The sequence below is a fragment of the Petromyzon marinus genome, unplaced genomic scaffold (genome assembly GCF_048934315.1).
Source record: "Petromyzon marinus isolate PM22_M1 ecotype Great Lakes invasive population unplaced genomic scaffold, UKy_Petmar_22M1.pri1.0 PM_G_Scaffold_65, whole genome shotgun sequence".
Lineage (NCBI taxonomy): Eukaryota > Metazoa > Chordata > Hyperoartia > Petromyzontiformes > Petromyzontidae > Petromyzon > Petromyzon marinus.
The window spans coordinates 203248-275336 of record NW_027423019.1 but is presented as its reverse complement, the minus strand read 5'-3'; the positions used below and the strand labels follow the sequence as shown (position 1 = coordinate 275336).

Genomic DNA, 72089 nt, shown 5'->3' with positions numbered 1-72089 from the left:
AAAAATAAAAAGAGATCCCACCAACAGCCTGGTCACCAAAACGAACAAAATTATCTCTGATTCAACAGCATTAATTGATGAGATCAAACAGTTCTCGTTGAAACCCTCTGCTGCCAGACCACCAAGATTATATGGCCTTCCAAAGATACACAAAGAAGATACACCCCTTCGTCCCATCGTCTCTACTATCAGCTCCCCCACCTACAAACTGGCACGTTTTCTGGCTGATATACTGCGACCTTTCACTGGAAAAACCACCTCTGCGGTACTAAATTCTACTCACCTGGTATCGACAATCAAAGACATTTCCCTGTCCCCAAACGACCTGCTTGTCAGTTTTGATGTGGTGTCCTTGTTCACCAAAGTCCCGGTACCTGACACCATCGCTATCATTGAAGACCTGGTTCATCAAGGACTGCATACTGATGTACCCCCCCTGGTGAGACATTGCTTAACCAACACATACTTCACCTGGAATGGAACTTTCTACAAACAAACTGAGGGCACCCCAACGGGCTCCCCCCTATCTCCGGTTGTAGCCAACGTATTCATGGAAAAATTTGAAACTGACGCCATCCAGACTGCCACTCTACGCCCGACCTTATGGAAGAGGTACGTTGATGACACCTTTGTCATCTGGCCACATGGCCAGCCTGCTCTAGACCAATTCCGCGACCACATCAATTCCATACACCCAGCCATCAGATTTACCATGGAGGTCGAAAAAGATGGCAAACTACCCTTTTTGGATGTCTTAATTAAAAGGAGACATGATGGTTCAATGAGTCACTCTGTCTACAGGAAAGCTACCCATACAGATGCTTACTTGAAACCGGATTCCCACCACCATCCATCCCAGAAGAACTGCCTCATCAAGACTCTATACCATAGAGCCCAATGCATTTCCGACCAGGAACACATTACCAGTGAACTCAAGCACGTACACCAGGCTCTCAGGGCTAATGGCTACTCCGACTACACAATCCGCAAAGCCATCACTCCAGTCATGAAGAAGGATCCTCTTGTGGAGCCACTCAAAACCATCACCTTACCCTACATTGCAGGGGTCACTAAAAAGATCTCCAAAATCCTGAATAAACACAAGATCCAGGTCCGATTCAACACAGTACACAAAATCCGTGATTTAGTTCCATCTGTAAAAGATGCTCTTCCAGACATACAGTACCCGGGCGTTTACAAACTAAAGTGCCTCTGTGGTAGTAGCTACATTGGAGAAACCAAAAGACATATCTCGGACCGCATCCGCGAACATAAAGCAGACTTGAAACACGGTAAGACGAACTCCTCTGCCGTGGCAGATCACTGTTACAATTCAGTGGGCTCACATGACATTGACTTCTCCAAGACGGAGGTTCTTTGCAAACCAACCGGCTACCATGAGAGATTCGTCCATGAGGCCATTCACATATACAAGCACAGAGACAATTTCAACCGAGAAGATGGATTCAGGCTTAGTAACCACTGGAAAGATGTGTTAAATCATTTCTGTTCTTAATTAATTGTAATTTTACGATGACCTTCAGACCGCAGCTCTTTCGCCAGCATTGCCTCTTAATACCTCTCACACCACGGTTAATGGTATGGTTTACAACATGGAGTATACTAGGGCCTCGCAGCTGTCTCTCTCCCCCTCCTCTGTTCCGACCATGGACGAACTCGTCCGTCTGAACGGGGCCCGTAGCTATCCGTGGTGCGGAAATTTGAGGGCTCTTTGTTCCTCTCACACAGCTTAAAAGCCGTGATCTGAACGTGGCTCTCTCACTCCAGCGCTGTCCTACCAGACAGTCTCGCCCCCTTCACCTGATGAAGGCCGCTTGTGTTGTGGCCGAAACGTCGTGAGAATATTATTGTGTTATTTTATTTTATCAATTTATTATTTTATTCTCATTCTACGTGACTTTACCAAAAGAACCAAAGAAGATGAATCATTGCAGTCACGAAAGCTTTAAATCGAAATTTAACCGCCTCTACGGGGAGGGATTCCACACATCCTTAAGATCATTCAACAGACTTCGGGATAAGAAGGCTCAACTAATCGAGTCTCTCACCTTTCTGAAGAGATGCCGCGACTCTAAGGTAATACCAACCGCATTTACACTAACCTCTGCTGTTGCAACTTCTCTCAATGCAAAACGAATTCTAGCTAGAACTAGCTTCGCTCTTATCTCGGAAAAAATCAGACTTACACGCACCGAACTCGATCAGTTAGACAAGACACTCTACAAATCACACTTAAAATTGACAGCAACAATGTCTACATTGGATTGGGAACATGTAGACAATATGACTACCTCTTCGGCTGCCACTATGTCGAACAAATGTAGGGACAATTTGATTTCCAAATTCAATCACCTCTCCAGCAAAAAATCGGATCCACACACCGAAAAGATAGACGTCAACAAAGTCGTAATTAATTGCAGTAACAGTTCCATTTCTGATGGTCTGAAATCCGTTTTAGCTAAAGGTCTAAACTTTGCTGTCACACCGAGACACTTACCGGTTAATGATATCATTGCCCATGTCGACGTTGCACTCAAGGGCTTGAGTCACATCTCTGCAGACGTAGCAAGATCTGAAATCGCTGCAACCCTCAAAAACGCTAAGTTGCCACCCAGCAACATCAGCAAAGACGAACGTTTTGAATTATCTCAATTAAAAAAGAGGGATGATATTGTCGTTCTCTCAGCCGACAAAGGCAATGCCACTGTCATCATGGACAAAACAGAATATAACAACAAAATTCAAGAACTACTCAACGATGGCAGCTATACAAAAATAAAAAGAGATCCCACCAACAGCCTGGTCACCAAAACGAACAAAATTATCTCTGATTCAACAGCATTAATTGATGAGATCAAACAGTTCTCGTTGAAACCCTCTGCTGCCAGACCACCAAGATTATATGGCCTTCCAAAGATACACAAAGAAGATACACCCCTTCGTCCCATCGTCTCTACTATCAGCTCCCCCACCTACAAACTGGCACGTTTTCTGGCTGATATACTGCGACCTTTCACTGGAAAAGCCACCTTTGCGGTACTAAATTCTACTCACCTGGTATCGACAATCAAAGACATTTCCCTGTCCCCAAACGACCTGCTTGTCAGTTTTGATGTGGTGTCCTTGTTCACCAAAGTCCCAGTACCTGACACCATCGCTATCATTGAAGACCTGGTTCATCAAGGACTGCATACTGATGTACCCCCCCTGGTGAGACATTGCTTAACCAACACATACTTCACCTGGAATGGAACTTTCTACAAACAAACTGAGGGCACCCCAACGGGCTCCCCCCTATCTCCGGTTGTAGCCAACGTATTCATGGAAAAATTTGAAACTGACGCCATCCAGACTGCCACTCTACGCCCGACCTTATGGAAGAGGTACGTTGATGACACCTTTGTCATCTGGCCACATGGCCAGCCTGCTCTAGACCAATTCCGCGACCACATCAATTCCATACACCCAGCCATCAGATTTACCATGGAGGTCGAAAAAGATGGCAAACTACCCTTTTTGGATGTCTTAATTAAAAGGAGACATGATGGTTCAATGAGTCACTCTGTCTACAGGAAAGCTACCCATACAGATGCTTACTTGAAACCGGATTCCCACCACCATCCATCCCAGAAGAACTGCCTCATCAAGACTCTATACCATAGAGCCCAATGCATTTCCGACCAGGAACACATTACCAGTGAACTCAAGCACGTACACCAGGCTCTCAGGGCTAATGGCTACTCCGACTACACAATCCGCAAAGCCATCACTCCAGTCATGAAGAAGGATCCTCTTGTGGATCCACTCAAAACCATCACCTTACCCTACATTGCAGGGGTCACTAAAAAGATCTCCAAAATCCTGAATAAACACAAGATCCAGGTCCGATTCAACACAGTACACAAAATCCGTGATTTAGTTCCATCTGTAAAAGATGCTCTTCCAGACATACAGTACCGGGCGTTTATAAACTAAAGTGCCTCTGTGGTAGTAGCTACATTGGAGAAACCAAAAGACATATCTCGGACCGCATCCGCGAACATAAAGCAGACTTGAAACACGGTAAGACGAACTCCTCTGCCGTGGCAGATCACTGTTACAATTCAGTGGGCTCACATGACATTGACTTCTCCAAGACGGAGGTTCTTTGCAAACCAACCGGCTACCATGAGAGATTCGTCCATGAGGCCATTCACATATACAAGCACAGAGACAATTTCAACCGAGAAGATGGATTCAGGCTTAGTAACCACTGGAAAGATGTGTTAAATCATTTCTGTTCTTAATTAATTGTAATTTTACGATGACCTTCAGACCGCAGCTCTTTCGCCAGCATTGCCTCTTAATACCTCTCACACCACGGTTAATGGTATGGTTTACAACATGGAGTATACTAGGGCCTCGCAGCTGTCTCTCTCCCCCTCCTCTGTTCCGACCATGGACGAACTCGTCCGTCTGAACGGGGCCCGTAGCTATCCGTGGTGCGGAAATTTGAGGGCTCTTTGTTCCTCTCACACAGCTTAAAAGCCGTGATCTGAACGTGGCTCTCTCACTCCAGCGCTGTCCTACCAGACAGTCTCGCCCCCTTCACCTGATGAAGGCCGCTTGTGTTGTGGCCGAAACGTCGTGAGAATATTATTGTGTTATTTTATTTTATCAATTTATTATTTTATTCTCATTCTACGTGACTTTACCAAAAGAACCAAAGAAGATGAATCATTGCAGTCACGAAAGCTTTAAATCGAAATTTAACCGCCTCTACGGGGAGGGATTCCACACATCCTTAAGATCATTCAACAGACTTCGGGATAAGAAGGCTCAACTAATCGAGTCTCTCACCTTTCTGAAGAGATGCCGCGACTCTAAGGTAATACCAACCGCATTTACACTAACCTCTGCTGTTGCAACTTCTCTCAATGCAAAACGAATTCTAGCTAGAACTAGCTTCGCTCTTATCTCGGAAAAAATCAGACTTACACGCACCGAACTCGATCAGTTAGACAAGACACTCTACAAATCACACTTAAAATTGACAGCAACAATGTCTACATTGGATTGGGAACATGTAGACAATATGACTACCTCTTCGGCTGCCACTATGTCGAACAAATGTAGGGACAATTTGATTTCCAAATTCAATCACCTCTCCAGCAAAAAATCGGATCCACACACCGAAAAGATAGACGTCAACAAAGTCGTAATTAATTGCAGTAACAGTTCCATTTCTGATGGTCTGAAATCCGTTTTAGCTAAAGGTCTAAACTTTGCTGTCACACCGAGACACTTACCGGTTAATGATATCATTGCCCATGTCGACGTTGCACTCAAGGGCTTGAGTCACATCTCTGCAGACGTAGCAAGATCTGAAATCGCTGCAACCCTCAAAAACGCTAAGTTGCCACCCAGCAACATCAGCAAAGACGAACGTTTTGAATTATCTCAATTAAAAAAGAGGGATGATATTGTCGTTCTCTCAGCCGACAAAGGCAATGCCACTGTCATCATGGACAAAACAGAATATAACAACAAAATTCAAGAACTACTCAACGATGGCAGCTATACAAAAATAAAAAGAGATCCCACCAACAGCCTGGTCACCAAAACGAACAAAATTATCTCTGATTCAACAGCATTAATTGATGAGATCAAACAGTTCTCGTTGAAACCCTCTGCTGCCAGACCACCAAGATTATATGGCCTTCCAAAGATACACAAAGAAGATACACCCCTTCGTCCCATCGTCTCTACTATCAGCTCCCCCACCTACAAACTGGCACGTTTTCTGGCTGATATACTGCGACCTTTCACTGGAAAAACCACCTCTGCGGTACGAAATTCTACTCACCTGGTATCGACAATCAAAGACATTTCCCTGTCCCCAAACGACCTGCTTGTCAATTTTGATGTGGTGTCCTTGTTCACCAAAGTCCCAGTACCTGACACCATCGCTATCATTGAAGACCTGGTTCATCAAGGACTGCATACTGATGTACCCCCCCTGGTGAGACATTGCTTAACCAACACATACTTCACCTGGAATGGAACTTTCTACAAACAAACTGAGGGCACCCCAACGGGCTCCCCCCTATCTCCGGTTGTAGCCAACGTATTCATGGAAAAATTTGAAACTGACGCCATCCAGACTGCCACTCTACGCCCGACCTTATGGAAGAGGTACGTTGATGACACCTTTGTCATCTGGCCACATGGCCAGCCTGCTCTAGACCAATTCCGCGACCACATCAATTCCATACACCCAGCCATCAGATTTACCATGGAGGTCGAAAAAGATGGCAAACTACCCTTTTTGGATGTCTTAATTAAAAGGAGACATGATGGTTCAATGAGTCACTCTGTCTACAGGAAAGCTACCCATACAGATGCTTACTTGAAACCGGATTCCCACCACCATCCATCCCAGAAGAACTGCCTCATCAAGACTCTATACCATAGAGCCCAATGCATTTCCGACCAGGAACACATTACCAGTGAACTCAAGCACGTACACCAGGCTCTCAGGGCTAATGGCTACTCCGACTACACAATCCGCAAAGCCATCACTCCAGTCATGAAGAAGGATCCTCTTGTGGATCCACTCAAAACCATCACCTTACCCTACATTGCAGGGGTCACTAAAAAGATCTCCAAAATCCTGAATAAACACAAGATCCAGGTCCGATTCAACACAGTACACAAAATCCGTGATTTAGTTCCATCTGTAAAAGATGCTCTTCCAGACATACAGTACCCGGGCATTTACAAACTAAAGTGCCTCTGTGGTAGTAGCTACATTGGAGAAACCAAAAGACATATCTCGGACCGCATCCGCGAACATAAAGCAGACTTGAAACACGGTAAGACGAACTCCTCTGCCGTGGCAGATCACTGTTACAATTCAGTGGGCTCACATGACATTGACTTCTCCAAGACGGAGGTTCTTTGCAAACCAACCGGCTACCATGAGAGATTCGTCCATGAGGCCATTCACATATACAAGCACAGAGACAATTTCAACCGAGAAGATGGATTCAGGCTTAGTAACCACTGGAAAGATGTGTTAAATCATTTCTGTTCTTAATTAATTGTAATTTTACGATGACCTTCAGACCGCAGCTCTTTCGCCAGCATTGCCTCTTAATACCTCTCACACCACGGTTAATGGTATGGTTTACAACATGGAGTATACTAGGGCCTCGCAGCTGTCTCTCTCCCCCTCCTCTGTTCCGACCATGGACGAACTCGTCCGTCTGAACGGGGCCCGTAGCTATCCGTGGTGCGGAAATTTGAGGGCTCTTTGTTCCTCTCACACAGCTTAAAAGCCGTGATCTGAACGTGGCTCTCTCACTCCAGCGCTGTCCTACCAGACAGTCTCGCCCCCTTCACCTGATGAAGGCCGCTTGTGTTGTGGCCGAAACGTCGTGAGAATATTATTGTGTTATTTTATTTTATCAATTTATTATTTTATTCTCATTCTACGTGACTTTACCAAAAGAACCAAAGAAGATGAATCATTGCAGTCACGAAAACTTTAAATCGAAATTTAACCGCCTCTACGGGGAGGGATTCCACACATCCTTAAGATCATTCAACAGACTTCGGGATAAGAAGGCTCAACTAATCGAGTCTCTCACCTTTCTGAAGAGATGCCGCGACTCTAAGGTAATACCAACCGCATTTACACTAACCTCTGCTGTTGCAACTTCTCTCAATGCAAAACGAATTCTAGCTAGAACTAGCTTCGCTCTTATCTCGGAAAAAATCAGACTTACACGCACCGAACTCGATCAGTTAGACAAGACACTCTACAAATCACACTTAAAATTGACAGCAACAATGTCTACATTGGATTGGGAACATGTAGACAATATGACTACCTCTTCGGCTGCCACTATGTCGAACAAATGTAGGGACAATTTGATTTCCAAATTCAATCACCTCTCCAGCAAAAAATCGGATCCACACACCGAAAAGATAGACGTCAACAAAGTCGTAATTAATTGCAGTAACAGTTCCATTTCTGATGGTCTGAAATCCGTTTTAGCTAAAGGTCTAAACTTTGCTGTCACACCGAGACACTTACCGGTTAATGATATCATTGCCCATGTCGACGTTGCACTCAAGGGCTTGAGTCACATCTCTGCAGACGTAGCAAGATCTGAAATCACTGCAACCCTCAAAAACGCTAAGTTGCCACCCAGCAACATCAGCAAAGACGAACGTTTTGAATTATCTCAATTAAAAAAGAGGGATGATATTGTCGTTCTCTCAGCCGACAAAGGCAATGCCACTGTCATCATGGACAAAACAGAATATAACAACAAAATTCAAGAACTACTCAATGATGGCAGCTATACAAAAATAAAAAGAGATCCCACCAACAGCCTGGTCACCAAAACGAACAAAATTATCTCTGATTCAACAGCATTAATTGATGAGATCAAACAGTTCTCGTTGAAACCCTCTGCTGCCAGACCACCAAGATTATATGGCCTTCCAAAGATACACAAAGAAGATACACCCCTTCGTCCCATCGTCTCTACTATCAGCTCCCCCACCTACAAACTGGCACGTTTTCTGGCTGATATACTGCGACCTTTCACTGGGAAAAACACCTCTGCGGTACTAAATTCTACTCACCTGGTATCGACAATCAAAGACATTTCCCTGTCCCCAAACGACCTGCTTGTCAGTTTTGATGTGGTGTCCTTGTTCACCAAAGTCCCGGTACCTGACACCATCGCTATCATTGAAGACCTGGTTCATCAAGGACTGCATACTGATGTACCCCCCCTGGTGAGACATTGCTTAACCAACACATACTTCACCTGGAATGGAACTTTCTACAAACAAACTGAGGGCACCCCAATGGGCCCCCCCCTATCTCCGGTTGTAGCCAACGTATTCATAGAAAAATTTGAAACTGACGCCATCCAGACTGCCACTCTACGCCCGACCTTATGGAAGAGGTACGTTGATGACACCTTTGTCATCTGGCCACATGGCCAGCCTGCTCTAGACCAATTCCGCGACCACATCAATTCCATACACCCAGCCATCAGATTTACCATGGAGGTCGAAAAAGATGGCAAACTACCCTTTTTGGATGTCTTAATTAAAAGGAGACATGATGGTTCAATGAGTCACTCTGTCTACAGGAAAGCTACCCATACAGATGCTTACTTGAAACCGGATTCCCACCACCATCCATCCCAGAAGAACTGCCTCATCAAGACTCTATACCATAGAGCCCAATGCATTTCCGACCAGGAACACATTACCAGTGAACTCAAGCACGTACACTAGGCTCTCAGGGCTAATGGCTACTCCGACTACACAATCCGCAAAGCCATCACTCCAGTCATGAAGAAGGATCCTCTTGTGGAGCCACTCAAAACCATCACCTTACCCTACATTGCAGGGGTCACTAAAAAGATCTCCAAAATCCTGAATAAACACAAGATCCAGGTCCGATTCAACACAGTACACAAAATCCGTGATTTAGTTCCATCTGTAAAAGATGCTCTTCCAGACATACAGTACCCGGGCATTTACAAACTAAAGTGCCTCTGTGGTAGTAGCTACATTGGAGAAACCAAAAGACATATCTCGGACCGCATCCGCGAACATAAAGCAGACTTGAAACACGGTAAGACGAACTCCTCTGCCGTGGCAGATCACTGTTACAATTCAGTGGGCTCACATGACATTGACTTCTCCAAGACGGAGGTTCTTTGCAAACCAACCGGCTACCATGAGAGATTCGTTCATGAGGCCATTCACATATACAAGCACAGAGACAATTTCAACCGAGAAGATGGATTCAGGCTTAGTAACCACTGGAAAGATGTGTTAAATCATTTCTGTTCTTAATTAATTGTAATTTTACGATGACCTTCAGACCGCAGCTCTTTCGCCAGCATTGCCTCTTAATACCTCTCACACCACGGTTAATGGTATGGTTTACAACATGGAGTATACTAGGGCCTCGCAGCTGTCTCTCTCCCCCTCCTCTGTTCCGACCATGGACGAACTCGTCCGTCTGAACGGGGCCCGTAGCTATCCGTGGTGCGGAAATTTGAGGGCTCTTTGTTCCTCTCACACAGCTTAAAAGCCGTGATCTGAACGTGGCTCTCTCACTCCAGCGCTGTCCTACCAGACAGTCTCGCCCCCTTCACCTGATGAAGGCCGCTTGTGTTGTGGCCGAAACGTCGTGAGAATATTATTGTGTTATTTTATTTTATCAATTTATTATTTTATTCTCATTCTACGTGACTTTACCGAAAGAACCAAAGAAGATGACAAGAATGTTTATTAACTCAATTATAATTGCCCAAACATCGTAGCATTGAAATGGTTGTGGTGGCTTTTGAATAGTGAAAAACTCCTTTTAAAAACGGTTTTATTTTAAAGTGCACTAAAAAGTAAAGAACTCGATTGGACAACGGGAAGTGGACGACATCTTGAGTACAAGATTTGCCCACGACATCAAACAGAGGAATGAAGTTGAGTAACTTTTTTGTCACAACTTCGTTCAACTCACCGTCAAGAAGTACGTCAATGATGCGGCGCCTGCTCACATATCAACGCTTACTTGAATTAATTGGTTATTTTATAAATCAATCTTCAATGTACAACTTTTGTTTGTGTGGAGTGAGGGTGCCCGTAACTCGTTCACACGGAGCAGGCGAGGCGATTCCACAGTTTAGAGACCGCGGCGTTTTTGACCTACACACAAATATATATGAATAATAAGGCGTCCATACAAAATGTTAATCGTTTTAAGGGAGCCAATTAATTGATGCCGATTTTGATACAGGCATGCATTGTCACCGGATCTGAGTACCGTGTGCAAAATGTGGAATTGATTGGATGACGGGAAGTAGACGAAATTTTTATCACAACATTTGACCACGACAAACAGAGGAATCAAGTTAAGTAAAACCATTTTGAACGCGAATGAGAAATCCCCCCCCACCCTCCACCGATGACGTGCGAGCGTTGCTAGGGGCAACCCCCGGGCAGCTTTAGCGGTGCAAGGAAATACTTAAATAATGCGAAATAGCACTAAATTGTTAATTTAACAACTTTTAAAGTTTACGGATGGGAAAACGGAATGGCGCTGGCTCACCACGGGGCTTACGGCGTGGTACCCGGCTACTTTTTTAAAAGTAAACTCCACGGTTGGCGAGCAAGTGTGCGTCCACACAGAGACAGACGGACAGATACACAGAAAAAAATGTATTTTATAGGTAAGAAAAGAAAAACGATGACGAGACTCAATGTGTGAAGAACACGGGATTTATTTGGTTCACAAATCAACGGATATAACTTCAAAACACTTTTATCGGTCATCTTTTTATCGAGACAGCGTTCCCGTGGGATTATTTCCAAGTCGACAGACGACACCTTTTTTTTACTCATCCTGGCAGACACACACAGACACACGCCTCTGTCTGTGTGTCTGTGTCTCTGTGTGTGTGACTGTGTCTGTGAGTCTGTTTGTTTCTATGTGTGTGTCTGTGTGTCTATGTGTCTGTATGTCTGTGTGTCTGTGTGTGTCTGTGTCTCTGCGTGTGTGTGTCTGTGTCTCTTTATGTGTCTGTGTTTCTGGGTGTCTGTGTCTCTTCGTGTGTCTATGTGTCTATGTGTCTGTGTGTTTCTGTGTCTACGTGTTGATGTGTCTCTGCGTGTGTCTGTGTCTGTGTCTGTCTCTGTGTGTCCATGTCTTTGTGTCTGTGTTTGTGTGTGTCCATGTGTCTTTGTGTCTGTGTATCTATGTCTCTGTGTCTGTGTATCTATGTCTCTGTGTCTGTGTATCTATGTCTCTATGCGTCTCTGTGTGTCTATGTGTGTCTGTGTGTGTCTATGTGTCTATGTGTCTCAATGGAAATGTTTGGCTCCGTAAGGTTTGAAAGAAGTGTTGGTCAAACAAAATGTGTATTTGCGTGCGCGTGTTTAAACGTATCTTTGTACGAGCGGTAGGGTAGCGGTTAGCGCTACGCTGCGCTACGAACCCGGAGACCCGGGTTCGTTTCCCGCTCACGGCCAACACCGCCAGTGACGATTATCTGAACCGGTCCTGGGCCTTCCCTAGGTCGACTCAGCCTAAAAATGAGTACTTCGTGTGATGTGAGCATCGCCACTCGGGATACAAAAGCGGCCGGGCGCGGTGCTGGCAACCCACCCCCCGCGTGTACCGTGCCAGCCTTCATAGGTGCTCGCTAACAGCACTTGCCCCTAGAGTCTGTTAATGCTCTACCGGGGATCTTTGTTCTTGTTGTTGTGTATGAGTGGGGAGCGGTAATTTAGTGGCTATCGCACTGCACTCCGTAACCCGGTGACCCAAATTGTATTCCTGCTCATGACACACAACAGTGGCAGATATTTAAACCAGTCCTGGGTTTTCCCTACATCGATGTAGTCTTGAATGACTTCCTAGTGTGGTGTGTAAATATCAGGGGAGACAAAGGCGGCCCGGTGCGGTGTTGGCTACCCTCCCCCTCGAGTGCCGTGCGTGCCGGCGTTTAAAGGAGCTCACCAACAGCACTCGCTCCAGCAGTCTGTTGAAGGCTGTACGGGGGATCTTTGTGAGTGTGTGTGCGAGTGATAGTGTAGCGGTTAGCGCGCTGCACTATGAACCTGGCGACCCGGGTTCGATTCCCGCCTACGGCCAACACCAGTGACGATTATCTGAACCGGTCCCGGGCCTCCCCTAGGTCGACTCAGCCTCAAATGAGTACCTGGTGCAGTGTGTCAACATTGCCACTAGGGAGACAAAGGCGGTCGGGCGTGGTGCTGGCCACCCACCCCCTCGTGTACCGTTCCGGCCTTCATAGGTGCTCGCTAACAGCACTTGCCCCTACAGTCTGTTAAGGCTATATGGGGGATCCTTGTCTTTGTCTTTTGTGTGTGTGCAATAAGATCAGGCAATGACTGGCAGAGAAAATTGCTTGAGATTATTTTAAAAGCATGGGTTTAGAAAAGTGATCAAAGCATGTCTCTATTATGTGCATTACCATTGAAGGGTGCATTGGGTTCAAAGCCATCCGCATAGCCTCAAATCTGTATTAATGCCAATTTGTCTCCGTATCTGGTAAGATCATAGTATTACAGGAGGTCCTCTCACGCGCTAACCCAGACTGATGTGAGTGCACGATCTCTGTATTAGTTTTTTATTGTCCTTAACTCCAATCAAACAATATGCAGTTCAGGTCAAATAAGACATTCCTTTTTAACGCTTTCCAACCAAGGTTGAGATGTTAATGCATTAGCTCTGTTCGTTCATATCTGCCCATCTGTCTGTAGCATGGCATTTCGATAACCCTCTTAAAGATGCATGGACTGATGCTGTACAAGAAGGATGTGGAGCTGAGTGGGCTTGCCGATGACCGGTACCAGCGGTGTCAAGATCGGCCTCTGTGGAGGAGGCTCGTGAAGCACGCTGCTGGGCAATTGGAGGCAGTCGCCCTCCAGTAACAACGGAGGGCGGATGAGCGACGCTCACGACGAGCGGAGCGTCAGCCACACCAAGTCGGTGCAGTGGTGCCTCTGTCAGTCATCTTATTGAGCACATGGCAACTTGGGTCTGTCCTATGAGCTGGCAGAGAGCCTTCGACACATCACGTGGCCTCAACACGTAAGACAAAACTATAATTCGTGTTGTAGAGAATGTACCTCCTCCTATACGTGTAACTTTTAAGTGGTATGCCTTGTAACTGATGAATGATCCGAGTGTGCTACCTATTTCAAAGACAATTATTTGCTCCAGATGCTTCGTGGAACACAAAAATACCGTTTGACCTGTATCACAAGTACAACGGGTCGCACCTGAGTTCTCTGTACAGGTTACTTTCAAACACGCACACACACTTTGTCCTAACATCACTTATTCAATGTTTGACCCTTACAGATCAAATGTTACAAGTATGCACAAAATCAAACAAGTATTCATTCTAAATTATTGCCAGCCATATTAACAAAATTGGATTACTGCAGTGAAATATACTGCATCACGTTACATCGTATTAACAAGAAGCTTTTACAAAAAAGTTGCACAGTCTGCTTCACAGTGTATGTAAAACATACTATTGTGTCATTCAAAACGAGTAGGCCATTGCATGCTGGCGTCTGAGTGAAAATGTAGCAAATTCTAAACATTACCTACAAACTACACAACTGAGATGACACATCAATCATCGCCCCCTACTGACAGGCTCTTGTCCACATGCAGGCCGGTGCAGGGCCACCACCTTGTGCCACACAGGGGCAGCTGCTACTTGGGGATGCTCTTCGAGTGTTTCAGACGAGGTACGACACAAAACTCTGAGTTGCTGAGGCGATTAAGCAAGCACCATGTAAAAGCAATTATTATGATAACATAGTGAATGCTTGGGAACTTATTGGCTCTTGTTCCTGGTTAGAGATCGACCCAACCCATGGGCCCACAAAGTGTTCAACTTCACATTCTTGTCATTAAAGGCCTGTGACAAAGGTGCATCTATTGTAGCGACATCGTCTCTGGCTTACACATCTACCGGGTCTCCACTTGACTTTGTATTGTCTAGGAGGAAGTCCACCCACACTTCCACAAACTGCTGGGAGTTGCCTCGCTCTGCCTCACAGTCAGAATTCTCCTCCTGCTTCACGATGTGAAGGTCCCATTTTGGAGTTGAATCTTCACCTTCACATTTTACCTTCACCTCTTCACATTTCACCATCACTTCTTCACATTTCACAATCACCTCTTCATATTTCACCATCACCTCTTCATATTTCACCTCGATAACTTTAAAAGTGTCCAAGCTGGGATTTTCTTCCAGTTCTTGTTTCATGAGGGATGGGCTCATTGCGGCACTTTGACTTTCACAAGCTGATTTCAGACTGCACTCCTTGTGGATCTTCTGATGCTTCTGGGTTCTCTGGTGTACTTCAAGATTTGATGAACGTGCAAATGCCTTCCCACAAACACTGCACTTGAAGGGTTTCTCTCCCGTGTGTGTTCTCTGGTGTAATACGAGATTATATGACTGTGTAAACGCCATCCCGCACATCGTGCACCTGAAGGGTTTCTCTCCCGTGTGTGTTCTCTGGTGTAATACGAGATTATATGACTGTTTAAACGCCATTCCGCACATCGTGCACCTGAAGGGTTTCTCTCCTGTGTGTGTTCTCTGGTGTTTTACAAGATCAGATGACTGTGCAAATCCCTTCACGCACACACTGCACTTGAAGGGTTTCTCTCTTGTGTGTATTCTCTGGTGTTTTTTAAGAGTAGATAAATCTGAAAATGCCTTCCCACACACAGTGCACTTGAAGGGTTTCTCTCCCGTGTGTGTTCTCTGGTGTTTTTTAAGAGCAGATGACCATGAAAATGCCTTCCCACACACAGTACATTTGAAGGGTTTCTCTCCTGTGTGTCTTCTCTGGTGCCGTGTCAAATTTCCAGTCCGATCCGTGCCGTATGCACGCTGGTCGCATTGTTGACTTGTCGTACCGAGCTGCGCTGAGTGCCTTTGCTCCATCAGACCAATTCTGCAGAGGAAGCGTCAGCTGCAGACAGAAAAAAATAATATCCACACCATCTACACGTCAGGCACAGAGGAATGCACACGTGACTTATACGTCTATACTTATTAATATATTCATGATGTAATGAAAAGTTTCTCAAATTCATCAGATTTGATGAACGTGCAAACGCCTTCACGCACAGAGTGCACCTGAAGGGTTTCTCTCCACGGGCTGTTATGGCACACAATGAGAGGGAAAATGTCATAAATATGCCTGAGAGCCTTCATATCTTCAAGATGAATGTTAACTCAAAACTCTAAGCACACAATTTCGGCTGTCTGACTACAAAAGGAATATTTATGAAAGCTCAATTCGGCTGACATAGCAAAGGGTGTTGAAAACAATACTATTTGTGTTATGCAGAAATTAATGTTAAATCGCAACTTAGAGGTGTGAATCCAGGCTCAGATGTCCTTAAATGCTGGGATGAACAGTTCCTGAGGAAAACAAAAATAAACTATTGCTTTGATATAACCTTCGTGTTCAACAGAGTTAATAGACGTTACTGCAAACACAAACTGTATGCTGTTACTGGGTAAACAGGCGGTGGCGTGTCTAGAATCATGCCTGGCCACCTTCATCTGCTTGGCATGAATGCTTTCTCACTCCACCAAGTAATTAATTGAGGATCAACGAACATATCCGAGGCTAACTGGAGTTTGCGTGCCTCTCTCCGTGGTGAGATGTTAACTACCTCACCTGGTATACAGGAAGTCGTGGGTTCGATCCCGACCCTGACGCCTGCTGTATATTTGGAGTTTGCGCGTCACTCCGTTTAGCGTCTTTGACCGATAAGACATTGACACACGTATTCTTGTTGATTTCGGTAAAGTTACGTAGATAGAAAATAACAATAACAGATAATACAATTACATTAAATAAAGAGCACTTGTGTTGCGATCAAAACGACGTGAGTTTTTTGCTTTACTTACAATTATTTGTTCATTTTATTGTTATTTTTATTTAATTTTCTATCTACGTGACTTTACCAAAAGAACCAAGAATATTAATTCCTGCAGTCACCAAAGTTTTAAGTCAAAACATTCACACACGTTGACAAAGCCTCACCTTGTGTTGTTGTGGGCAGGTCGCTTCTGATAACAAGAGCGATATAGCAGCTCAAGCGGGCTTGGCCTGCTAACAAAAGAAAATAAAATCTGCGTGAATATTTACAATAAAACAAAGTTACAAAGTGGCAAGCCGGGTGAAGACAAATTAAACTTAAGCGAGATTATTAAAGTAAACGCAATCAGGCGAGGGCAGGAGGCAAGGCCCCGCGTGGCTAGGCCCCGCGTTGTAAAGTTCCAACCTGGACATCGATTCCCATGCTCGCTGCTACTCAACTGACATCCCTACGAGAGAGAGGCTCTACCTTGGTAAACAACAACAACAACCACCACAACAACCACCACCACCACAACGATGAGAATTTCTCACCTCGGATTTCAGTGCAAGCGCGCACACGGCAGCTTCCTGTTACCTCGCGACAGCAGGAAGTAGTATGACGTCACTTCCCCCCACGAGCGGCTCTGATTAAATTATGTTAATGAGGCCGGCCCATATGTCGAGGGCTGGGGGCGTGGGCGCTGAACCCGTCGCAATAAGCTCGCGACGGCTTTAACGGACACATTATGTTAATGAGCCGCCAGTCACTGGGCGTAGCTTTGCCCATATAAGGATTGCCACTGGAACGATATCGGCAGTGACCCGAGCTGAGGTGACGTCACGTTCAAGAGCACGGTGGACGGGGTGAATACCTTGGTGACATGACGTCACTAGCGAGGTACACCTCCCCCTGGCATTTCACGCCGATGAGGTAATGCAGAGTGGTGACGTCACAGCGTTGGAGTTTAAGTTGATTTAGATTCATTTTCCATTGCTCCCTCCCTTGGGTGTGTGAGCCCAGCTACAACAACGTGGACATTATTGTGTATACACTGTGTGTGTGTACACTGTGTGTGTGTACACTGTGTGTGTACACTGTGTGTATACACTGTGTGTGTCAGTGTGTGTCACTGTTTGTGTCACTGTGTGTCACTGTGTGTATACACAGTGTGTGTACACACTGTGTGTGTGTACACTGTTTGTGTCCGCATAGAACCGAACCCCCGGCAAGGCCATCTACTTAATGACGAGAGAAAATTCACACGAAATGTCCTTTTCAATGAAGTCTTCCAGATGTAAATTGATACAAGCTTTTAATGAGGAAATAAAATCATCTAATTCAAAACACAACACAATTCAAAGATGTTTCATTTTAAAACTTCAAAAACAGAGCATGGGGTACTTGCGTGAATGCGTCCTTCGTGTGCAAATGTTGTGACTTTCCTGGCCTGAAGGCAGTCAATATGTTGAACCCTTATTGGTGCACAGCGTCTCAACAACAGCAGTGGGGTTTGCTTCAACCGATGGTTACGAACATCCAGACGTGAATCAGCAAGGATCATTTCTAGTCCTAGTTAGACAAAATCTACGTCAACACGTAAGACAAAACTACAATTCGTGTTGTAGAGAATGTACCTCCTCCTATACATGTAACTTTTAAGTGGTATGCCTTGTAACTGATGAATGATCCGAGCATGCTCCCTATTTCAAAGACAATGAGTTGCTGCAGATGCTTCATGGAACACAAAAACACCGTTTGACCTGTATCACAAGAACAACGGGTCTCACCTGAGTTCTCTGTACAGGTTACTTTCAAACACACACACACACACTTTGTCCTAACATCACTTATTCAATGTTTGACCCTTATAGATCAAATGTTACAAGAATGCACAAAACCAGACAAGTATACATTCTAAATTATTGACAGGCATATTAACAAAATTCGATTACTGCAGTGAAATATACTGCATCTCGTTACATCGTATTAACAAGAAGCTTTTAAAAAAAGTTGCACAGTCTGCTTCACAGTGTATGTAAAACATACTATTGTGTCATTCAAAACGAGTAGGCCATTGCATGCTGGCGTCTGAGTGAAAATGTAGCAAATTCTAAACATTACCTACAAACTACACAACTGAGATGACGCATCAATCATCGCGTCCTGCTGACAGGCTCTTGTCCACATGCAGGCCGGTGCAGGGCCACCACCTTGTGCCACACAGGGGCAGCTGCTACTTGGGGATGCTCTTCGAGTGTTTGAGATGAGATACAAAACTCCGAGTTGCTGAGGTGATTAAGCAAGCACCGTGTAAAAACAATTATTATAACACAGTGAATGCTTGGGAGCTTATTGGCTCTTGCTCCTGGATAAAACCTGTAAGCCAGGCACACGAAAAACCAGGTGTCGGTCATAAACAGGCCATTAATAAATAAAGAAATAATAAAACTCTCGAGGCGAGGATGTTAGCAGCTATCTGCGAAGATCTCCAGATGAACAAGAGTTTGATGTGCCCTAAGGGAGGTCACGCAGAGGGAAGCCCTCCGCAAGCCAGAAATGAGGACGCCCACGGGTTAAACTATTTTTTTTTTAAAACAACGGTTCAAATTTAAAATGCAATAACAAGAATAAGCTAAAGTTAGCGGTCCTTGCGCTCACTCCAATCAAGACCAGGCCACCAGATACATCAGTGAATTATTATCCAATAATTAATTCGCTATCAAATGATTTTCACCTTTAATACTTTTACTGTTAAAACAAAGCTTGGAAACAAAATACCGAGTCACATCAAAGGTTATTGAGAAGGAATGAGGCGAACGGGCAAACTTACGAAAGAGTTTAAACAATATCCCAAGCAACCCTGACCACCTTTGTCTCTCTCACAGCGCGGAGAAGCAGGAATTACACCTTATCATAAGGGGCCATCTGGAAAAGCCAGCCGGGTTTGATGAGGAAACACACCCCACCCCACACACGGCAACCAGACAAACAAGTTTTAAAGAAATTGCAATATAACATTAATAACGTGTTAACCTTAAACGATATTCCATTATAGAACCTTACAGAACCAAGGGATATGGATTCCAACAATCGGGAAACGGACCTCTTAAACTCAGGATGAAAATTATTTTTCTTTTTAATAATTCCATCATAACAATTCGAACCTCGGTAAACCGAGAGGTGTCAGGAGGACGTAGTTACAAACACGAGTCGTGGCGAACATGGGACCAAATGGTATTTGAGAAATATAAAGTCGAAAGTATAAGAAGATAGGTGCTCCCGACCACCTTTGTCTCTCCCGAAGAGCGCGAGAGAGGAATTTCACGCCAGGGCAAACAGATCGTTATCGCAGGAGCCATCTGTACACACACACACACGAACTCACACACACAGACCCCGCCCCCCCCTTTTCCACTGCGCAGAGAGAATTGTCTTTGAATATAACGGTCAGCCGCATTTTCAAAAGTCAGAGAAGTCAACAGTCAAGAGTGAAGTTAGATCAGCGAGTCAAGACAGATCAGCGAGTCAAGACGTCCACAGGACGAGCAGTCGGATGGAGCGGCTGGCTCCGAGCCTCGCTGAGTAGCGAGGATCGCTGAGTCGCGATGTATCAACAAAAGTGAGTCATACAGCAGTGGAGGAAACCTGCTGTCAGCGAACCAGCACGGGCGCGTTCGCGCACTTCAACAGAGAGAGCACGTGCGACTCAACTCACTCAACTGAAGGAAAAGATTGGCCAGCCGCCAACAAAGTATCAGAGAATCAGCGCTGAGAGCGCTCGAGCATCTCCACAAAGAAAGCACGTGCAACGTGGCTCAACCAGCAGCGGAAAAGCACGAGCAGCCGCCAACAACTTCAGCAAACCAGTGACCAAGCGCGTGCGACTTGAGTCATACAGCAGTGGAGGAAACCTGCTGTCAGAGAGCCGCCAACAACCTCAACAAAGAGAGCGCGTGCGACTCGGCTCACTCAGCAGAAGAAAAACTTGACCTGTCAACGAATCAGCACGGGCGCGTTCGCGCATCTTCAAGGAGAAAAAGCGCGGCCAGCAATGCCAAGCAAGAGCGTGCAGCAGCTCAGCCAGCAATGGAGAGAAACTGCTATCAACGAATCAGCACGGGCGCGTTCGCGCATCTTCAAGGAGAAAGAGCGCGGCCAGCAACGCCAAGCAAGAGCGTGCAGCAGCTCAGCCAGCAGTGGAGAGAAACTGCTATCAGCGAATCAGCACGGGCGCGTTCGCGCATCTTCAAGGAGAGGGAGCACGTGCCACCAGCGTGCCATCAGCACCAGCATCAGCACCAGCGCGTGCCAACAGCGCGCCACCAGCGTGCCATCAGCACCAGCATCAGCATCAGCGCGTGCCAACAGCGCGCCACCAGCGTGCCACCAGCACCAGCGCGTGCCAACAGCGTGCCACCAGCGTGCTACAGCACGCAACTTCGCGTCACCAGGGCTGAGAGGGCAGCGGCACCGCACTCAACACCCATCGGCGCGACGACGGCGAGCATCGTGCTGACTCATCCAGCCAGCGGTGGACAGAAACTGGCAGTCGTTCGTATGCCCCTCCCCCACACTCCCTTCTCACTCCCCCACCGCTACACAACGAATAAACATTTTTTTTGACAAGGAAATCAACCTAGGCGTTTGCTCAACGCAAGAAATCAACAACCCTCCCATTAAACATACAAGACTCATGATAACTGCGTCAACTATTAGCTGATAATGAAAAACATCGCCACCCATTGAGTTACGTTGATGAGGCAATCAGAATTATTTCAGTCGAACGCTTTAATTGCATAATCGTTGATGAATCAATGAACGAACATCGCCGTGGTACTGTGCTGACGATTTCAAGCATAATAATTTCGCATATCAGAATGTGTTAAGGATTGGATACGAATCAAAGACCGAGTACCGTGTTGTGTAATCATTCAAGAATACGAGTTTGCATATTATAAGGTTAAGGTTTTGATAGAATAGTTCGCTTGTTTTTAATCTCTCAACAACTGATCGATTGCGTTACGCGTCGGGAATTAACCACAGGTGCCGCTATCGAGGTGAAACAACGCAATCGTGATGGTATCATGTTAACGCTGTGCTGAAATTCCAACATCCCGAGATTGAGTTTTCATATTATCCAAAAATTAAAGTTAGCTAGAAAATAAAATTGATCAAAGCAGAAGGTTTGTGTGTGATTCTTCCTGAAATTCTGCATAATATTGTTCTGCGTATGAGATCTGAATCCTGGGGACCTATCATAAGCACACTATCACCACACATAATCCATAACACACAATTCATAATGTTCAATCGAGAGTAATCGTATCCTTATCGATAATACGGAATTAAAGAGCAGAGTCGAATCGACTCTCTCTCATTCACGCTCACAACGCCTGCGTCACTGCATACGATTAATTGCGTTATTCCAATTCATATCACAATCCTCGTCACCGAGGCTCGACCTTATAATCCATAATGACCTGCATTATCATAACCACGCCCACTCGCATAAATTAATACGATTATCTCTCGAATCAGCATAATTTATGTGCATAATTACACAATTAACATAATTTCGGATAAATTATGCTAATTTCAAATTTCATTTAATTCTCATTATTTTCATCAATTTTCATAACACCTATATATACAACAGGGGGATGACGTGACTCCCCCCTCCCCCCATCCCCAACGGCCAGAGCGCTCCTAACGGCCGCAAAGAGGATTCGATTGGATGAGTGGGATGACGTCACATGACCCAGGGGGGTTGGGGGGCGGGGTTAAGGGGCTTGCTACATATATAAGTGTGGTGCAGGAGGGAGAATTTGTGGCAGAGTCCTTCTGGAGCGGTGGCAGCGGAGAGAGAGAGGAGCTAGCCGTCCTCAGGGTCCGCTCTCGGGACGCCTGCAGGGTGGAGCTGAGAGCGATCGACGACACAAAGTCCCCCAAGGCGAGAGAGAGAGAGAAACATCTCCCTCGGCCCCGTCGGGCAGCGGCGGCAGCGGCCGCAGAGGTGAGCGGCGGACACGGACAAAGGAGGTCAGTTCGGTCGGCTCGGGCTCAGGCGGTGGACGCACTCTGAGACGGGTAGGTGAGAGAGGAGGAAGGGCTGCTGCTGGCTGGAGGGGGACATACACGGGAAATAAATCTTAGCGCAGACTACTGACTTTGTGACGCATGTGTGTGCGTGTGTGTGTGTGCGTGTGTGTGCATGTGTGAAGAGCGGTTACGGCCTTCATAGGTGCTGCTCGCTAACAGCACTTGCCCCTACAGTCTGTTAAGGCTATATGGGGGATCTTTGTGAAGAGCGGTGGGACAGCGATCGGCGTACCACGCTGTGCGTGTGTGTGGGTGGCTTTAATCAGCATAGGCACCCGTAAATAAATAATTAAACAGAGGGACGTTTGACTTTCACCGCAAGCGAGCGCGCAGAGATTAATTAATTAATTGCTTACCCAGCGCGTGCATATTAAACTACCCTACTACGGCTGCCCGCACCCACGCGCGTGGGTGGTCGCGCGCGTGGGTGGGGGGGTCACGTGGGTGGGGGAGGGCCGTCCAGCGCCCGTTGGCTGTTGACACAACGGCTTAGTATAAATAAATAATTAACTCTGAGCAGCCGCCAGCGGCGAGTGGGGGGGGTGGAGGGGTGCTGACGTCACACCCCAACCGCTCGCGGGGGAGGGGGGAGGGGAAGATCAGACCCCCCCCCACCTAGTGGGGAGTGGGGAGGGGGAGATCAGTCCCCCCCCACCTAATGGGGAGTGTGGAGGGGGGCATTAGCCCCCCACAGATGGAACCAGGGGGTCGGTGTGTAAATGAGAGGCTGTGTGTGTAGTGTGAGGCTGTGTGTGTACTGTGAGGCTGTGTGTGTAGTGTGAGGCTGTGTGTGTGGTGTGAGGCGTGTGTTGCCCTGGCTTGCCCTGGCTTGCCCCGGCAACGTCACGTGGTGTGCCTCGTCACTGCTGCTGCTGCCACCACAACACGCTTAGGGCTTTAAGGCTTTCTGTTTATTATTAATCTGTCATTTTCCATGATTAGTCTGTGGTTTTCATTATTAATCTGTCATTGTTGATTATGAGTCTGTCATTAATATGTCATTTTTCATTATTAACCTATTTGTGTGTATTATTAATCTGTCATTTTTCATTATTAACCTAATTTTTGTTTATTATTAATCTGTCATTTTACGACGGCAAAAACGTGGTAGTCACGGCGACATTTGTCATCAGTGTTGTGAGTAGCCCGCAGTGAGAGCACGACTACACACACACAGACATACAACCTCACCCCACACACACACAGACACACAGGTTGTGTGTCTGTGTGTGTGTGGGGTGAGGTTGCACAAGAGACACACACACAGACACACAGAGACACACACAGACACACAGGTTGTGTGTGTGGGGTGAGGTTGCACAAGAGACACACACAGACACACACAGAGACACACACAGACACAGGTTGTGTGTGTGTGTGGGGTAAGGTTGCACCACAGACACACACAGAGACACAGACACACAGAGACACACACAGACACACAGAGGTGGTTGTGTGTGTGGGGTGAGGTTGCACCAGAGACACACAGACACACACACAGACACACACACAGCCACACAGAGAGACACACACACAGACACATAGAGGTTGTTGTGTGTGTGTGGGGTGAGGTTGCACCAGAGACACACACACAGACACACACACAGACACACACACAGACACACACAGACACACAGAGACACACACACACAGACACACACACAGACACACACAGGTTATTGTGTGTGTATGTGTGGGGTAAGGTTGCACCAAAGACACACACAGACACACACACACATAGAGACACAGGTTGTTGTGTGTGTATGTCTGTCTTTGTGTATCTGTGTGTGTGTCTGTGTGTGTGTGTCTGTGTGTGTGTCTGTGTGTGTGTGTCTCTGTGTGTGTGTGTGTCTGTGTGTGTGTATGTGTGTGTGTCTCTGTGTGTCTGTATGTGTCTGTCTCTGTGTGTGTGTTAAGGTTGCACCATGTCGAGCCCATTGAAGCTGATCGTGAGCGCCGATTCCAACCGTGGGGGGCAGCGCTACATGGAGGACATCACAGTGGTGGGCGGAGTCTCTGTGTGTCTGTGTGTGTGTGTCTGTGTGTCTCTGTGTGTGTCTGTGTGTGTCTCTGTGTGTGTGTCTGTGTGTGTGTCTCTGTGTGCCGGACAGGCAACTCTGTCGTGGACAGTGCTGTGGGGGGAGATCCAATTTTGATTGGCTCCTCCCCTCATGGCATATGTGTCCACCACAGGGGCTAAACGGGGGCTCTGGACGGGTGCGAGGGGCTGGTAACCCCTCCACCTTCAATTAATTACCACGAAACCACGAATTAAACTGAAATATGTAACTAATAAGCTTGTGCCGGAGGCCCCGGGGGACCAGGCGTCTATGACGTCTCCTGGCCAAACCCCAATTGGCAGAGCCAGGAGATTGAATACCTACCCTTGGGGCTACTCCAGAAACAACTAAAAGCCACTACGGGTGGCCACGTGGAATGTTCGAACGCTCACTGCAGAGGAGAGGCTGCCACTCCTCTGTCGGGAGCTGGACGGGTACCGCCTGGATCTATATGGCATTCAGGAGGTTCGGTGGACTGGCTCTGGCTCCTGCCACCATGAGGGGTGGACAGTCCTCTACTCGGGGCAGCAGACTGCCAAACAACAGGGTGTGGGTCTTCTTTTGAACAAAAGAATGAAGGGGGCGTGGGAGTGTAGCGGTGAGGTCTGGGAAGCTGTAAGCCCCAGGCTACTTTGGGCTCACCTTCCCATCAACCGGAGGCGAGGAATGGTGGTCGTGGTTACTTATGCCCGCACCGAAGATGAACATCCGTGGAGTGATGCAGGCAAAGCCGATGAGTCAGATGTCTTCTATGACCTCCTGTCACAGGTGCTGGCTAAAGTGGCCCCTCGGGATAGAGTCATCATGTTGGGTGACTTCAATGCCCGAGTTGGTCATGATACTGGCACCTGGTCTGGAGTGATTGGAGGGCATGGGCCAGATCAGCTCAATAACAACGGTAGGAGGCTGCTAGATTTTTGTAAAGCCCATGGGCTTGTAATTACCAACACACAACATCATGGATGCATGCCGGGTCCAAGCAAGAACATCTGCTGGACTACATAGTGACAGACCAGCGAATGCGAGCCCATGTCCTTGACACCAGGACCTACCGTGGAGCTGATCTGCCCTCTGACCATCGACTAGTCATCTGTAAGATGCGCCTGCCATTCTTCCACTCCGGTGGTGGGTGTACACCCAGGACCCCATTCCAACATAAAGTGGCCTGGTCTCAGTTATCTGATGAAAGTTGCAAGCGAGAATTTCATCATCGCTTGCGGCTGGGATTGGCATCGTCCCCGACTCCTGATGTCGAGGGTAAATGGGCGAGGTTTAGGACTGTGACTCATGCAGCTTCAATGGCTGCTTTGGGTACGCGGTCCAGACCTCCCCAGAGACCCTGGCTGACAGAGGAGGTGTTCAGGATGGTTGAGAAAAAGCGACAGGCCCACTGTCATCGGCTACAGAATCCCACGTCAGAGAATGAGGCTTACCGCAGCCTTCGCTCGGAGGTTCGGAGAGCCGTGAGGCGCTGCAAGGATGGGTGGTGGTCGCGGGTTGCTGAGGAGATGGAGTCTGCCTCAGTGGCCGGTGATCACAAATCTCTATTTAACTCCATCAAAAAAGTAACCTGCAGCGCCACACCTATTACCATCATTAGGGGAAAAAACGGTGATCCAATCTCCGACCCCCAGGAACAGGTTTGCAGATTTGCTGAGCATTTCTGTGAGGTCCTGGGGGAGGGAAAATCCCTCAGCCGGGAAAACATCGTGGCACAAAGTGAGGATGACCCTGCTGAGGCTGCGGTGCCTCAAATATTGGAAGAAGTCATCCCCTGTGAGTGGCTGGCTGAGGTGCCATCTGCTGAGGAAGTATTGAAGGTGATCCGGAGTCTGAGACCAGGAAAGGCAGCGGGCAGAGATGATCTCCCAAGCGAAATGCTGAGGGAGGGTGGCGTTTGTGCACAGACTGCCCTATATGACATCATAACAACAGTCTGGACCACTGGACGGGTTCCGCAGGATTGGAAGGATGCCCTGGTGGTCCCCCTTTTTAAGAAGGGGGACCGCACAGACTGTAACAACTACAGGGGCATCTCACTCCTCAGTGTGCCTGGAAAGGTCCTGGCAAGGATTATTCAGCATCGCCTTGCCAGGCACGCTGAGGAGAGGCTTGCGGAGCCCCAATGCGGTTTCAGGAAAGGGCGGTCCTGCACAGATGCCATATTTTCTGTCCGTCTGCTACAGCAGAGGTGTAGGGAATTCCAACAAGACCTACATCTCTACTTTATTGACCTGGTCAAGGCCTATGATACCATCAGTAGGCCTGGGCTCGGGGTCGTTCTTCGTGCTTTTGGAGTACCTGACCCTCTGCTCACGATCATTAAGGACCTTCATGATGGTGAGCGGGCCCGGGTAAAACTACGTGGCCGGGAGTCAGAGCCATTCCCTGTACACCTTGGGGTGTGACAGGGATGTCCTCTGGCTCCCACATTATTTAACATCTATTTTGACCACGTAGTTCGTGAAGCCTTCAATTGCTGTACCGGGGGAATCTCCATATGGTACAGATATAATGGGAGGCTAATCGATGCCCGGGTGCGGTCAAGGGATGACTCCCTATTGCTCAACCACGTTATGTATGCTGATGATTTGGTAATAGCTGCTCAGTCAGAGGAGGAGTTGGAGACGCTGCTGCTGCTGAGACTGCAGCGTGCCACTAAGAGGTGGGGCCTTACCATCAGCCCCACCAAAACTAAGCACCTGCCTGGGTATTGTGTACCATCGGACACTCCACCCCCACAACTCCCAATCGGTGATGGGGCAGTTGTGGAGAGAGTGGAGAGTTTCCCATACCTGGGCAGTGTGCTTATGACTGGCTGCAGTTTAACAGCAGAGGTCTCACTCCGAATCAGTCGAGCGGCAATATCTTTTCATCGGTTGCGTAACGCTGTGTGGAAGCTACCTGGTCTGTCGCTCCGCACTAAGCTTCAGGTCTTCTCGTCCACGGTCATTCCCTCCCTTCTCTACGCTTGCGAAACGTGGACCCCCCTAATGGAACATCTTCGCCGGTTAGAAACATTTAGGCTGGCCTGCCTACGATCCATCCTGGGTTTAACCAGACTGGATTGTGTGAGGAGCTCACAAATCCTTGAAAGATCTGGGCAGGGTCCCATCGGTGAGCTCCTCCGGCAGGCAAGGCTGCGATGGCTGGGTCATGTAGCCCGCATGCCCAGCCACCGCATGCCGAAGCAGCTTTTGTTTGGCCGGATTGAGGGGTCTAAGCGGGCACGGCACGGGCTAGAGAAGAGATGGAGTGATGTGGTACAGGAGGACGTGGAGCTGAGTGGACTTGCCGATGACTGGTACCAGCGGTGTCAAGATCAGCCTCTGTGGAGGAGGCTCGTGAAGGATGCTACTGGGCAGTTGGAGGCAGTCGCCCTCCAACAACAACGGAGGGCGGAGGAGCGACGCTCAGAAGAACGAGCGGAGCTCCGGGTGGCTAAAGCACAGCAGGTTGGCACAGTAGGGGGCACAGGTGGTGCATCAGCCAGTCATCTCAGTCAGTCGACCCGTGGCACCTGGGTCTGCCCCGTGACCTCTTGCCAGCGGGCGTTCGACACTTCACGTGGCCTAACGGTGCACATAGCCTGGCACAAGCATCGTGGTGACGTCACCGCCACTTAGTGGCGAATGGCGGTTGTTGTTGTTGTCTCTGTGTGTGTGTGTCTCTGTGTGTGTGTCTGTGTGTGTCTCTGTGTGTCTCTGTGTTTGTCTCTGTGTGTGTGTCTGTGTCTCTGTGTGTGTGTGTCTCTGTGTGTGTCTCTGTATGTGTGTCTGTGTGTGTGTCTGTGTGTGTGTCTCTGTGTGTGTCTGTGTGTGTGTCTGTGTGTGTGTGTCTGTGTGTCTCTGTGTGTCTCTGTGTGTGTCTGTGTGTGTCTGTGTGTCTCTGTATGTGTCTGTGTGTGTGTCTGTGTGTGTCTCTGTGTGTCTCTGTGTGTGTCTGTGTGTGTCTGTGTCTCTGTGTGTGTGTGTCTCTGTGTGTCTCTGTGTGTGTCTGTGTGTGTGTGTCTGTGTGTCTCTGTGTGTGTGTGTCTGTGTCTGTCTCTCTGTGTCTCTGTGTGTGTCTGTGTGTGTGTCTGTGTGTCTCTGTGTGTGTGTCTCTGTGTGTCTCTGTGTGTGTCTGTGTGTGTGTGTGTGTCTCTGTGTCTCTGTGTGTGTCTCTGTGTGTGTCTCTGTGTGTGTGGGGAGCGATAGTGTAGCGGTTAGCGCGCTGCACTATGAACCTGGCGACCCGGGTTCGATTCCCGCTCACGGCCAACGCCCAGTGACGATTATCTGAACCGGTCCTGGGCCTCCCCCTAGGTCGATTCGGCCTCAAACGAGTACCTGGTGCGGTGCGTGAACATCGCCACTGGGGAGACAAAGGCGGCCGGGCGTGGTGCCGGCCACCCACCCCCTCGTGTGCCCTCGCGGCCATCGCGGGCACCGCTCGCTAACGGCACTTGCCTCCACGGTCCGCTAAGGCTGCACGGGGGATCTTTGTCCTCTTTGTCCGCCGGGTCGCCGGTCGAGGCCTAGGACCGACCCACAATGCACCGCTCGCGTCACGTGACGTTCCCCTCGCCGCCCCGTGCCCACAGGTCTCCACCGAGGGCGACGGGGATGCCATCTTCCTGGCCGTGTTCGACGGCCACGGCGGTCCCCAGGCCGCTCGATTCGCCCGCCGCTGCCTCTGGCCCTCGATCCGCGCCCAGCCCGGGCTGTGGGGCGCCGCCGACCCCGCGGGAGTTTGCCACGCCATCCGTGACGGCTTCCTGGCGTGCCAGCGCGCCATGTGGGAGGAGCTGGGTGGGTCTCACGCGCGCTGCACTATACACTACACTATACACTACTTTACTATATACTACACTATACACTACTATACACTACTATATACACTACACTATACACTACTATACACTACACTATACACTACACTATACACTACACTACGATACACTACACTACTATACACTACTATATACTACACTATACACTACACTATACACTACACTATACACCACACTACTATACACTACACTATATACTACACTATACACTACACTACTATACATTACTATACACTACACTATACACTACACTACTATACACTACTATACACTACACTATACACTACACTATACACTACTATACACTACACTACTATACACCACACTATACACTACTATACACTACTATACGCTACACTACTATACACTACTATACACTACACTACTATACACTACACTACTATACACTACACTATACACTACACTATACACTACTATACACTACTATACACTACACTATACACTACACTATACACTACTATACACTACACTATATACTACACACTACTATACACTATACACTACACTACGATACACTACACTACTATACACTATACTATACACGACACTATACACTACACTACTATACACTACACTATATACTACACTATACACTACACTACTATACATTACTATACACTACACTATACACTACTATACACTACTATACACTACACTATACACTACACTATACACTACTATACACTACACTACTATACACTACACTATACACTACTATACGCTACTATACGCTACACTACTATACACTACTATACACTACACTACTATACACTACACTACTATACACTACTATACACTACACTATACACTACACTATACACTACTATACACTACTATACACTGCACTATACACTACACTATACACTACACTATACACTACTATACACTACACTACACACTACACTACACACTACACTACACACTACATTACACTATACACTACACTATACACTACACTATACACTACACTATACACTACTATACACTACACTACACACTACACTACACACTACACTACACACTACATTACACTATACACTACACTATACACTACACTAAATTAACGTTTTGTTCCACCATTTGAATCTCGTTTGCCTGTAGCACAATATGATAAAAAAAAATTAACCCTTTCATCTGGCAACAAAACTGACACCAATGTTTTTCGTGTACAAGGAGTCATTGTTTGTGCATTGAGCAGAATAGCTGCGGTCGGAATGCAAACCAAAAACAGGCAGCTCTGATAATGTATTGGCGGTGGAATTGATAAGTCCACACCCGAGACAGCTTCCCTTAGAGCCTCGTCTCACACGCGGTGTTAGACCAGGTGATGATGATGACGTCTCACACTTGCGGTGTTAGACCAGATGATGATGACGTCTCACACTTGCGGTGTTAGACCAGGCGATGATGACGTCTCACACTTGCGGTGTTAGACTAGATGATGATGACGTCTCACACTTGCGGTGTTAGACCAGGTGATGATGACGTCTCAGACTTGCGGTGTTAGACCAGGTGATGATGACGTCTCACACTTGCGGTGTTAGACCAGACGATGATGATGTCACACACGCGGCGTTAGACCAGGTGATGATGACGTCTCACACTTGTGGTGTTAGACCAGGTGATGATAATGACGTCTCACACTTGCGGTGTTAGACCAGATGATGATGACGTCTCACACTTGCGGTGTTAGACCAGGCGATGATGATGACGTCTCACACTTGCGGTGTTAGACCAGATGATGATGATGACGTCTCACACTTCCGATGTTAGACCAGATGATGATGACGTCTCACACTTGCGGCGTTAGACCAGGTGATGATGATGACGTCTCACACTTGCGGTGTTAGACCAGGTGATGATGACATCTCACACTTGCGGTGTTAGACCAGATGATGATGATGTCTCACACTTGCGGTGTTAGACCAGGTGATGATGACGTCTCACACTTGCGGTGTTAGACCAGGTAATGATGACATCTCACACACGCAGTGTTAGACCAGATGATGATGATGTCTCACACTTGCGGTGTTATACCAGGTGATGATGACGTCTCACACACGCAGTGTTAGACCAGGTGATGATGACGTCTCACACAGGCGGTGTTAGACCAGGTGATGATGACGTCTCACGCTTGCGGTATTAGACCAGATGATGATGATAACGTCTCACACTTGCGGTGTTAGACCAGGTGATGATGACGTCTCACACTTGCGGTGTTAGACCAGGTGATGATGACGTCACACACACGGTGTTAGACCATATGATGATGACGTCTCACACTTGCGGTGTTAGACCAGGTGATGATGACGTCTCACACTTGCGGTGTTAGACCAGATGATGATGACGTCTCACACTTGCGGTGTTAGACCAGGTGATGATGACGCCAAAAGGCGCAACATTTTCTCGTGTGATTGGGGCCAAATGTAGCTGATAGAGGCAAAATAAACATTGAAATTGGTTTAATTTGTTGATCAGGGAAGGCTCTAAGAAAAGCCGTTAGACCAGGTGATGATGACGTCTCACGCTTGCGGTATTAGACCAGATGATGATGATAACGTCTCACACTTGCGGTGTTAGACCAGGTGATGATGACGTCTCACACTTGCGGTGTTAGACCAGGTGATGATGACGTCACACACACGGTGTTAGACCATATGATGATGACGTCTCACACTTGCGGTGTTAGACCAGGTGATGATGACGTCTCACACTTGCGGTGTTAGACCAGATGATGATGACGTCTCACACTTGCGGTGTTAGACCAGGTGATGATGACGCCAAAAGGCGCAACATTTTGTCGTGTGATTGGGGCCAAATGTAGCTGATAGAGGCAAAATAAACATTGAAATTGGTTTAATTTGTTGATCAGGGAAGGCTCTAAGAAAAGCCGTCTCGGGTGTGGACCAATAAAATTCAAGGACAGTGCCAATATTATTATCAGAGTTGTCTCTTTTGTTTGCATTTTGACTGCTTGTGTTGTGGTTATTGCAAACATGATGCCTTGAATAAAGGTGTCAGTTTTTCTGCCAGTTAAAAGGGTAAAACCTATTACTATATCTTGTTACTGGCAAATGAGGTCTCATAATGAATTTGATCTTCTCCGATGGATGCTGCTTGATAGCGGAGAGTGAAGAAACGTGAGTGTGGCTGATGCTGTCTGAAGTTACTTAGGAAATAACGAAGAGCAAAGACAAGTGGTAGAGTTACCAATAAATTGATCAGAGTCTAATTTTATTTTGTCTCAATGTAATGGCAGGGAATATTGACAGAAATAATGTCATCAAACACTTCGCTGCATTTCACTGTAGCACTGCATTAATGGCAGTGAATGTTGCACAATACATTTATTTCACCCATGGCTAATGTGTAAGAGATTCTCGCAACATTTTTCATATTTGATATATTTTTGTTCAATAACATTGAAAATTGTAAAACGTTTCAAAATACAAAAAAAAAACTTTTACAATTGAATTTTTGTTATAACAAATTTAATAACATAAAATTCCGAGCAACAATTGTCCATCTTACCTTCCAGAGGTTTTTTTGGCACACCACCCACCCACTCAATCACTGACCCACCCACCCACTCACACAGTCACTCACCCACTCAGTCACTCACACAGTCACTCACCCACTCAGTCACTAACCCACCCACACAGTCACTCACCCACCCACTCACACAGTCACTCACCCACTCAGTCACTCACCCACCCACACAGTCACTCACCCACTCAGTCACTAATCCACCCACACAGTCACTCACCCACCCACTCAATCACTCACCCACCCACCCACCCATTCACACAGTCACTCACCCACTCAGTCACTCACCCACCGACACAGTCACTCACCCACTCAGTCACTCACCCACCCACCCACACAGTCACTCACCCACTCAGTCACTCACCCACCCACCCACCCACACAGTCACTCACCCACCCACCCAATTACACAGTCACTCACCCACTCAGTCACTCACCCACCCACTCACTCACACAGTCACTCACCCACTCAGTCACTCACCCACCCACCCACTCAATCACTCACCCACCCACCCACACAGTCACTAACCCACTCAGTCACTCACCCACCCACTCAGTCACTCACCCATCCACCCACCCACTCACACAGTCACTCACCCACTAATTCACCCACCCACTCAATCACTCACCCACCCACTCACTCACACAGTCACTCACCCACTCAATCACTCACCCACCCACACAGTCACTCACCCACCCAATTACACAGTCACTCACCCACTCAGTCACTCACCCACCCACTCACTCACACAGTCACTCACTCACTCATCCACCCACCCACTCAATCACTCACCCACCCACCCACCCACACAGTCACTAACCCACTCAGTCACTCACCCACCCACTCAATCACTCACCCACCCACCCACTCACACAGTCACTCACCCACCCACCCCACCCACTCAGTCACTAACCCACTCAGTCACTCACTCACCTACTCAGTCACTCACCCACCCACCCACTCACACAGTCACTCACCCACTCAATCACTCACCCACCCACACAGTCACTCACCCACTCAGTCACTCACCCACCCACTCAATTACTCACCCACCCACTCACACAGTCACTCAATCACCCACCTACCCACCCACTCAGTCACTCACCCACACCTCTGTCTAACCCCCCCCCCCCCCTACAGTTAACTGGCCGCGCACACCGCAGGGCCATCCCAGCACGGCAGGCACCACGGCTTGCTGCTGCCTCATCAGGGGCGGTGACGAGCTCTACGTCGCCCACGTGGGAGACTCGCGAGCCGTCATCGCCCAGCGGCATCCCCGGGGGGGGGGCACCCCCGCCGACGGACCCCCCCCCCCTTCAACGCACCCCGTCTATTCATTGGCCCCCCCTTCCTCACTGCGACCCATTTATTCAGCGGGCCCCCCTTCTTCCTTGCGCCCCATTTATTCAGCGGACCCCCCTTCGGACATGGGCCCCCCTTCTGTGACGGCCCACCTAGCCTGGGACGGAACCCCACCTACGCATGGCCAAGTTGTGGCGGACTTCATAGCGGCCATCGGCCAAGCCGTGGCAACACCGCAACCACCGCCACTGTCACAACCACCACAACTACAACCACAACCACAACCACCACTGTCACAACCACCACAACCACCACCACCGCCACCACTGTCACAACCACCACCACCACTGTCACAACCACCACCACTGTCACAACCACCACCACGGCCACCACTGTCACAACCACCACCGCCACTGTCACAACCACCGCCACTGTCACAACCACCACAACTACAACCACAACCACCACTGTCACAACCACCACAACCACCACCGCCACCACTGTCACAACCACCACCACCACCACTGTCACAACCACCACCACCACTGTCACAACCACCACCACCACCACGGCCACCACCACTGTCACAACCACCACTGTCACAACCACCACCACCACTGTCACAACCACCACCACCACGGCCACCACCACCACCACTGTCACAACCACCACCACCACCACTGTCACAACCACCATCACCACCGCCACCACCACCACTGTCACAACCACCACCACCACTGTCACAACCACCGCCACCATCACGGCCACCACTGTCACAACCACCACCGCCCCGGCAGGAGGTGGACAAGGAGGAGGTGGTGGACGAGGTGGAGGAGGAGGTGGACGAGGTGGTGGACGAGATGGAAGAGGAGGTGGACAAGGAGGTGGTGGTGGACAAGGAGGTGGACAAGGTGGTGGAGGTGGACGAGGTGGTGGAGGAGGTGGACGAGGTGGTGGATGAGGAGGTGGACGAGGTGGAGGACGAGGTGGTGCCGCTACTTGCCGTGGCGTTGACGCGCGACCACAAGCCGGAGGATCCAGTGGAGAGGGAACGCATCGAGAGGCTGGGCGGGCGGTAAGACATTCGTGTGTATGTGTGCCTATGATACCATCAGTAGGCCTGGGCTCTGGGTCGTTCTTCGTGCTTTTGGAGTACCTGACCCTCTGCTCACGATCATTAAGGACCTTCATGATGGTGAGCGGGCCCGGGTAAAACTACGTGGCCGGGAGTCAGAGCCATTCCCTGTACACCTTGGGATGCGACAGGGATGTCCTCTGGCTCCCACATTATTTGACATCTATTTTGACCACGCAGTTTGTGAAGCCTTCAATAGCTGTACCGGGGGAATCTCCATATGGTACAGATATAATGGGAGGCTGATCGATGCCCGGGTGCGGTCAAGGGATGGCTCCCTATTGCTCAACCACGTTATGTCTGCTGATTTGGTAATAGCTGCTCATTCAGAGGAGGAGTTGGAGACGCTGCTGCTGAGACTGGAGCGTGCCACTAAGAGGTGGGGCCTTACCATCAGCCCCACCAAAACTAAGCACCTGCCTGGGTATTTTGTAACCATCGGACACTCCACCCCCACAACTCCCAATCGGTGATGGGGCAGTTGTGGAGAGTGTGGAGAGTTTCCCATACCTGGGCAGTGTGCTTATGACCGGCTCCAGTTTAACAGCAGAGGTCTCACTCCGAATCAGTCGAGTGGCAATATCTTTTCATCGGTTGCGTAACGCTGTGTGGAAGCTACCTGGTCTGTCGCTCCGCACTAAGCTTCAGGTCTTCTCGGCCACGGTCATTCCCTCCCTTCTATACGCTTGCGAAACATGGACCCCCCTAATGGAACATCTTCGCCGGTTAGAAACATGCCTACGATCCATCCTAGGTTTAACCAGACTGGATTGTGTGAGGAGCTCACAAATCCTTGAAAGATCTGGGCAAGGTCCCATCGGTGAGCTCCTCCGGCGGGCAAGGCTGCGATGGCTGTGTCATGTAGCCCGCATGCCCAGCCACCGCATGCCGAAACAGCTTTTGTTCGGCCAGATTGAGGGGGCTAAGCGGGCGCGGCACGGTCTAGAGAAGAGATGGAGTGATGTGGTACAGGAGGACGTGGAGCTGAGTGGACTTGCCGATGACTGGTACCAGCGGTGTCAAGATCGGCCTCTGTGCAGGAGGCTCGTGAAGGACGCTACTGGGCAGTTGGAGGCAGTCGCCCACCAACAACAACGGAGGGCAGAGGAGCGACGCTCACAACAACGAGCGGAGCGCCGGGTGGCTAAAGCACAGCAGGTTGGCACAGTAGGGGGCACAGGTGGTGCATCAGCCAGTCATCTCAGTCAGTCGACCCGTGGCACCTGGGTCTGCCCCGTGACCTCCTGCCAGCGGGCGTTCGACACTTCACGTGGCCTCAGGGTGCACATAGCCTGGCACAAGCGTCGTGGTGACGTCACCACCACTTAGTGGCGAATGGCGGTTGTTGTGTATATATGTGTGTGTATGTGTGTGTGTATAGTGTAGTGGTTAGCGCGCTGTGCTACGAACCTGATGACCCGGGTTCGATTCCCGCTCACAGCCAACACCAGTCACGATTATCTGAACCGGTCCAGGGCCTCCCCTAGGTCGACTAAGCCTCAAATGAATACCTGGTGCGGTGTGTAAACATCGCCACTAGGGAGACAAAGGCGGCCGGGCGTGGTGCTGGGCACCCACCCCCTCGTGTACCGTTCCGGCCTTCGTAGGTGCTGCGCGCTAACAGCACTTGCCCCTACAGTCTGTTACAGGCTACACGGGGGATCTTTGTCTTTGTGTGTGCTCGCTAACAGCACTTGCCCCTACAGTCTGTTACAGGCTACACGGGGATCTTTGTCTTTGTGTGTGCTCGCTAACAGCACTTGCCCCTACAGTCTGTTACAGGCTACACGGGGGATCTTTGTCTTTGTGTGTGCTCGCTAACAGCACTTGCCCGTACAGTCTGTTAAGGCTACACGGGGGATCTTTGTCTTTGTGTGTCTGCCCACCAGGGTGATGAGGAAGCCAGGGGGGCCTTGCCGTGTGGCCTGGAGGAGGCCCCTTGTGGCTCACTGCGGCCCTGGGCAGCAAAGCTCAGCCACGGAGGACATCCCCTTCCTGGCCGTGTCACGCTCCCTCGGTACACACACACACACACCTACACACACACCTACACACACACCTATACACACCTACACACACACACCTACACACACACCTACACACACACACACACCTACACACCTACACACACACACCTACACACACCTACACACACACACCTACACACACACCTACACACACACACACCTACACACACACACACACCTACATACACACACACCTACACACACACCTACACAACAACAACAACAACCGCCATTCGCCACTAAGTGGCGGTGACGTCACCACGACGCTTGTGCCAGGCTATGTGCACCCTGAGGCCACGTGAAGTGTCGAACGCCCGCTGGCAGGAGGTCACGGGGCAGACCCAGGTGCCACGGGTCGACTGACTGAGATGACTGGCTGATGCACCACCTGTGCCCCCTACTGTGCCAACCTGCTGTGCTTTAGCCACCCGGCGCTCCGCTCGTTGTTCTGAGCGTCGCTCCTCCGCCCTCCGTTGTTGTTGGAGGGCGACTACCTCCAACTGCCCAGTAGCATCCTTCACGAGCCTCCTCCACAGAGGCCGATCTTGACACCGCTGGTACCAGTCATCGGCAAGTCCACTCAGCTCCACGTCCTCCTGTACCACATCACTCCATCTCTTCTCTAGCCCGTGCCGTGCTCGTTTAGCCCCCTCAATCCGGCCGAACAAAAGCTGTTTCGGCATGCGGTGGCTGGGCATGCGGGCTACATGACCCAGCCATCGCAGCCTTGCCCGCCGGAGGAGCTCACCGATGGTGCCTTGCCCAGATCTTTCAAGGATTTGTGAGCTCCTCACACAATCCAGCCTGGTTAAACCCAGGATGGATCGTAGGCAGGCCAGCCTAAATGTTTCACACCGGCGAAGATGTTCCATTAGGGGGGTCCACGTTTCGCAAGCGTAGAGAAGGGAGGGAATGACCGTGGCCGAGAAGACTTGACGCTTAGTGCGGAGCGACAGACTAGGTAGCTTCCACACAGCGTTACGCAACCGATGAAAAGATATTGCCGCTCGACTGATTCGGAGTGAGACCTCTGCTGTTAAACTGGAGCCGGTCATAAGCACACTGCCCAGATTTGGGAAACTCTCCACTCTCTCCACAACTGCCCCATCACCGATTGGGAGTTGTGGGGGTGGAGTGTCCGATGGTACAAAATACCCAGGCAGGTGCTTAGTTTTGGTGGGGCTGATGGTAACGCTCCACCTCTTAGTGGCACGCTCCAGTCTCAGCAGCAGCGTCTCAAACTCCTCCTCTGAATGAGCAGCTATTACCAAATCATCAGCATACATGACGTGATTGAGCAATAGGGAGCCATCCCTTGACCGCACCCGGGCATCGATCAGCCTACCATTATATATGTACCATATGGAGATTCCCCCGGTACAGCTATTGAAGGCTTCATGAACTACATGGTCAAAATAGATGTCAAATAATGTGGGAGCCAGAGGACATCCCTGTCGCACCCCAAGGTGTACAGGGAATGGCTCTGACTCCCGGCCACGTAGTTTTACCTGGGCCCGCTCACCATCATGAAGGTCCTTAATGATCGTGAGCAGAGGGTCAGGTACTCCAAAAGCACGAAGAACAACCCAGAGCCCAGGTCTACTGATGGTATCATAGGCCTTGACCAGGTCAAGAAAGCAGATATGTAGTCTTTTTGGAATTCCCTACACTTCTGCTGTAGCAGACGGACAGAAAATATGGCATCTTTGCAGGACCGCCCTTTCCTGAAACCGCATTGGGGCTCCGCAAGCCTCTCCTCAGCGTGCCTGGCAAGGCGATGTTGAATAATCCTTGCCAGGACCTTTCCCGGCACACTGAGGAGTGAGATGCCCCTGTAGTTGTTACAGTCTGTGCGGTCCCACTTCTTAAAAAGGGGGACCACCAGGGCATCCTTCCAATCCTGCGGAACCCGTCCAGTGGTCCAGACTGTTGTTATGATGTCATATAGGGCAGTCTGTGCACAAACGCCGCCCTCCCTCAGCATTTCACTTGGGAGATCATCTCTGCCCGCTGCCTTTCCTGGTCTCAGACTCCGGATCGCCTTCAGTACTTCCTCAACAGATGGCACCTCAGCCAGCCACTCACAGGGGGTGACTTCTTCCAATATTTGAGGCACCGCAGCCTCAGCAGGGTCATCCTCACTTTGTGCCACGATGTTTTCCCGGCTGAGGGATTTTCCCTCCCCCAGGACCTCACAGAAATGCTCAGCAAATCTGCAAACCTGTTCCTGGGGGTCGAAGATTGGGTCACCGTTTTTTCCCCTAATGATGGTAATAGGTGTGGCGCTGCAGATTACTTTTTTGATGGAGTTAAATAGAGATTTGTGATCACGGGCCACTGAGGCAGACTCCATCTCCTCAGCAACCCGCGACCACCACCCATCCTTGCAGCACCTCATGGCTCTCCGAACCTCCGAGCGAAGGCTGCAGTAAGCCTCCTCATTCTCTGACGTGGGATTCTGTAACCGATGACAGTGGGCCTGTCGTTTTTTCTCAACCATCCTGAACACCTCCTCTGTCAGCCAGGGTCTCTGGGGAGGTCTGGACCGCGTACCCAAAGCAGCCATTGCAGCTGCATGAGTCACAGTCCTAAACCTCGCCCATTTACCCTCGACATCAGGAGGAGTCGGGGACGATGCCAATCCCAGCCGCAAGCGATGATGAAATTCTCGCTTGCAACTTTCATCAGATAACTGAGACCAGGCCACTTTAGGTTGGAATGGGGTCCTGGGTGTACACCCACCACCGGAGTTTAAGAATAACAGGCACATCTTACAGATGACTAGTCAGATGGTCAGAAGGCAGATCAGCTCCACGGTAGGTCCTGGTGTCAAGGACATGGGCTCGCATCCGCTGGTCCGTCACTATGTAGTCCAGCAGATGTTCTTGCTTGGACCCGGCATGCATCCATGATGTTGTGTGGATGCGCCGATGCCGGAACAGCGTGTTGGTAATTACTAGCCCATGGGCTGCACAAAAATCTAGCAGCCTTCTACCGTTGTTATTGAGCTGATCTGGCCCATGCCCTCCAATCACTCCAGACCAGGTGCCAGTATCATGACCAACTCGGGCATTGAAGTCACCCAACATGATGACTCTATCCCGAGGGGCCACTTTAGCCAGCACCTGTGACAGGAGGTCATAGAAGGCATCTGACTCATCGGCTTTGCCTGCATCCCACCACGGATGTTCATCTTCGGTGGGGGCATAAGTAACCACGACCACCATTCCTCGCCTCCAGTTGATGGGAAGGAGAGCCCAAAGTAGCCTGGGATTTACAGCTTCCCACACCTCACCGCCATGTTCCCACGCCCCTTTATTCTTTTGTTCAAAAGAAGAGCCACACCCTGTTGTTTGGCAGTCTGCTGCCCCGAGTAGAGGACTGTCCACCCCTCATAGTGGCAGGAGCCAGAGCCGGTCCACCAGACCTCCTGAATGCCACATAGATCCAGGCGGTACCGGTCCAGCTCCCGACAGAGGAGTGGCAGCCTCTCCTCCGCAGTGAGTGTTCGAACATTCCACGTGGCCACCCGTAGTGGTTTTTCGTTGTTTCTGGAGGAGCCCCGAGGGTAGATATTCAATCTCCTGGCTCCGCCAATTGGGGTTTGGCCAGGAGACGTCATAGACGCCTGGCCTCCCCGGGCCTCCGGCACAAGCTTATTAGTTATATATTCTTAATTCGTGGTTTAGTGGTAATTAATTGAAGTGGAGGGGTTACCAGCCCCTCGCATCCATCCAGAGCCCCCGTTTAGCCCCTGTGGTGGACACATATGCCATGAGGGGAGGAGCCAATCAAAATTGGACCTCCCCCCACAGCACTGTCCACGACAGAGTTGCCCGTCCGGCACACACACCTACACACACACACACCTACACACACCTACACACACCTACACACACACCTACACACACACCTATACACACCCGTGGCATCTCCTGGCGACCTCCTGCCAGCGGGCATTCGACACTTCATCTGGCGTTAAAAGTGCACGTAGCCTGGCACAGGCGCCCTGGTTATGTCATCGCCACCTAGTGGCGAATGGCGGTTGTTGTGAAACGTGTGTTCATGTATATGTGTGTGTACGCGTAGGTGTGTTTACGTGTGTGTTTACGAGTGTGTGTACGTGTGTGTACGTGTGTGTGTGTACGTGTGTGTGTGTACGTGTGTGTGTACGTGTGTGTACGTGTGTGTACGTGTGTACGTGTGTGTGTGTGTGTACGTGTGTGCGTGTGTACGTGTGTGTGTACGTGTGTCCGTGTGTGTACGTGTCCGTGTGTGTGTACGTGTGTGTGTGTGTACGTGTGTGTACGTGTGTGTGTGTGTACGTGTGTAAGTGTGTGTGTACGTGTGTGTACGTGTGTGTGTGTACGTGTGTGTGTGTACGTGTGTGTGTACGTGTGTGCGTACGTGTGTACGTGTGTGCGTGTGTGTGTACGTGTGTACGTGTGTGTGTGTACGTGTGTGTGTGTACGTGTGTGTGTACGTGTGTGTGTACGTGTGTGTGTGTACGTGTGTACGTGTGTGTGTGTACGTGTGTGTACGTGTGTGAGTGTGTACGTGTGTGTGTGTGTGTACGTGTGTGTGTGTACGTGTGTGTGTGTACGTGTGTGTGTGTACGTGTGTGTGAGTGTGTACGTGTGTGAGTGTGTACGTGTGTGAGTGTGTACGTGTGTGTGTGTGTACGTGTGTACGTGTGTGTGTACATGTGGGTGTGTGTGTGTACGTGTGTGTGTGTACGTGTGTGTGTGTACGTGTGTGTGTGTGGTACGTGTGTGTGTGTACGTGTGTGTGTGTGTGTTGGCGATATCCCACAGGGGACCTCTGGAGCTACGACTTTGCGAGCGCCCAGTTTGTGGTCTCCCCGGAGCCGGATGTCAGCGCCTACAGGCTGGACCCAGGGCACCACCGCTACCTGGTGCTGGCCACCGACGGAGTCTGGGATGTCCTCACGCCCACAGAGGCCGTGGCGCTCTGTCATCGTGCGGACGCACAGCAGCAGCAGCGAGCACGGGCACGTCTACATACACACACACACACGTCTACATACACACAAACGTCTACATACACACACACACGTCTACATACATACACACACACGTCTACATACACACACACACGTCTACATACACACACGTCTACATACACACACACACACGTTTACACACACACTATACACACACACACGTCTACATACACTCACACACGTCTACATACACACACACATGTCTACATACACACACACACGTCTACATACACACACACGTCTACATACACACACACACACGTCTACATACACACACACGTCTACATACACACACACACGTCTACATACACACACACACACACGTCTACATACACACACACGTCTACATACACACACACATCTACATACACACACACACACACGTCTACACACACACACACGTCTACATACACACACACACTATACATACACATACACACACTATATACACACACAACAACAACAACAACCGCCATTCGCCACTAAGTGGCGGTGACGTCACCACGACGCTTGTGCCAGGCTATGTGCACCCTGAGGCCACGTGAAGTGTCGAACGCCCGCTGGCAGGAGGTCACGGGGCAGACCCAGGTGCCACGGGTCGACTGACTGAGATGACTGGCTGATGCACCACCTGTGCCCCCTACTGTGCCAACCTCCTGTGCTTTAGCCACCCGGCGCTCCGCTCGCTGTTGTGAGCGTCGCTCCTCCACCCTCCGTTGTTGTTGGAGGGCGACTGACTCCAACTGCCCAGTAGCATCCTTCACGAGCCTCCTCCACAGAGGCCGATCTTGACACCGCTGGTACCAGTCATCGGCAAGTCCACTCAGCTCCACGTCCTCCTGTACCACATCACTCCATCTCTTCTCTAGCCCGTGCCACGCCCGCTTAGCCCCCTCGTCTACATACACACACACACACGTCTACATACACACACACGTCTACACACACACACGTCTACATACACACACGTCTACATACACACACACACACACACGTCTACATACACACACACACGTCTACATACACACACACGTCTACACACACACGTCTACGCACACACACGTCTACATACACACACGTCTACATACACACACACGTCTACATACACACACACACACGTCTACATACACACACACGTCTACATACACACACACGTCTACACACACACACGTCTACATACACACACACGTCTACATACACACACACACACTATACACTTACACACGTCTACATACACACACACACTATATACACACACACACACGTCTACATACACACACACGTCTACATACACACACACACGTCTACATACACACACACACACGTCTACATACACACACACGTCTACATACACACACACTATATACATACATACACACACACGTCTACATACACACACGTCTACACACACACACACACACGTCTACATACACACATACTATGTACATACACACATACACACGTCTACATGCACTTACACGTCTCATCCTGCAGGCCAGCGGCGGTGGTGCCGGTGGTTGTGCTGCTGGTGGTGCCGGTGGTTGTGCCGGTGTTTGTGCTGCTGGTGGTGCCGGTGGTTGTGCTGGTGGTGCTGCCGGTGGTTGTGCCGGTGGTTGTGCTGCTGGTGGTGCCGGTTGTTGTGCCGGTGGTTCGAGCAGCAGCAGCAGCGGTGTAGACCTGACGCCGGCGCAGGCGCTGGTGGCGGAGGCGCTGTCCCGCTGGCACCGGCTCGGCACCAAGGCCGACAACGTGAGCGCCGTGGTGGCGCGGCTGTGCCCGTCGGCGGCGTCGCCGGCGCCCCGGCTCGGTGCCGACGGCGCCGCCGGCGCCGAGCTCGTTGCCGGCGGAGGAGGAGGAATGGTCGCTGGTGGTGGTGGTGGCGCCGTCCCTGCGTCAGCCCTGGCCAGGAGTGGAACCAAGGTTCTACGAGAGCCGGGCACCGAGGAGCTACCCAGCAACAACAGCAGCAGCAGCAACAACAACAGCAACAGCAGCAGCAACAACAGCAGCAGCAGCAGCAGCGGCAACAGCAGCAGTGGGAAGTTCACTCCACTGCTGGCTGACCTGGTGAGGGCACCGTCACGATGCGTGGTGTGTGTGTGTACGTGTGTGTGTATGTGTGTGCGTGTGTACGTGTGTTTGTGTGTATGTGTATTTGTGTGCGTGTGTACGTGTGTTTGTGTGTATGTGTATTTGTCTGCGTGTGTATGTGTGCGTGTTTGTGTGTGTGTACGTGTGCGTGTGTATGCGTGTGTGTGTGCGTGTGTGTACGTGTGTTTGTGTGTATGTGTGTACGTGTGTGTGTGTATGTGTGTTTGTGTGTATGTGTGGGGAGCGATAGTGTAGCGGTTAGCGCGCTGCGCTATGAACCTGGCGACCCGGGTTCGATTCCCGCTCACGGCCAACACCAGTGACGATTATCTGAACCGGTCCCGGGCCTCCCCTAGGTCGACTCAGCCTCAAATGAGTACCTGGTGCGGTGTGTAAACATCGCCACTAGGGAGACAAAGGCGGTCGGGCGTGGTGCTGGCCACCCACCCCCTCGTGTACCGTTCCGGCCTTCATAGGTGCTCGCTAACAGCACTTGCCCCTACAGTCTGTTACAGGCTATATGGGGGATCTTTGATCTTTGTGTGTATGTGTGCGTGTTTGTGTGTGTTTGTGTGTATGTGTTTGTGTGTGTACGTGTGTGTGTATATGTGTTTGTGTGTGTATGTGTGTTTGTGTGTATGTGTGTTTGTGTGTATGTGTGTGTGTATGTGTGTGTGTTTGTGTGTACGTGTGTTTGTGTGTACGTGTGTGTGTACGTGTGTGTGTGGATGTGTACGTGTGTGTGTACGTGTGTTTCTGTGTATGTGTGTTTGTGTGTAAGTGTGCGTGTGTTTGTCTGTCCGGCGAAACGATCCCCTACCTCATTGGTGTCGGACGGTAATGCTGTGACTCTGTGTGGTGAGTCTATGGGTCTCTGTGTGTGGTGAGTCTATGGGTCTCTGTGTGGTGAGTCTATGGGTCTCTGTGTGTGGTGAGTCTATGGGTCTCTGTGTGTGGTGAGTCTATGGGTCTCTGTGTGTGGTGAGTCTATGGGTCTCTGTGTGTGGTGAGTCTATGGGTCTCTGTGTGTGGTGAGTCTATGGGTCTCTGTGTGTGGTGAGTCTATGGGTCTCTGTGTGTGGTGAGTCTATGAGTCTCTGTGTGTGGTGAGTCTATGGGTCTCTGTGTGTGGTGAGTCTATAGGTCTCTGTGTGTGGTGAGTCTATGAGTCTCTGTGTGTGGTGAGTCTATGGGTCTCTGTGTGTGGTGAGTCTATGGGTCTCTGTGTGTGGTGAGTCTATGAGTCTCTGTGTGTGGTGAGTCTGTGGGTCTCTGTGTGTGGTGAGTCTGTGGGTCTCTGTGTGTGGTGAGTCTATGGGTCTCTGTGTGTGGTGAGTCTATGGGTCTCTGTGTGTGGTGAGTCTATGGGTCTCTGTGTGTGGTGAGTCTATGAGTCTCTGTGTGTGGTGAGTCTATGGGTCTCTGTGTGTGGTGAGTCTATGGGTCTCTGTGTGTGGTGAGTCTATGAGTCTCTGTGTGTGGTGAGTCTATGGGTCTCTGTGTGTGGTGAGTCTATGAGTCTCTGTGTGTGGTGAGTCTATGGGTCTCTGTGTGGTGAGTCTATGGGTCTCTGTGTGTGGTGAGTCTATGGGTCTCTGTGTGTGGTGAGTCTATGGGTCTCTGTGTGTGGTGAGTCTATGGGTCTCTGTGTGTGGTGAGTCTATGGGTCTCTGTGTGTGGTGAGTCTATGGGTCTCTGTGTGTGGTGAGTCTATGGGTCTCTGTGTGTGGTGAGTCTATGAGTCTCTGTGTGTGGTGAGTCTATGGGTCTCTGTGTGTGGTGAGTCTATAGGTCTCTGTGTGTGGTGAGTCTATGAGTCTCTGTGTGTGGTGAGTCTATGGATCTCTGTGTGTGGTGAGTCTATGGGTCTCTGTGTGTGGTGAGTCTATGAGTCTCTGTGTGTGGTGAGTCTATGGGTCTCTGTGTGTGGTGAGTCTATGGGTCTCTGTGTGTGGTGAGTCTATGAGTCTCTGTGTGTGGTGAGTCTATGGGTCTCTGTGTGTGGTGAGTCTATGGGTCTCTGTGTGTGGTGAGTCTATGGGTCTCTGTGTGTGATGAGTCTATGGGTTTCGGTGTGTGGTGAGTCTATGGGTCTCTGTGTGTGGTGAGACTATGGGTCTCTGTGTGGTGAGTCTGTGGGTCTCTGTGTGTGGTGAGTCTATGGGTCTCTGTGTGTGGTGAGTCTATGGGTCTCTGTGTGTTGTGAGTCTATGGGTCTCTGTGTGTGGTGAGTCTATGGGTCTCTATGTGGTGAGTCTATGGGTCTCTCTGTGTGGTGAGTCTATGGGCCTCTGTGTGTGGTGAGTCTATGGGTCTCTGTGTGTGGTGAGTCTATGGGTCTCTGTGTGTGGTGAGTCTATGGGTCTCTGTGTGTGGTGAGTCTATGGGTCTCTGTGTGTGGTGAGTCTATGGGTCTCTGTGTGTGGTGAGTCTATGGGTCTCTGTGTGTGGTGAGTCTATGGGTCTCTATGTGTGGTGAGTCTATGGGTCTCTATGTGGTGAGTCTATGGGTCTCTGTGTGTGGGTAACTCCCCACCCCCTCCCTTTCCAGGGCTGCAGCCAGGAGGAGATTCCCAGCAAGCGCAGCCGCAGGAGCGGTCCTCACGAGGGCACCGCCTCGGACTAGCGCCTCAGACTAGCGCCTCAGACTAGCGCCTCAGACTAGCACCTCAGACTAGCGCCTCAGACTAGCGCCTCAGACTAGCGCCTCAGACTAGTGCCTCAGACTAGTACCTCAGACTAGCGCCTCAGACTAGCACCTCAGACTAGCGCCTCAGACTAGCGCCTCAGACTAGCGCCTCAGACTGGCGCCTCAGACTAGCGCCTCAGACTAGCGCCTCAGACTAGCACCTCAGACTAGCGCCTCAGACTAGCACCTCAGACTAGCGCCTCAGACTAGCACCTCAGACTAGCGCCTCAGACTGGCGCCTCAGACTAGCGCCTCAGACTAGCGCCTCAGACTAGCACCTCAGACTAGCGCCTCAGACTAACGCCTCAGACTAGCTCCTCAGACTAGTGCCTCAGACTAGTGCCTCAGACTAGCGCCTCAAACTGGTGCCTCAGACTAGCACCTCAGACTGGCGCCTCAGACTAGTGCCTCAGACTAGTTCCTCAGACTAGCGCCTCAGACTAGTGCCTCAGACTAGTGCCTCAGACTAGTGCCTCAGACTAGCGCCTCAGACTAGTGCCTCAGACTAGCGCCTCAGACTGGCGCCTCAGACTAGCGCCTCAGACTAGCGCCTCAGACTAGCGCCTCAGACTAGCGGGGACCCTGGTAGAGGGACCCCGGTAGAGGGACCCTGGTAGAGGGACCCTGGTAGTGGGACCCTGGTAGAGGGACCCTGGTAGAGGGACCCTGGTAGAGGGACCCTGGTAGAGGGACCCTGGTAGAGGCCTGGTAGTGGGACCCTGGTAGTGGGACCCTGGTAGTGGGACCCTGGTAGAGGGACCCCGGTAGAGGGACCCTGGTAGTGGGACCCCGGTAGAGGGACCCCGGTAGAGGGACCCTGGTAGAGGGACCCTGGTAGTGGGACCCTGGTAGAGGGACCCCGGTAGAGGGACCCTGGTAGAGGGACTCTGATAGTGGGACCCTGGTAGAGGGACCTTGGTAGGGGGACCCCAGTAGAGGGACCCCGGTAGAGGGACCCTGGTAGAGGGACCCTGGTAGAGGGACCCTGGTAGAGGGACCCCGGTAGTGGAACCCCGGTAGAGGGACCCTGGTAGAGGGACCCTGGTAGAGGGACCCCGGTAGAGGGACCCCGGTAGAGGGACCCCGGTAGAGGGACCCCCTCGTCCGCGTGCCGCTCTCGTCACGTCCCGGTCGTTGGCGGCGATGGCGACGACGTCGCGAGTGAAGGTTTTGTTTTTGGCGTGAGGGAGAGCTGCCCAGGTCCTGGGGGGCTGTCCCCCCTCCTCCTCCCCCCCCCCATCCTCCCCCCCCCCCGATTGTTGTAGCCCCCCACGAAACTCTTTAGTCGGACGCGGCGGCGGTGTGGACGACGACGGTGGCGGCGGAAGTGGCGAAGGTGGCGAAGGTGATCCACGCGAACACGGAGGAGGGCGATGATGGGTGGTGGCGGCGTCTCTCTCCAGGGCGATGTCTCGTCTCTCTCTGGGCGTGCGATCCGCATGGCTAGCGCATCGATGTTAGGGGTTTGATCGCTGTGTGTGTCTGTGTGTGTCTGTGTGTGTGTCTGTGTGTGTGTCTGTGTGTGTCTGTGTGTGTGTGTCTGTGTGTGTGTCTGTGTGTGTGTGTGTCTGTATGTGTGTCTGTGTGTGTGTCTGTGTGTGTCTGCGCGTACACTTATTTGTTAATTGTTTTTATTAAGTATTAAATAGTTGTTGACGATTTTGCGGCGTTTGAAATTGTTCATTTGTTTGGGCTGCCAGAATTGAGGCCCATTTTGCTTAGTCGTAACGTGTGTAAGTTAGACCTTACGTATCGCTTGATTGATGAATGATTGCGAGCGTTATCGGTTCTAGTTAACGTAAGCTCTGCAGTGATTCTCACAGTGCTAAGACATTCGTATTGTCCATCTCAGTCATGGCGGGGGGGCTGTTTAATGCTTATCATAGACGTGATAAGTCGGGCAATACAAATGATAGCCAGGATAAGATTCAGACTTTAAATCCTAGTCTGGATAGGTAATATAATGAATTTCGTAGATAGGATGAGTATGGTAATACAAATGATAGCTGAAACATGTGTTAAGGGGCCGTCCATAAATGACGTAACGCACCTGGGGGGGGTGGGGGAGGGGTCAGACATTTGTGACGATGTGTGACGAGAAATGTGACGTCACGTCAAAATGCGCAACTTTAAATAAACACGTCCTGCTGAATTAAAGAGTAAACAGACTTCTTAATAAACGTTTCCTGATGACAGTGAGCACACACCCGGCATGCACGTGCCTTGACACTCACTACAGTCAGGACACAGAAAGAACATTTATTTGATGAAGTGGGAGAGAGATGCTGTGGTAAGAGGTTATACAGTGTCGGTAAGAGAGGGGGGTAGGGGGAGGGGAGCGTCCACGCAATTCTTGCTGTGGTTTTCCCAATGATGATGATGGACGCTTGTGTTACAATCGAAACGTCGTCATTTATTTTATTACCTACGTGACTTTACCGAAAGAACCAAAGACCATGCTTCCTCTTTGCGATAAGATATCATTAAACCTGGGTACAATGTATATGTGTGTGTGTGCACCCTTGTGGAGATAATGCATACTAGAATTTAAATAAAAACCTAGTGGCATTTGGTACGCTTCGTACCAAGACAGTTGTTATATATCCATATGGTTTTATTTTCTGGGTGAGATCACTTCAATAAAAATGTGCCGTTAAACCCGCCAACCAATTGGTATGGTATCACGTAAATAGAACGTGGACAATTCCTTACTAGTACAGCACACCGCTGTGTTTGAGTGTAAATAGAACGTGGACAATTCCTTACTAGTGTAGAGGTGTTAACTACGCGCTGTTGCGTAACCTGCGTTGCCACCAGGGCAGTGCAGCATTACCCCTGGGTACAACGGTTGGGGTCAGTCGAGGTGAAACGGATCGTGGCCAGGGTTTGGTGCGAACCAATCAGACGGTTCCACGTGGGAATGTATGATTGGTTCTACCTGGCCACGAAGGGGTATAATACGGGTGACCCAACGGACCTCGGGAAGTTCTCTCCCTGCACAAAGACAGAAGACTGGGCTGAAGCCTAGCTAGGACCCTGGACCAGCCTTTCAGCCCTTCTAAGGGCTAAGGCTCGGCATACCCAGTGGTCAGGACCCACCGGGCCAGCGGTGGGTCAGATAGCCTCCCCTAGGTCCTAGCCGGAGGACTAGGATAGCGGTAGACGTGTGAGTCCTGCCAAGTCCGGAGGTTGTACCTCCTTAGGTATCAAGGAGGTTAGCGGTAGACGTGTGAGTCCCACCAGGTCCGGAGGCTGTACCTCCCTAGGGTATCGGGTGAGGGGACCGAATATCCCTCTGTGTGTGTTAAGCGTTGTATAAGGAAATAATACAATAAACCGAGTGTGCCTCCTAAAGAAGTTTGCTCGTCCTTACAACACTACAACTGGAGTCAGAAGTGGTTGGAAATGGAAACCAGAAGTTCAGCCCACGCGCAGAGCCAGAACGAAGATAACGCTGTCTCACCTGCAAGCACCGCCAGCTCCGCTGAAAACGCTGCCGCGTTGACGGCCGTCCAGCCACCGGTTGAGTAGCCGGTTGCTCCCCCTGCCATGGGGGACGGACTCAGGGCAGCACACGGCCGTCTCGCTCAACTCCTACACGCCGCGGCCTCCATTCTCGAAGAGATCAACTTGGAGGTTGCGGGCAGGCCGAGTCAACCGCCGGCAGACGTTCCCGCCATCGGCCGGGGCAGACATTTTGATTTTCCCGCCGGGGAACCACGTGATTCCGCCGGAAGCGGAAGCCAGGGGCATCCTGGGAACGCGGGGGGCCAATCACAACCCGCAACGTCATCAGCACGCGACGCTGCGGATTCAAGTTCCTCAGCAGACGCCGCGTCATCACTGTACCGACACGGTACAGTAGACTCTATCGGCCGGGAAATCGCCGATCTCCGGCTCGAGACGGTACAAGCTGAGGGGGAGACGACGTCCGCCCTCCAACAACGCCTGCCCATCTTCCGAGAATTCACATCTGAAGGGGGCAACTGGGCGGCGTTCCAGCGTCGCTTCCTGAGCCACCAAGAGATGGTGGGCTGGTCGGACGCACAGGCGCTCCGAGCACTACCGGCCACTTTGGATGACGATGCTCTCGCCTCGCTCCTCACCATCCCCAGGCAACAAAGGGCGACTCTTCAATCGGCCCTCCGACGGATGTCCGACGTGTACTGGCCTCCATCCGACGTCCGCAGCCGATTTTACGACAGGCGACGCCGCCCTAAAGAGTCTCCGTTGGCATTCCGGACCGCTCTACTGGCGATGGCAAGAGCGGGTTACCCTCGCATGGACGACGAGGCCATCGATGCCATCGTTCTCCAGAAGATGCTGGAGCTGGCGCGTGAGCTGCGCATCGTCATCCAAGCAGTGGACGACGACGGTATGTGCTCGCTACGAGCCGCTCGGTGCATCCACGCACATCTGCTGCTCCACACGGAATCGACCATCGCCACCTCGGCTTCGACGTCGGAGCCTGCCAGCAGGGACGCCGAGTTCTCCCCCGACCGGGCCTTCATGGCGACCAGGTCAACGGGCCGGCGATCGTCCGACCACGCTGGTCGCCGCAACGACCAGCAGCGGGGACGGCCTGCTCCACGCGGCGACTTGACGTGCTTCAACTGTGGCCGACGAGGCCACATCTCCTCTGACTGCCGTGCGCCTTGACGACGCCCCTCCGCATCCCGGGGCCAGGACTACAGGACGTCCACGGCATCGCGGCAAAACCAAGCAAGTCGCGACGCCTCTCACGCTCGGCCCTCATTCACACCATACACACTGCAACGCACCATAAGAAGGGCTCGCGATTCGGCGTGTGATGGGGGGTATTCTGGCGTTTGTTCGCGGCCACTCGGACCTGGGCAGTGGTCTGAGTTGGCCCATAGGGTAGTCGCAGCGACGGCAGGTTCGTCCGTGGTTGTCGGATCAATTGAGGGTGTGGAATTTCGCGTGTTGGTCGATACTGGTGCGTCGGCTACGATCATTTGGGATCTGATTTACAATATACTGCCCGTACGATGCCGCCCCTTGGAACGGGTTTCTATCCCGTGTTTCGCCGCTAATGGCAGTTCACTTGGCATTATTGGGCAAATTCGGGCGCAAATTTCGATTGGAGACATTAAATTGGCAGGGCCTATTTTGGTCTCTTCTTCCCTCGCCGTGCCGTGTTTGTTAGGCACTGATTTTCTCGCGAAAATGCCTATTAAGATCCTTGTAGATCAAGGCTGCATCGAACTCCCGTCGGGTCGACGGATGGCGTTCTTGCCCACACCCTCACATCCGCGCATGGCTAGTGCCTCGGTGCAGGCGTTTGTTGCGAGCACAGTCCGCATTCCACCAGGGACACAAATGCTCGTGCCCTTGCAACTTAAAAAACCGCTAGCCCCGGAGGCCTCGGCACATGGCATTTTGCTGGGGCCTTCAAACGCAGCTGCTAAGGGGTTAGATTTGGTGGCTGCACAGACCCTCGTAGCAGCCGACAGGGAGCCGTTCTTGCAGGTTTTGAATGTCGGATTGTCCACAACCGTCATTCCGCAAGGAACTGTGCTCGCTCACGCGACCCCGGTGCCGTTGGGGACCGGAGTCGCGGGACACGTGCATGACACGCCGCAGGTCCCACCTCCTTCCGAATCGGATGAGAGATGGTTGGACGCGCTCTGCACAGACACGGGTGATCTGTCTCATTCGCAGCGAATTAAATTGCGCGCTCTTCTGCGAGAATTTTCCGATGTCTTTACTAAATCTAAATTTGATATTGGCTGCACCAAGCTGCTGCGTCACCACATTGATACTGGTGACGCTGCCCCGATTCGACAAAACCCGTTTCGGCTTAGCCCGGCGGAGAAACAGCATGTTAAATCGGCTGTGGATGACATGCTGAAGGCCGATATAATTTCTCCCTCCACTAGTCCCTGGGGTGCTCCAATAGTGCTGGTCAAAAAGCACGATGGCAGTCTCCGTTTTTGCGTTGATTTTCGGCGCCTAAATAAAATCTCGGTAGCGGACGCCTACCCTCTCCCTCGTATGGACGAGTCATTGGATGCCCTGGCAGGGGCGCACTATTTCTCCACCTTGGACCTTCTGTCGGGGTTTTGGCAACTCCCCCTCGACGAATCGTCAAAACCTAAGACTGCTTTTCGGACACCACAGGGCCTTTTCGAGTTTAATAGATTGCCCATGGGTCTCCACTCGGCCCCAGCGACGTTCCAGAGGCTCATGGAGCTGGTCCTCGCTGGGCTCCAGTGGGGCTCATGTCTCATTTATCTTGACGACGTCATCGTCTTTAGCCGCACGTTCGGCGAACACATCGAACGGTTGCGTGCTGTCTTCTTGAAAATGCGGGCCGCTAACTTGAAATTCAAGCCGCAGAAGTGTCACCTTCTGCGTGAGTCTGTGCGCTATCTGGGCCACATAGTTAGCCGCTCGGGCATCTCTACCGACCCTGAAAAAACCAAATGTGTTCAACATTGGCCGACCCCTACATCTGCGGGCGATGTTCGTAGTTTTATTGGTTTTGCGTCGTACTACCGCCGGTTTGTTGCTGGCTTCGCGACGATTGCCAAGCCGCTCCACGCCCTTATGTCAAAAGGGGTGGCGTTTCATTGGGGGGACGCAGAACAGGCTGCGTTCGACTCCTTGCGGAACGCGCTCGTGACGGCACCGTCCCTTGCGTACCCCGATTTTTCCGTGCCATTCGTGTTGGACACCGACGCTAGCAATACGGGGATTGGGGGTGTTCTGTCCCAAAAAGTTGATGGCATTGAAAGGGTTGTTGCCTATGGTAGCAGAGTCGTGTCTCTTGCTGAACAAAGATACTGTGTGACCAGACGTGAGCTGCTGGCCATTGTTTTTTTTATTCAGCAATACAGGCCGTACCTGTATGGTCAGCATTTTACCGTGCGATCTGATCATTCGGCTTTACAGTACGCTCTGCGGGTTGACCAACCGTCCGGGCAGCTTTCTCGGTGGCTCGAAGTCCTTCAGGACTACGATTTCAATGTCACTTACCGTAGGGGTGCACAACACACGAATGCCGATGCGTTGTCTCGCCTTCCGCCGGCTCAAAAATGTGCGTGTTTTTTGGGCTCGGGCCATTGTAAGCCGCCACTGCCTGCGCAGGTCGCGCCTCTCACAACGGTGTCAGCCGCACTTCCCGCCGCCTCAGCGCCGATGTTGGATCATGCAGATCCAATGGCCAGTGACGATTTGCTGGGGCTAACTTTGGCCGAATGGGGTCGGCACCAGGGCGAGGACATGTCGTTATTGAGGTTGCGTCGCCACGCGAATAATGCGGTTCCAAGACAGGGCAAATTTAATTCATTTGTCATGAAGCGCGGCTTGTTGATGCATTGGGATGCTGACTCGTGTCAACATAAAATCGTCGTGCCATCCGCCTTGCGATGCAAGGCCGTATGGGCGGCGCATGAGCGTTTATTGCACCTGGGTGTTCATAAGACCATTGGGTTGTTGCGGTTGCAATTTTTCTGGCCGGGCATGCTGCGCGACGTCACTGACATTTTGCTGGGATGCACCCATTGTGCGCAACGTAAACCGCCGGCTAAACCGGCATGTCCACCCCTGCAACCCATTTCGGTCTCTTGTATAAATGAGTTGGTGGCTCTCGATATTTTGGGCCCTTTTCCTACTACGCCACGGGGTAATAAGTACCTTCTGGTTGGGGTAGAGTATTTTACACGGTGGCCTATGGCCTGGGCCCTCCCCAACCAGTCGGCGGCGGCCGTTGTGGACGCCTTTGTTCAAGGCTACGTCCTGGACAAGGGCGCACCAGAACGGTTGCTGACCGATCAGGGAAGAAATTTTTCAGGAGCCTTGCTGACTGATGTGTGCCGCCTGTTGGGCACTAAGAAAGTGCGCACTTCGCCCTACCATCCCCAGACCGACGGCATGGTGGAGCGCCTTCATAGAACTCTCACTGCTATGTTATGCCATCAGGTCGATGAATCCCACCTCGATTGGGACTTGCAGGTTCCGGGGGTCCTCGCCGCATACCGTATGACACCTCACGCGGCGACGGGATTTTCCCCGTTCTTTCTAATGTACGGCAGGGATGCCTTTCCTCCCGCCGACGTTCGGCTGGAAATCGAACAGCCACCGCAAAAGTCAAAGCTCGTTGACCACTTGCGATTCAACCTCCGTAAGTTGGCCGAGGCACGGGAGGCCGCCATTGAAAATTCGGCTTCCCGCCAACGGGCGAATTTGCGACTGCGGGACCCTCGGTCGTACACGCATCGGTGGGCACCGGGAGACAGGGCATGGCTCCACTGCCCCCAGGTGCCGGTGTCCACGTCGGCAAAACTCCTCAGACCATGGCGAGGCCCGGTTGAGGTAGTGGAAGTCCTGCGTCCCCAATGTGTTAAAATTAGCTGGGGACGGCGTCGCTGGTGCGTTCACCCCTCTCGGTTAAAACCCTTCGTCACGCCGCGCGTCCCTCCACAACACACACGACATGGGGGCCGAGTGTGCGACGCGTCCGACGAGCCGGATGTTGCCCCGTTGGTGCCTAACCCACAGCGCAGGCATGTCATTCCTCCTGCAGATGACGCGGTAGTGACGGCTCCATGCAGGCCACGTTCGGCCTCAATGGACCGTGGAGCAGCAGGTGTCCCCGTGGAGATGACTAAAGGCCCACCGGATGCTCTGGCTCATCTTCCTCCTTCCCTTGTGCCGCCGACAAAGCCTGCCATCCCCTACGATGGCCCCGCGAAACGCACGCGCGCAAAATCTCGCCAGTTGTTATAATGTTTTTTTTTTTGGCATGTCTAGTGCCTTGTACATACGTTATGTTGTTAAGGGGGGTATTTATAGGGGTTTAATTGTTCTTGTTGTTCGTGAGGCACACTCACAATTCTTCTACCATTGGTAATTTCGGAGTTTCCCATTGTTGCAGCCGGGACGGCTGGAGCTTCCGAAGGAGGGGGTGATGTAGAGGTGTTAACTACGCGCTGTTGCGTAACCTGCGTTGCCACCAGGGCAGTGCAGCATTACCCCTGGGTACAACGGTTGGGGTCAGTCGAGGTGAAACGGATCGTGGCCAGGGTTTGGTGCGAACCAATCAGACGGTTCCACGTGGGAATGTATGATTGGTTCTACCTGGCCACGAAGGGGTATAAGACGGGTGACCCAACGGACCTCGGGAAGTTCTCTCCCTGCACGAAGACAGAAGACTGGGCTGAAGCCTAGCTAGGACCCTGGACCAGCCTTTCAGCCCTTCTAAGGGCTAAGGCTCGGCATACCCAGTGGTCAGGACCCACCGGGCCAGCGGTGGGTCAGATAGCCTCCCCCAGGTCCTAGCCGGAGGACTAGGATAGCGGTAGACGTGTGAGTCCCGCCAAGTCCGGAGGTTGTACCTCCTTAGGTATCAAGGAGGTTAGCGGTAGACGTGTGAGTCCCGCCAGGTCCGGAGGCTGTACCTCGCTAGGGTATCGGGTGAGGGGACCGAATATCCCTCTGTGTGTGTTAAGCGTTGTATAAGGAAATAATACAATAAACAGAGTGTGCCTCCTAAAGAAGTCTGCTCGTCCTTACAACAGTACACTAGTACAGCACACCGCTGTGTTTCAGGGTAAATAGAACGTGGACAATTCCTTACTAGTACAGCACAGCGGTGTGTGTGAGGGTAAATAGAACGTGGACAATTCCTTACTAGTACAGTACACCGCTGTGTTTGAGGGTAAATAGAATGTGGAGAATTCCTTACTAGTACAGCGCACCGCTGTGTTTGAGGGTAAATAGAACGTGGATAATTCCTTACTAGTACAGCGCACCGCTGTGTTTGAGGGTAAATAGAACGTGGACAATTCCTTACTAGTACAGCACACCACTGTGTTTGAGTGTAAATAGAACGTGGACAATTCCTTACTAGTACAGCACACCGCTGTGGTTGAGGGTAAATAGAACGTGGACAATTCCTTACTAGTACAGCACACCGCTGTGTTTGAGGGTAAATAGAACGTGGACAATTCCTTACTGGTACAGCACAGCGGTGTGTTTGAGGGTAAATAGAATGTGGAGAATTCCTTACTAGTACAGCACACCGCTGTGTTTGAGGGTAAATAGAACGTGGACAATTCCTTACTAGTACAGTACACCACTGTGTTTGAGTGTAAATAGAACGTGGACAATTCCTTACTAGTACAGCACACCGCTGTGTTTGAGGGTAAATAGAACGTGGACAATTCCTTGCTAGTACAGCACAGCGGTGTGTGTGAGGGTAAATAGAACGTGGACAATTCCTTACTAGTACAGTACACCGCTGTGTTTGAGGGTAAATAGAACGTGGAAAATTCCTTACTAGTACAGCGCACCGCTGTGTTTGAGGGTAAATAGAACGTGGAGAATTCCTTACTAGTACAGCGCACCGCTGTGTTTGAGGGTAAATAGAACGTGGACAATTCCTTACTAGTACAGCACACCACTGTGTTTGAGTGTAAATAGAACGTGGACAATTCCTTACTAGTACAGCACACCGCTGTGGTTGAGGGTAAATAGAACGTGAACAATTCCTTACTAGTACAGCACACCGCTGTGTTTGAGGGTAAATAGAACGTGGACAATTCCTTACTGGTACAGCACAGCGGTGTGTTTGAGGGTAAATAGAATGTGGAGAATTCCTTACTAGTACAGCACACCGCTGTGTTTGAGGGTAAATAGAACGTGGACAATTCCTTACTAGTACAGTACACCACTGTGTTTGAGTGTAAATAGAACGTGGACAATTCCTTACTAGTACAGCACAGCGGTGTGTTTGAGGGTAAATAGAATGTGGAGAATTCCTTACTAGTACAGCACACCGCTGTGTTTGAGGGTAAATAGAACGTGGACAATTCCTTACTAGTACAGTACACCGCTGTGTTTGAGTGTAAATAGAACGTGGACAATTCCTTACTAGTACAGCACACCGCTGTGTTTGAGGGTAAATAGAACGTGGACAATTCCTTACTAGTACAGCACACCGCTGTGTTTGAGGGTAAATAGAACGTGGACAATTCCTTACTAGTACAGCACACCGCTGTGTTTGAGGGTAAATAGAACGTGGACAATTCCTTACTAGTACAGTACACCGCTGTGTTTGAGTGTAAATAGAACGTGGACAATTCCTTACTAGTACAGCACACCGCTGTGGTTGAGGGTAAATAGAACGTGGACAATTCCTTACTAGTACAGCACACCGCTGTGTTTGAGGGTAAATAGAACGTGGACAATTCCTTACTGGTACAGCACAGCGGTGTGTTTGAGGGTAAATAGAACGTGGACAATTCCTTACTAGTACAGCACACCGCTGTGTTTGAGGGTAAATAGAACGTGGACAATTCCTTACTGGTACAGCACAGCGGTGTGTTTGAGGGTAAATAGAATGTGGAGAATTCCTTACTAGTACAGCACACCGCTGTGTTTGAGGGTAAATAGAACGTGGACAATTCCTTACTAGTACAGTACACCGCTGTGTTTGAGTGTAAATAGAACGTGGACAATTCCTTACTAGTACAGCACACCGCTGTGTTTGAGGGTAAATAGAACGTGGACAATTCCTTACTAGTACAGCACACCGCTGTGTTTGAGGGTAAATAGAACGTGGACAATTCCTTACTAGTACAGCACACCGCTGTGTTTGAGGGTAAATAGAACGTGGACAATTCCTTACTGGTACAGCACAGCGGTGTGTTTGAGGGTAAATAGAACGTGGACAATTCCTTACTAGTACAGCACACCGCTGTGTTTGAGGGTAAATAGAACGTGGACAATTCCTTACTGGTACAGCACAGCGGTGTGTTTGAGGGTAAATAGAATGTGGAGAATTCCTTACTAGTACAGCACACCGCTGTGTTTGAGGGTAAATAGAACGTGGACAATTCCTTACTAGTACAGTACACCGCTGTGTTTGAGTGTAAATAGAACGTGGACAATTCCTTACTAGTACAGCACACCGCTGTGTTTGAGGGTAAATAGAACGTGGACAATTCCTTACTAGTACAGCACACCGCTGTGTTTGAGGGTAAATAGAACGTGGAAAATTCCTTACTAGTACAGCACACCGCTGTTTTTGAGTGTAAATAGAACGTGGACAATTCCTTACTAGTACAGCACACCGCTGTGTTTGAGGGTAAATAGAACGTGGACAATTCCTTACTAGTACAGCACACCGCTGTGTTTGAGGGTAAATAGAACGTGGACAATTCCTTACTAGTACAGTACACCGCTGTGTTTGAGTGTAAATAGAACGTGGAAAATTCCTTACTAGTACAGCGCACCGCTGTGTTTGAGGGTAAATAGAACGTGGAGAATTCCTTACTAGTACAGCGCACCGCTGTGTTTGAGGGTAAATAGAACGTGGACAATTCCTTACTAGTACAGCACACCACTGTGTTTGAGTGTAAATAGAACGTGGACAATTCCTTACTAGTACAGCACACCGCTGTGGTTGAGGGTAAATAGAACGTGAACAATTCCTTACTAGTACAGCACACCGCTGTGTTTGAGGGTAAATAGAACGTGGACAATTCCTTACTGGTACAGCACAGCGGTGTGTTTGAGGGTAAATAGAATGTGGAGAATTCCTTACTAGTACAGCACACCGCTGTGTTTGAGGGTAAATAGAACGTGGACAATTCCTTACTAGTACAGTACACCACTGTGTTTGAGTGTAAATAGAACGTGGACAATTCCTTACTAGTACAGCACAGCGGTGTGTTTGAGGGTAAATAGAATGTGGAGAATTCCTTACTAGTACAGCACACCGCTGTGTTTGAGGGTAAATAGAACGTGGACAATTCCTTACTAGTACAGTACACCGCTGTGTTTGAGTGTAAATAGAACGTGGACAATTCCTTACTAGTACAGCACACCGCTGTGTTTGAGGGTAAATAGAACGTGGACAATTCCTTACTAGTACAGCACACCGCTGTGTTTGAGGGTAAATAGAACGTGGACAATTCCTTACTAGTACAGCACACCGCTGTGTTTGAGGGTAAATAGAACGTGGACAATTCCTTACTAGTACAGTACACCGCTGTGTTTGAGTGTAAATAGAACGTGGACAATTCCTTACTAGTACAGCACACCGCTGTGGTTGAGGGTAAATAGAACGTGGACAATTCCTTGCTAGTACAGCACACCGCTGTGTTTGAGGGTAAATAGAACGTGGACAATTCCTTACTGGTACAGCACAGCGGTGTGTTTGAGGGTAAATAGAACGTGGACAATTCCTTACTAGTACAGCACACCGCTGTGTTTGAGGGTAAATAGAACGTGGACAATTCCTTACTGGTACAGCACAGCGGTGTGTTTGAGGGTAAATAGAATGTGGAGAATTCCTTACTAGTACAGCACACCGCTGTGTTTGAGGGTAAATAGAACGTGGACAATTCCTTACTAGTACAGTACACCGCTGTGTTTGAGTGTAAATAGAACGTGGACAATTCCTTACTAGTACAGCACACCGCTGTGTTTGAGGGTAAATAGAACGTGGACAATTCCTTACTAGTACAGCACACCGCTGTGTTTGAGGGTAAATAGAACGTGGACAATTCCTTACTGGTACAGCACAGCGGTGTGTTTGAGGGTAAATAGAACGTGGACAATTCCTTACTAGTACAGCACACCGCTGTGTTTGAGGGTAAATAGAACGTGGACAATTCCTTACTGGTACAGCACAGCGGTGTGTTTGAGGGTAAATAGAATGTGGAGAATTCCTTACTAGTACAGCACACCGCTGTGTTTGAGGGTAAATAGAACGTGGACAATTCCTTACTAGTACAGTACACCGCTGTGTTTGAGTGTAAATAGAACGTGGACAATTCCTTACTAGTACAGCACACCGCTGTGTTTGAGGGTAAATAGAACGTGGACAATTCCTTACTAGTACAGCACACCGCTGTGTTTGAGGGTAAATAGAACGTGGAAAATTCCTTACTAGTACAGCACACCGCTGTTTTTGAGTGTAAATAGAACGTGGACAATTCCTTACTAGTACAGCACACCGCTGTGTTTGAGGGTAAATAGAACGTGGACAATTCCTTACTAGTACAGCACACCGCTGTGTTTGAGGGTAAATAGAACGTGGACAATTCCTTACTAGTACAGTACACCGCTGTGTTTGAGTGTAAATAGAACGTGGACAATTCCTTACTAGTACAGCACACCGCTGTGGTTGAGGGTAAATAGAACGTGGACAATTCCTTACTAGTACAGCACACCGCTGTGTTTGAGGGTAAATAGAACGTGGACAATTCCTTACTGGTACAGCACAGCGGTGTGTTTGAGGGTAAATAGAACGTGGACAATTCCTTACTAGTACAGCACACCGCTGTGTTTGAGGGTAAATAGAATGTGGACAATTCCTTACTAGTACAGCACACCGCTGTGTTTGAGGGTAAATAGAACGTGGACAATTCCTTACTAGTACAGTACACCGCTGTGTTTGAGTGTAAATAGAACGTGGACAATTCCTTACTAGTACAGCACACCGCTGTGTTTGAGTGTAAATAGAACGTGGACAATTCCTTACTAGTACAGCACACCGCTGTGTTTGAGGGTAAATAGAACGTGGACAATTCCTTACTAGTACAGCACACCGCTGTGTTTGAGGGTAAATAGAACGTGGAAAATTCCTTACTAGTACAGCACACCGCTGTGTTTGAGTGTAAATAGAACGTGGACAATTCCTTACTAGTACAGCACACCGCTGTGTTTGAGGGTAAATAGAACGTGGACAATTCCTTACTAGTACAGCACACCGCTGTGTTTGAGGGTAAATAGAACGTGGACAATTCCTTACTAGTACAGCACACCGCTGTGTTTGAGGGTAAATAGAACGTGGACAATTCCTTACTAGTACAGCACACCGCTGTGGTTGAGGGTAAATAGAACGTGGACAATTCCTTACTAGTACAGCACACCGCTGTGTTTGAGGGTAAATAGAACGTGGACAATTCCTTACTGGTACAGCACAGCGGTGTGTTTGAGGGTAAATAGAACGTGGACAATTCCTTACTAGTACAGCACACCGCTGTGTTTGAGGGTAAATAGAACGTGGACAATTCCTTACTGGTACAGCACAGCGGTGTGTTTGAGGGTAAATAGAATGTGGAGAATTCCTTACTAGTACAGCACACCGCTGTGTTTGAGGGTAAATAGAACGTGGACAATTCCTTACTAGTACAGTACACCGCTGTGTTTGAGTGTAAATAGAACGTGGACAATTCCTTACTAGTACAGCACACCGCTGTGTTTGAGGGTAAATAGAACGTGGACAATTCCTTACTAGTACAGCACACCGCTGTGTTTGAGGGTAAATAGAACGTGGACAATTCCTTACTAGTACAGCACACCGCTGTGTTTGAGGGTAAATAGAACGTGGACAATTCCTTACTGGTACAGCACAGCGGTGTGTTTGAGGGTAAATAGAACGTGGACAATTCCTTACTAGTACAGCACACCGCTGTGTTTGAGGGTAAATAGAACGTGGACAATTCCTTACTGGTACAGCACAGCGGTGTGTTTGAGGGTAAATAGAATGTGGAGAATTCCTTACTAGTACAGCACACCGCTGTGTTTGAGGGTAAATAGAACGTGGACAATTCCTTACTAGTACAGTACACCGCTGTGTTTGAGTGTAAATAGAACGTGGACAATTCCTTACTAGTACAGCACACCGCTGTGTTTGAGGGTAAATAGAACGTGGACAATTCCTTACTAGTACAGCACACCGCTGTGTTTGAGGGTAAATAGAACGTGGACAATTCCTTACTAGTACAGCACACCGCTGTGTTTGAGGGTAAATAGAACGTGGAAAATTCCTTACTAGTACAGCACACCGCTGTTTTTGAGTGTAAATAGAACGTGGACAATTCCTTACTAGTACAGCACACCGCTGTGTTTGAGGGTAAATAGAACGTGGACAATTCCTTACTAGTACAGCACACCGCTGTGTTTGAGGGTAAATAGAACGTGGACAATTCCATACTAGTACAGTACACCGCTGTGTTTGAGTGTAAATAGAACGTGGACAATTCCTTACTAGTACAGCACACCGCTGTGGTTGAGGGTAAATAGAACGTGGACAATTCCTTACTAGTACAGCACACCGCTGTGTTTGAGGGTAAATAGAACGTGGACAATTCCTTACTGGTACAGCACAGCGGTGTGTTTGAGGGTAAATAGAACGTGGACAATTCCTTACTAGTACAGCACACCGCTGTGTTTGAGGGTAAATAGAACGTGGACAATTCCTTACTAGTACAGCACACCGCTGTGTTTGAGGGTAAATAGAACGTGGACAATTCCTTACTAGTACAGTACACCGCTGTGTTTGAGTGTAAATAGAACGTGGACAATTCCTTACTAGTACAGCACACCGCTGTGTTTGAGTGTAAATAGAACGTGGACAATTCCTTACTAGTACAGCACACCGCTGTGTTTGAGGGTAAATAGAACGTGGACAATTCCTTACTAGTACAGCACACCGCTGTGTTTGAGGGTAAATAGAACGTGGAAAATTCCTTACTAGTACAGCACACCGCTGTGTTTGAGTGTAAATAGAACGTGGACAATTCCTTACTAGTACAGCACACCGCTGTGTTTGAGGGTAAATAGAACGTGGACAATTCCTTACTAGTACAGCACACCGCTGTGTTTGAGGGTAAATAGAACGTGGACAATTCCTTACTAGTACAGCACACCGCTGTGTTTGAGGGTAAATAGAACGTGGACAATTCCTTACTAGTACAGCACACCGCTGTGGTTGAGGGTAAATAGAACGTGGACAATTCCTTACTAGTACAGCACACCGCTGTGTTTGAGGGTAAATAGAACGTGGACAATTCCTTACTGGTACAGCACAGCGCTGTGTTTCAGGGTAAATAGAACGTGGAGAATTCCTTACTAGTACAGCACACCGCTGTGTTTGAGGGTAAATAGAACGTGGACAATTCCTTACTAGTACAGTACACCGCTGTGTTTGAGTGTAAATAGAACGTGGACAATTCCTTACTAGTACAGCACACCGCTGTGTTTGAGTGTAAATAGAACGTGGACAATTCCTTACTAGTACAGCACACCGCTGTGTTTGAGGGTAAATAGAACGTGGACAATTCCTTACTAGTACAGCACACCGCTGTGTTTGAGGGTAAATCCACAACATTTACTATTTGAGGACGACGTTTCACCAGTGATTACAGCCGGCATCATCAGGCGACAGCCAGATTTGGCTTCCCAACACACAGCCGGTGTCGTGCTGCACTCGTAACGAAATGGCACGTCTTGTTCACGTGACAAACCTCCCTGTTTGGCTGTCGGGTGGTGGCGGGTTTCACGACACACATTTAAGTGATCTAACTCCCCCCCAAAAAAACCCCCTCATGGATAAAATTGGTCGCAAAAGCTTCCTACTGCTACCACGTGTTCAAGTGTTTATACATTTCGTTTATTTTGACGGTAACGTTTTTTTTTTTACGTCTGTTGCAGTCGTGCAAAACCGAACATTAAAACGTTAATAACGGACATGAATACCGAGTCTGTGGTTTTCTCTCCCGTGACGGAAAGTTCATATATCGCGACAATCGTCGTACGTAATAGCGAGAACTGGTATCGTACCGTGCACAACGACACCACGACAACACTTGTCACAACCCAGCTGGTACAGCAGGTTATGGTTGTAACTTGTTGTGCTAAGTGCCTCCTGTAAAGCTGCCCTCTTGCATTCCTTGAAGCAATGACGGCTGAAAAGAAATCACTGGAAGTCTTAGAGCAGGGGTGGGGAACATTTTTTCTGCCAAGGGACATTCGGATATTTATATAACATCATCATTCGCAGGGCCATACAAAATCATCACCTTAAAAATTTGCCCGTTAATATTTGGTCAAACATTTCATTAACTCGCCCCCTAATGCGATGGGCTGGAACTGCTTCTCCTTGGTGAGGCGTGTGATGATGTTAGCTGGTATTGATGATGTTAGCTGGTATTGATGATGTTTGTTTGTGTTTTTTAATCACGAGTATGTTTGTTCTGTTCTGTATGTACATGGACACAGTTCAACATTCAAAGCATCACAAGGGACAATGTCCTCTAAATGCGATGGGTTTTATTCCGCTGTTTGGCCACTACAAGCAGGCACGGAGGGACAAACGCGGCCGCTCGTGAGCCCCGTACTTAGACCGCTTCGAGTCGCACCTTGGCACAGCGATGAGCAATGTCACCTGATTCTACCAAACGCGGCGTCCAAAGTTTTGGCCCACGTGCCATCGTCAGGTGCCGCCAGCCCACGTGACCGTCTGTTGTGACGAGAATGTCGCCCCGCTTGTCGGTGTCACTCGCTGACGCCCCGTGCCCCTGCTGGACGTCTTTGGGGGGAAAAAATTAATGAATGGGTGAGTGGGTGAGTGGTTGGGTGGGTGGGTGGGTGAGTGGATGAGTGGATGGGTGAGTGAGCGGGTGGGTGGGTGAGTGGGTGAGTGAGTGAGTGGGTGAGTGAGTGGGTGAGTGGATGGGTGAGTGAGCGGGTGAGTGAGTGGTTGGGTAAGTGAGTGAGTGGGTGAGTGCGTGAGTGAGCGGGTGAGTGAGCGGGTGAGTGAGCGGGTGAGTGAGTGGTTGGGTAAGTGAGTGGGTGAGTGGTTGAGTGGGTGGGTGAGTGGATGAGTGGATGGGTGAGTGAGCGGGTGAGTGGGTGGGTGGGTGAGTGGGTGAGTGAGTGAGTGAGTGGGTGAGTGAGTGGGTGAGTGGATGGGTGAGTGAGCGGGTGAGTGAGTGGTTGGGTAAGTGAGTGAGTGGGTGAGTGGGTGAGTGAGCGGGTGAGTGAGTGGATGAGTGAGCGGGTGAGTGAGTGGTTGGGTGAGTGGGTGAGCGGATGGGTGAGTGAGCGGGTGAGCGGGTGAGTGAGTGACCGGGTGAGTTAGTGAGTGGGTGAGTGGATGGGTGAGTGAGCGGTGAGTGAGCGGGTGAGTGGGTGGGTGAGTGAGCGGGTGAGTGAGCGGGTGAGTGGGTGGGTGAGTGAGCGGGTGAGTGAGCGGGTGAGTGGGTGGGTGAGTGAGCGGGTGAGTGAGCGGGTGAGTTAGTGAGTGGGTGAGCGGGTGAGTGAGCGGGTGAGTTAGTGAGTTAGTGAGTGAGTGGAACGCGAGCCCACCCGCCCGCCCGCCCGCCCGCACGCCCACGCGCGCGACCCTCCCCTGTATGTCCAGTGTGTCCGGCTTTCCACCCCGGCTGGCCGGCGCGCCGTTGAATTTGGCCGCTCGTCGCTCGTCGACTCGATGGGCGATGAGGTCATGGAGAGGGAGGAGGAGACGAAGGAGGAGGAGGAGAGACAGAGAAGGGCGGGCGGGCGGGCGGCGAAGAGAAAGGAAGATAGCGTGAGTCCGTGACGCGGGTCGCTCCACGCGCAGCAAACGCGGAGACACGGAGAGACGCGGAGAGACATGGAGAGACACGGAGAGACACGGAGAGACACAGAGACACGGAGAGACATGGAGAGACACGGAGAGACACACAGAGAGACACGGAGAGACACGGAGAGACACGCGGAGACACGCGGAGAGACACGGAGAGACACGGAGAGACAAGGAGAGACACGGAGAGACACGGAGAGACACGCGGAGACACGGAGAGACACGGAGAGACACGCGGAGAGACACGGAGAGACACGGAGAGACGCGGAGAGACACGGAGAGACACGGAGAGACACGGAGAGATGCGGAGAGACGCGGAGAGACACGCGGAGACACGGAGAGATGCGGAGAGACACGGAGAGACACGCGGAGACAAGAGAGACACAGAGAGACACGGAGAGACACGGAGACACGGAGAGACACGGAGAGACGCGGAGAGACAAGGAGAGACACGGAGAGACGCGGAGAGACGCGGAGAGACACGGAGAGACACGGAGACAAGGAGAGACGCGGAGAGACACGGAGAGACGCGGAGAGACACGTGGAGACACGGAGAGACACGGAGAGACACGGAGAGACAAGGAGAGACGAGGGAGAGACACGGAGAGACACGGAGAGACACGGAGAGACGCGGAGAGACACAGAGAGACACGCGGAGATGTGGAGAGACGCGGAGAGACACGGAGAGACACGCGGAGACACAGAGAGACACAAAGAGACACGCAGAGACGCGGAGAGACGCGGAGAGACACGGAGAGACACGCGGAGACACGGAGAGACACGGAGAGACACGCGGAGACACGGAGAGATGCGGAGAGACGCGGAGAGACACGGAGAGACGTGGAGAGACGCGGAGAGACGCGGAGAGACACGGAGAGACGCGGAGAGACACGGAGAGACACGGAAAGACAGAGAGACACGGAGAGACACGGAGAGACACGGAGAGACGCGGAGAGACACGGAGAGACGCGGAGAGACGTGGAGAGACACGGAGAGACACGGAGAGATGCGGAGAGACACGGAAAGACGTGGAGAGACACGGAGAGACGTGGAGAGACACGGAGAGACGCGGAGAGACACGGAGAGACGCGGAGAGACGCGGAGAGACACGGAGAGACACGGAGAGACACGGAGAGACACGGGACGCCCTCGAGGGTTTTATTGGTGATTCTTGGTCCTTTCGATGAAGTAACGGTAGATAGAAAATAAAAATAACACTCCATCTATCATCAGCACACGCTGATGATAGATGGAGCACCCTTGACAGCCTTCACTTCACTTCATCCATCAGCAGAATAAAGCTTCATAAATTAATACCACTGCGTGGTCTGATGTAACAGGCGAGAGTCATTGGTTGTGAATGTATGGTTCATGTATTTTTTTATTTTATGTTATATATAATTTGATTATACCTTGGTGTTACTTATGAAACCAGGCAAAAGCATTGAAACAAAGCAAGCATGACTATTTTGTCAAAATTAATATTTTTCATCAAAATGTTTAATACATCGCATGCATGCACGCTTATTAATTATAGCGCGCTTAAAACTGAGAAGCAACGCTGTAAATCAAATTGAATCGCGCTCACGTTAGTTTCGCTTGCCGTTTTCGTCGGCTTCCTTTCCACGCCATCCTTCCGAGCATTTAGGGCAACTTCCGCACGCGTTTCCCCGGGGTTTCATCGGAGATTTAATGTGGCAGGCAGCGCTGGCGAGAGAGATAGTGCACAATCACACAATTGTGTGACAGCTTCATGCCGACCAAATCAATCCGAACCAAGATGTACTCATCCTTCCTCATATTGCCCCCTCAAAATCCACCAAATCCTAAAGAAAAGAAATCCCCCGTGGAATTCGTTGTGAGACAGCTTCATGCCGACCAAATCAATCCGAACCAAGATGTACTCATCCTTCCTCATATTGCCCCTTCAAAATCCACCAAATCCTAAAGAAAAGCAATCCCCCCGTGGAATTCTGGGAGAAGAAAAACCAAAAGCATTCTTGAACACTTTAACACTTTTAACAACTCACACTTGGCCCGGACAAAGAGACCGTGTGTGTGTGTGCGCCTGTGTCCAAGCAACCAGCTGACAAGACAAAGTTCCCCCAGACGTCCAGTTCAGAAAGGTGGACGGCGGAGGGGGGGAAAAAATCGACCACCGAGCCCACCGCGTGAAGCGATAACGACGCCTTTGCTGCGATGGAACAATGACCTTGCGCTAACTCCATCGGGGTAGTTCAACTGTTTCAATCGTTTCCTAGCCGATGGATGCCTGTAACCTCGTGCAATCAACCGTGAGCATGAAGCAGGGCACTTGGTGGCGTTATCTGTAAAATTTAAATTTGATATTTTTTAAGTTAAATTTTTATTTGAAGCTTTCGTGACCGCAGTAACTCATATTCTTGGCTCTTTCGGTAAAGTCACCACGTTGAAGGAGAAACAATAAAATAATATATATAAAGCAATAAAAATTCTCACGACATTTCGACCGTAACACAAACGGTCGTCATCAGGTGTGAAAAAAACCAACGGCAAGAAATATTTGAAAGAAGTGTCGGTTTTCAAATGTTTCTTGCCGTTGCTTTTCACACCTGATGACGACCGTTTGTGTTACGGTCGAAACGTCGTGAGAATTTTTTTATTGTTTTATATATATCTTATTATTTTATTGTTTCCCCTTCAACGTGGTGACTTTACCGAAAGAGCTAACAATATTTCTAAGTTGCTTTATAATTTGCAGGTCTAGTAGTTTTAACGGAGTTTTGCAGAATATATATTTTTTTCATCCCCCCCACCCCCACCCCCACCCCCCCCCCCCGGTGTAATCTGTACTTCTACGTTCAACGCGAGTTTAGCCACGTAACTATCGCTCGCCGAAATATTGACAAGTGCGTGCCCGAGAGCGTTGCGATCGCGAATTTCGCAAACGACATTCAGCGGAGTTGTGCAGGGTGGCCGTGCGGTGGCCGGCTGCGGCCGCGCCGTTGAACTCGGCGCGCCCCAGGGTTCTGTCCTTGAACGTCGTGGCCGACGTCGCTCGGCGAGCGACGTCACGCGAGCACCCCCCGTTGATCCGTCGCGCGGGTTGAGGGCCCGAGACTCCCCCCCCTGGAGTCGTGGGGGGGGCTCGCAGAATTCACCTCGTGGGTTTAGCTTCACGAGCCTCCCGGCGGGAGGGGGTAGGGGGCTACTGACGTGGTGGGGTGGAGTGGAACGATGCGAGCGGCTGGATACATTGGCCCCCCTCCTCCTCCACCACCACCTCCCGTCGTTGTTACGATGGAGCACGATCAACACGCCGCCGTGCAGGAAGTCCACGCTCGTGTTGCGAGGCACTCGCTCACCATCGGTGTAACGGTGCTCAGCAGCCTTCTGTGAAATCGAGGCAGGCCGCGTTTTCCACTCGGAGGAGGAAACTCCCTGCGATGGACGTTCAGGCTGCTGCTGCTGCTGACAGCTGAATGCAGCCGCAGCTTTTCGCTGGCGAGCAGCACACACAGGAAGCATTGAGCGGACAGGAGAGTTGGGGGGGTGGGGTGGTGGTGGGGGGTGGGGTGGTGGTGGGGGTGGGGTGGTGGTGGGGGTGGTGGTGGTGGTGGGGGTGATGGTGGTGACGATGGTAGTGGTGGTGGTGGTGTGGGTGGTGGTGGGGGTGGTGGTGACGGTGGTGACGGTGGTGGGGGTGATTGTGGTGGTGGTAGTGGGTGGTGGTGGTGGGAACACATCAAAATTAAACAGCTAGATGGCGAATCGGTCAGAGGCGGAGCCAACTCCACTTTGAATCGAACATTTTCCTTTCCGTGGTCATTGTGCGCTCGACAAAAATTCTGGAATGTTCCAGACGATGGGGAAATCGAGACCGGCAAAATTTTTTTGCGTTTTTATTTTTTTTCTACAAAGGGTGAGGAGAGACGAGGGGGGGAATGCCGCGTCAAATTTCAGAAATGCGCTCAAAAAATATTTTTTTACGTAGATAAAATTTCGCAAAAAAAGCACGCAAGCTCCTTGCTTTGCAGCACGAGCCATCAAAACCTGCACTCTTTGGTTCTATTCGGTAAAGTCACCACGTAGGTAAAAAAATAAAACAACAAAAATCACGACTTTTTGATTTAAAGCTTTCGTGACTACAGTAATTCATATTGTTAGTTCTTTCGGTAAAGTCACCACGTTGAAGGGAAACAATAAAATAATAATATATATAAATATAAAAATTCTCACGACGTTTCGACCACAACACAAACGGTCGTGAGAATTTTTGTATTGTTTTATATATTTTTTATTATTTTATTGTTTCCCTTCAACGTGACTTTTCCGAAAGAACTAAGATTATAAAAATCACGACGTTTCGGCCACAACACAAGCGGCCTTCATCAGGTGAAGGGACGAGACTGTCTGGTAGGACAGCGCTGGAGTGAAACAGCCATGTTCAGATCACGGCCTTTAAGCTGTGTGAGAGGAAACAAAGCACCTTGACAAAGGAATTAGCATAGAATTTAGCATTGAAATGGCTGAGTGATTAGCTTGTGACTGTTCACAGAAAAGGCTATGTTAAAGTTAAAGTATACACATCCGCAGAGGCACCCCTTGACAAAGGAATTAGCAAAGAATTTAGCATTGAAATAGCTGAGTTAAAGTATACACATCCGCAGAGGCACCCCTTGACAAAGGAATTAGCATAGAATTTAGCATTCAAATAGCTGAGTTAAAGTATACACATCTGCAGAGGCACCCCTTGACAAAGGAATTAGCATAGAATTTAGCATTGAAATAGCTGAGTTAAAGAATACACATCCGCAGAGGCACCCCTTGACAAAGGAATTAGCATAGAATTTAGCATTGAAATAGCTAAATTAAAGTATACACATCCGCAGAGGCACCCCTTGACAAAGGAATTAGCATAGAATTTAGCATTGGTTCTATTCGGTAAAGTCACCACGTAGGTAAAAAAAATGAAACAACAAAAATCACGACGTTTCGGCCACAACACAAGTGGCCTTCATCGGGTGAAGGGCCCGGGCTGTCTGGAGGACAGCGCTGGAGTGAACCACGGCAACGCTCAGACCGCGGACCTTTAAGCTGCGTGAGAGGGATATAAGGTGCCTCAACAAAGGAATCAGCATAAAAAAATAGCATTTAATTGGCGGATTTAGCATGATGAAAGGTGTAGAGAGGGTGAACATGCGGGTGCACATGCACACGCATGTGCTGCGAAAGTTTGTGGTACCACTACTTGAACAATTGGCGGACTTAGCATCAAAACCTGTACGGCAACAGGCCCACGAAATGTCATCGAAAAGCGACGCTTTTTTTGCCGTAAAATTTGTGCAAAACTCCCCAACTCGACGTCAGTGGAATTTTGTTTCGGGTATGTCGAGATTAACCGATAAACTTCTACGTACAGTGA

General features: G+C 50.0%; 1 protein-coding gene across 1 annotated transcript; it reads left to right on the top strand.

Annotated features, from left to right (window-relative positions):
* Nucleotides 1-22315: 22315 nt before the first annotated feature.
* On the top strand, nucleotides 22316-47313 carry LOC142919877 (uncharacterized). Its single transcript, XM_076062554.1, has 8 exons — nucleotides 22316-22487; nucleotides 24491-24576; nucleotides 29216-29423; nucleotides 34172-35408; nucleotides 37358-37485; nucleotides 42310-42532; nucleotides 44018-44585; nucleotides 47161-47313. Exons 2-8 carry the CDS (start codon nucleotides 24499-24501, stop codon nucleotides 47233-47235), a joined length of 2517 nt encoding a protein of 838 aa, XP_075918669.1. The 5' UTR covers nucleotides 22316-22487; nucleotides 24491-24498; the 3' UTR covers nucleotides 47236-47313.
* Nucleotides 47314-72089: the final 24776 nt, after the last annotated feature.

Excerpts from the sequence above, each read along its gene's own strand:
- LOC142919877 (XM_076062554.1), top strand. The coding sequence starts at position 24,499 with ATGTCGAGCCCATTGAAGCTGATCGTGAGCGCCGATTCCAACCGTGGG. Across the intron at positions 24,577-29,215 it reads ACATGGAGGACATCACAGTG|GTCTCCACCGAGGGCGACGG; the intron begins GTGGGCGGAGTC and ends CCGTGCCCACAG. Across the intron at positions 37,486-42,309 it reads GGCCGTGTCACGCTCCCTCG|GGGACCTCTGGAGCTACGAC; the intron begins GTACACACACAC and ends GATATCCCACAG.